This window comes from Castanea sativa, chromosome 8 (assembly GCF_040712315.1).
Source record: "Castanea sativa cultivar Marrone di Chiusa Pesio chromosome 8, ASM4071231v1".
NCBI lineage: Eukaryota > Viridiplantae > Streptophyta > Magnoliopsida > Fagales > Fagaceae > Castanea > Castanea sativa.
In genome coordinates, this window is record NC_134020.1 from 34,847,377 (window position 1) to 34,919,465 (window position 72,089).

At 37.3% G+C, this 72,089-nt stretch overlaps 4 protein-coding genes and 1 pseudogene across 5 annotated transcripts; 2 read left to right on the forward strand and 3 right to left on the reverse strand.

Annotated features, from left to right (window-relative positions):
• Positions 1-3,212: 3,212 nt before the first annotated feature.
• On the reverse strand, positions 3,213-4,382 carry LOC142607858 (fasciclin-like arabinogalactan protein 12; annotated as a pseudogene).
• A 7,545-nt stretch (positions 4,383-11,927) lies between these two features.
• LOC142607274 (uncharacterized) lies at positions 11,928-20,592 on the forward strand. Of its 2 annotated transcripts, none has more exons than XM_075778716.1 (11): positions 11,928-12,303; positions 12,590-12,907; positions 12,997-13,105; positions 13,194-13,287; positions 16,978-17,065; positions 17,172-17,255; positions 18,375-18,471; positions 18,553-18,640; positions 18,825-18,930; positions 19,038-19,130; positions 20,075-20,592. In XM_075778716.1, the coding sequence occupies exons 1-11, from the start codon at positions 12,064-12,066 to the stop codon at positions 20,480-20,482; spliced, it is 1,725 nt and encodes a 574-aa protein (XP_075634831.1). In that variant the 5' UTR covers positions 11,928-12,063; the 3' UTR covers positions 20,483-20,592. The 2 variants fall into 2 exon arrangements, with proteins under 2 accessions (XP_075634831.1, XP_075634832.1); XM_075778717.1 differs by having other exon boundaries at positions 11,942-12,303; positions 19,024-19,130.
• A 2,328-nt stretch (positions 20,593-22,920) lies between these two features.
• LOC142607275 (dehydrodolichyl diphosphate synthase CPT3-like) lies at positions 22,921-23,893 on the forward strand. Its single transcript, XM_075778718.1, has one exon. The coding sequence runs from the start codon at positions 22,921-22,923 to the stop codon at positions 23,791-23,793; it is 873 nt and encodes a 290-aa protein (XP_075634833.1). The 3' UTR covers positions 23,794-23,893.
• A 231-nt stretch (positions 23,894-24,124) lies between these two features.
• On the reverse strand, positions 24,125-26,811 carry LOC142607276 (uncharacterized). Its single transcript, XM_075778719.1, has 4 exons — positions 26,231-26,811; positions 26,019-26,103; positions 24,695-24,736; positions 24,125-24,572 (listed from the first exon to the last, which is right to left on the reverse strand). The coding sequence occupies exons 1-4, from the start codon at positions 26,687-26,689 to the stop codon at positions 24,493-24,495; spliced, it is 666 nt and encodes a 221-aa protein (XP_075634834.1). The 5' UTR covers positions 26,690-26,811; the 3' UTR covers positions 24,125-24,492.
• Positions 26,812-46,453: 19,642 nt separating this feature from the next.
• LOC142606243 (zinc finger BED domain-containing protein RICESLEEPER 2-like) lies at positions 46,454-47,554 on the reverse strand. The gene is made up of 2 exons (XM_075777625.1): positions 47,092-47,554; positions 46,454-46,719 (listed from the first exon to the last, which is right to left on the reverse strand). The coding sequence occupies exons 1-2, from the start codon at positions 47,552-47,554 to the stop codon at positions 46,454-46,456; spliced, it is 729 nt and encodes a 242-aa protein (XP_075633740.1).
• Between the last annotated feature and the right edge of the window lie 24,535 nt (positions 47,555-72,089).

A 72,089-nucleotide genomic window follows, 5' to 3' on the forward strand; every position in this document is an offset into this window, starting at 1 on the left:
AGATGGATATGATTGCTTAGCTTTCTCTTATGATGAATCTTATAGCTATAAAAACTCATTTGTTCATGCGACAACCTTTTGGTTATGGAGAAGATTTTCCTACTTGGTCTCCTTCCCTACTCCCACTGCAAATCCTTCTTCCCAGGTAGAGGATTTCCTTCCTTCTCTTTTTAACACTTAGTTTGTTTGCTTAGGAGATGGTGGAAGTTGTAATTTCCAAAATAAAATAAATAATTAAAAAAAAACCTTGTTTTTTAGATAACATAATAATAAGTTAATAACCCAGATACATACAATGTTTTAATATTTTAATTGAATATTTTCCTCTGAAATAAAAATAAAAATTTTGAAAAAAAGAATAGTAATTTGATGTTCTATGAAAATATACTATGTATTCACTTATTCACATGCTATTGCCAATGCTCTTTTTTTTTTTCTTTTTTTCTTTTTTGTTAGTTCTCTTGTATCGCGGTCCATTTTCATTGTTCTTCAAATTAAACACGAGAATATTGTCACTTGCATTTGATTTTGCCTTGGCATATAGTCACTTGATTTTATCATCTTCAATATCCATCATTATGATATAATCTTATACATAGTTATGATCGCTCTACTTGACCTAATATCCACTTGGTCTGTTGGTGGTGCTTGTCATCAGGCTCATCACATATTCTAGTTATGTTAATTAAACTTGGTCCCTTCTATAACCACTTAAACAATAGGTCAATAGCCTTCAAGCACTTTGTGTCTAGAAAAGTGTCAATTCTATTGCGAAACCTTTGGGTAAAGAAATGATTAATGCATTTTTCCTCTTATTACTCTTATGCCATATTTAACTTATTAAATCAAAGTGTATTCAATTATATCATTCTATAATAGATAAATTTATAGTGTTAATTGGTGCATCAATTTTTCCTTTTGTTAATCTTATATCTTAGATTCTTAGGTTGTTCATTAAATAAAAGCATATTCAAGATATACATTCCTAGAAATAGATATAAGTAAATCTTTTTAATAAAAGCCTTCCTTATTTTCAAAAAATAATTTTTTTCAAACATTTGGAGAATTAGATATATGAACACTATATTTTTATTTTTATTTTTAATTTTATTGTTAGAAGGAATAACAATTTCAAACTTTGTAGTTAGGAGTTAGAGGTCCTTATTGCATTTGTCATCCATATATATATATATATATATATGAGATTTTTTTTTAGTTTTTATTATTGTTATATTTTTCATATATTAACTTGTATGTGTTTAGGTCATTGTAGTGACCTTTATTATTTAAGGAATTTGAAATTGATTAAATTTTAAATGTTTCGTAAGTATTAAAAAATATTATTATACTTTGTGCGTGTAACCTCTAAATTATTCAATAAAAAAATTTTAAAGAATATTAATTATAAACAATATAATTTAAAAGATAGTTCATGGATTACAAAATTGACTAGATGGGAAAAAAATTATTCAGATTATGTAAATACCAACTTCATGTAAATATTTTTATTATATATAAGAAAATAGCATGTGTTAAATCAAATTACACATATATTTTAAGTAAAACTATTAGACTATTAGATATATATAGTCTAATAGATTTTTTTTTTCTCTGATTTTTTTATTAATAAATTTAGCTTGGTTCCTTGGAAAAAGTTTTAGGCCCGTCACTAATCCATTTTACGTTGAACTCAATGTAATACCACTTACAGAAAATGGAGAAGGATAATTTTTCCACTCAAGTTAATTTATTCATTATTCTGTCATGGTCAAGTTAATTTTTCCACTCAAGGACTTTATTACAGATGGGACGGCCTGGATTCACTTCAAGCCCGTAGATTACAAGATTTACTTGTTCACATGATTGTATCATGACAAAATTTCAATATACTTCCCTCGTCTATTAACTTCACACGCATAAATTACATCAATATGATAACATTTGCATTTTATGAGACTTGTTTATGTACTGCGGTAATTGTTGATGAAATTTTTATATTACTATTACAACATAAAATTTACTTTTACTATATATGTGTAGCTAGTTTTAGTCAGCTTGCTTTAGTGAATTGTTTTTGGTTTCTTGTACTTAAGGAGATAACAATATCAAATTATAATCCAAACTACCTGGAATTTCCAACTTAAAGCCAAAATTTATTTTCTTTTCTATAAGTGATGATTTATGACACATTACCACAAAGGTAGTTGTGCTCATACTTCAACAAATAATAACTAAAAGCTAACTGAGTTAAGCTCCAATAGCGAGAAATAATTATTATCTTTACTGTCTAGAGTTGAAATAAAGCATAGCAGATCAATAGCGTAATGATCATGTTCCCTTCGGAAGTGCCATCTATTATACATTGCTTAGTAATTTGTTCTCAAAATTATATGATTTGTCGTAATGCTGATGTTTAATGCTAATGTACCTTGCAGGTTTTTATTTAACATAAATTCAATAATTACAATAATCAAGTGTGAGATCCAAAGTTTCGAACCCTAATTCTTCTCTTCATTAAGAATCTATAGCAGGTAATGCTAAGCCGTACAAGGCTCTTGACTACCTTGTAGACGTTTTGCGTAAGTAGTAATTTAAAACCATAGTAAGACTTGCTAGCTAGAGTAGTTGAGATCTACTCCCCCACCCCCACCCCCCCCCAAAAAAAAAAAAAAGATTGCAATGAACATAGCTTTTAGTTTGTCCGGTAAGGCAGAAAATTTGATTTGATTTGGTTTGATTTTTTTTTTTTTTTTCTTTTGTGTGTGTATCAAGTTGGGGTGTGTTGGGAACATATGTACCACATGTTTTCGTGACTTCTACTCATGTATCTGTTCAAGTGAGACAGACACATATATTGATGGCATCATATTCTTTACGCACTCTCAGTTTAGGAAGAAATCATCATTTTGTTATCTCTAGTGCTCCATGGCCAAAAATGGTCGAATTTAATTCATATAATTTTCTTGAATCAATTCTCTCTTTTCCATATCTAAAATCAATTTTGTTTAATCACTGGAAGAACTATTTCTCTTAAACAGTAACTCATGCACTGCACTCCACTGCTCATGGCTTGCCAATACATGTGCGCTGCAGTGCTAGTTTCATTCTTGTATGTATTTCTTATCTAAAGCATCCATGATCGTTTATCCTAAAAGTATATAACTCAAAATGGAAATTTGAATGCTCAAGCCTAATGAATGACACAACTTCTCTAGAAAAATCAATTATACAAAATTCTCAAGTACGTGGAAACTGGAAGTGAAAAATAACATAATACCCTCAAAAAAATCAAAATTAAAACTTAACAGTACACTGGTACCCATCACAAACTGGCATCATACATAACAAAACAGCTAGGAAAATGGCAAATTATTTGAAAGCACTCGGTATTGATCACGACCCTTCAATCCAACTCACCAAAAATCATACGGGACTCGACAATTGGACCCCCAGCAAAGTTTATATCCAGCTGATGCATAATTCATCATGTTCCCTTTGTTACAAAGAAAGTAGAGCTGCAATCACAGCAACTCCAATGGACAACAAAAATCCATGTCTACTGAGTCTGAGACTCATTGCACCATTCTGATCCGCTGTGGCAGAATTAGGACTTCCTGCAGTAGCCTTCTTCTTAGTCTTAGCTTTAGGGCCAGCAGGGGCAGGTGCTGGTGCAGGAGGCCTAGGAGCAAAGATTGCCTGTGGAAGAAGCACTGAATCCACTTGATAAACAGCTAGCTGATTATCAGAATAAACTGAACCCCCTACTGTGGTATTGACAAGACCAGAGGAGATGTTCACTGAATTGCCTGAAGTTGTCACATTTAGTGGGAACTCACCAGGTCTGGAATCTCCAGCCTGTGTCCTCAATGGGTTACTCACGGTTTGGAAGTTTGATATAGATAGAAAATTGGGTAAGATGTGAAACTGTATTAGCTCAACCTTTTGTTCATCAGTAAGAGAATTAAGAGTGCCGGATTTGAGGTTGGAAAATGCGCTATCACTTGGAGCAAGTAAGGTTAGGCCGTTGTTTGTATCGTTGAGCTGCTGGTTGATTTGGTCAGCCACTTTGGTGCTCTTTAAGAGGCGGATTAAGATCGTGAACTGACCGGCCTTTTCTAGGATTTTGGTCACGTTGGTTGGCCCGGGTGGTGCCGGGGCCTGAGCTGGCTGGGCTAAAGTTGTGGTGCAATGGAAGATGAAAACTAGTACAAGGGAGAGGGAGAAGAAAGCCTGTTTGTTCATGTTTGTGGCGTGTTTTTTTGGGGAAGTGGGGTTGGTAGTGTTTTGCTTTGGCAATGTGCTAATGCAAGAGTGGTCCTTGTAGTAGAAAGAGTGTTTGATATGTATGAGAAAGAGGAGAGGGTTTTTATTAAGGTTGAGGTATGACAAAGTTAGGTGAAAGGGAACAATTATAGTTGCAAAACCACAGTTGTTAGCAGCTCATCGTTTTTATGGAAGGTGGTGAAATGAATGGATAGAATGAGAGAGATTTTGCTCTTTGAGCGACCAGTTTGCTTGGGAAGGCAGGAAAAACAGAAGGGATAATATCTCAAGTGGGTGTGTGGGCTAATAAAGATGTGCATGATTGCTTTGCTTTCACTTTTTAATTACGCAATTGTGCTACAAAAACGATTTCTTTGCCACCAACTTAAGAAAGAAGTTTCTAGCTGTAGGTTTCACAGTGGAAGAGCAAATCTATGATGAGGACCAATGACAGATTTGCAAGTGAGGTCCCAGTGGCCCAACCTCATGGATGTTACCCTCTGACCTATGCCAGCTTACTCAACGTTGATTGCTCCATGTGAATGGGTCACCAGCAGAGTTGACATACTGTTCACTGTAAATTCTTTTTTTTAGATATGCGTTCACTGTAAATTCTAGAATTGGTTTTTTTTTTTTGGGTTCAATTCAAGCAAATATTGTACTTTCGGCCCAAAAGCCAGTTGCTTGCTTTGTCAGACACTTGGTGCCTTCTAGGCCCATACGGTGCCAGACAATAGAACTCTATCATTATTTAGGCTTTCGGCATGAATCATGGACTTGTGGGTAATTTCCAATTAGGTCAGCTACTTCTCTGCATGATTGTCTGGCCTCACAAGGAGATGTTAAGACTTGAGCATTCACAATGAGGTTGCTAAAATGACTAAAATGATAGTCATTTTAGTAACCCAAACACTAAAATACGCCCTTAACAGCAAAGTTATCTATTTTGACTCAATGCTATAAATTTTTAGCTCTAAATTAGAGTTATTTGCACACGCTATTTTATTAGTCCCCCACACGCAACCTCTCCCACAAAAAAGAATATTTTAGATGAAAAGTAATAAAATAGGAAAATAGGAATAAAAAAAATATTTAAATAAAAAGCTAAAAATTATAGATGTTTTGATGTTGAGTGTATTGTAAAGCAAGTTATTAAAATAAATAAAGTAACTTTTTGAGTTGCTAAATCTATAATTTTTAGCAACTTTACTGTGAGTGCTCTAAGGTCCAAGGTATATTTAGTTATAAATTGTATAAATATAAAACAACATAATCTTCTTCTCTCTTTTTTAACTTGGTTTGAACCCACTCCCCCCTTCTCAATCCCCAAGCCCTCAAGGAGGAACCAATCCACTTCAGATGGGATGGGTTAAAGCAACTAGGGACGTAGCTATCTTTGGACTAGGGGCCAATGCCCCCCCCCCCCCTAAATTTTTTTAAAAAAAATATTGTTATATATATGTGTACTAGTTTTAGCAATTTTGTTCTATAAAATTACATTTTTTCCCGTAAACAATATTTTTGATTCTTTTAAAAGTAATGCTATACTCACAAACTTTTGTATAGCATTTTTACAAACTGTTGGTTTGCACATGGACTCACCACTCGCATTATTTTTTTTACTTACTAGTAATCATTTATTACATCAATAATTTATAAAAAAGTTTATAGCACTAGTATTTTCCTCATTTTAGTGACTATAAAAAAATTTATAGATCTAAAATTTAAAACAAAATATACAAGCCAAAAAAAAAAAAAAGCTCAACAAAAAAATTACCAATAGTAAAACTTAAAAAAAAAATTAAACTCAATTAACCAATTTTATTTAAAATAAACAACCCTATCATTTAAAAAATTCTAAACAAAAATAATTTTGTTCTTACTGATACAAAGAAAAAAAAAATCTCAAGCAGCTAAATAGTAGCAGAGTCAAAGGTTGAGATCGCTACACACAATTAACAGTAAAGCTGCCCCCCTTAACTCAAAAGTCTGGCTCCATCCCTGAAAGCAACCTAATCCTTAAACTATATAATACATGGGAAAATTTACTTAAATATTCTAAATAATTATTTATTTAAAAAAAAAATGTTCCAATATAAATTTCATATTGTTGTAAATACTGAAGTCAAAAACAAGTTTGAAAAGGGCAAAAAGGTCTTCTTCAACTTATTTTTTGCTAAAATTTTAATTATACCTTTTAAATTTGAGAGAATTGTTGTTTTCTTTCTTAAAGTTTATTTTGTCATTTTAGTCTTTAAACTTTAACATTTTTGACAAGTTGGTCCTTCCATCCATTATCATCTAAGAAGTTGTTGCTTTTCACATATGTGATACAACATTGTTTTACTGAAAGTAACCAAAATTTATGGATGACAATTGATTGAATGACTAACTTAGCATAAATGTTAAAGTTTAAAGACTTAAAAAAAATAAGGGGGTAAAAAGCCCATTAACTTAAACTTAATGGGTATAAAAGTATACATTATATTTTGATATATCGACTATAGAGCTTTACCATCATAATTTGGTGGGTGTGGAAGAGCAATGGCAGCCTAAAATAGTCAAACACACTTGGTGGAAAAAGAGGAAGAAATCGATCAACTTCCTGTCTGTGACCAAACATGAAAGAAGAAGAAGTTTGAGGAGGAGACTTCAGGGATGAAAAGGTCATGGCATTATTTGTGATAACAAAGACTCTACCTATGCCATTACCAAGGAAGGAGAAAGTGAGTCCCACACTAACAGTCAAGAAGAAAAAGATGGATTGTTAATGAAGAATAAAGTTATGGACATAGCGAATTATGTGCAACATCTTCATGAGTCAAGTGCTAAACTTGAGTGGAAGCTTCTTTCATAGGGAGAAAATGATGCAGTGCATTTGATGCCCTTATTTCCATATTTTTATATTTAAAAAAAAAAAAAAAAAAAAAAAAGAAGAAGAAGAAGAAGAAGGAAGTAAATTATTCATTTACTTGAGGGAAGTACACTAGTTAGAACAGTCTCTATACATAATTACATAACATAATCAAAATTTTTGATCCTTTGCCAAGTCTAATTGAGAAACGAATACAAGGCTTCCTTGGCTAAAAGTACCTGCCTTGAAATCTTCTACAAGGTTTAGCAAATCCTAACACACCATCTTATCCCTGCATCATAACTTTGGTCTCTGCTGTCCCAATAAGCACAATTCTTAATTTTGTTGGATGTTAAGAAAATTAGGTTATTTCTTTGAGAGACATCCATTTTTAAATTGCTGGTTGTTTGAACTAGGTCAGTATGCAATACATTAGGTTCCTCAATTGAATTCAAATACGTGGTTGTTTTGAATTTAATTTTCCTTCAAACAAATAATATTATTTGTGTTTTATTGGTCAATACAACCAAGTGTTTGAATTTAATTGGAGAATTTAATGAATTGCACATAAGTTATTGTATCTAAGTTTTACCCAACAATAACTGTGTGAGGATTTGGAGTAATTTTAAAAATAAATGATGTTTCTTCCATAGGGACCATAGAATTCACCGCATTCTTAACAGTGGAAATTGCTATTCAACTTCTTTGTGTGAACCTTTTGTAATCCATTCTTGCACCCACTGAGTAACTAAGGTTGTATATAATGCATCCGTTTTTAAAGTAAGAGGGGAACCAAACCACACCATTCTAGCAAAATGACAATGGAGGAACAAATGATCTATTATTTATACTTCCTTCCTACAGAAAGCATAGCAAGGTTTGTGTGACAGTGATAGATTTGTAGATGAGTTCTTGTTTGAATGGTAATGATTTATTCAAGAGTTTCTAAGATGAAAATTGTGATTTTATAGGGGGGTTTTAATTTTCCATTGCTTCTAACAGTGAAATTGAGTGAGATTTTGTATGATACCTTAGTCTTTGGCTTGACTATGTTTGCAACAGAGTGTAAGATTGTTCCACTGTGTATGCCCCTAAACATACTATGTGGCCATATTAATTGATCCTACTCACATGCGGTTGAAGTTGCTCTTTGCAAGATGTTGGAGACAGTTTGTCTATCATAGAGTCGTATCAATATCTATTCATTTCATCTATTTGTTGTTGAGTCTAAAAATTAATTCACTCCTTGAGGATGTCTTCCATGTGTGTGTATGACCTCTCTATTTGGTGTTGGCCAATGAGCATCATTGAGCAGTATATATTGCCCCCACTTGCCACACAGCATCAGTACAAGGTTACCCTACAAATTTGAATGCTTTTCCAACCCAAAGAAGTAGAATTTTGGGTATCACAGTAAGACATTGAAGAATTAATTAGATTCTTGGTAAGTATGTGCTAAGAGTGAAGTTGATTGTTTTATCAGCATCCAGAATTGTTTAGCTAACAAGAATTGATTCACTACCTCAATTTGTCTTAATCCTAGCTTTGTATCTTTTTTGGACTGACAAAGCTTCTCCCAAGCCACTTTGTGTAGATGCCTCTTATTGAGATCCCGTCCCCACCAAAAGTTGCATGTAATTTTGTCTATTTGTTGACAAATTTGTTTAGGTAACTTAAAATGCAACATATTATACAAAGGGATAGAGTTTAAGAGTGACTGTATAAGAGTTAATCTTCCTCCTTGTGGGAGAAACTTACCTTTCCAGGTCTGCAGTTTAAATTTTAGTCCATCAACTACAAGTTGAAACAGAAGTTTCTTAGATGGGCCAAAGTGTAGATAAATCTAGGTACTTTCTAGTATGTTCAGCTACATATGCTCCAAAAATATATTTGATTGTAAATCAAGTGCTTGGGTGAACAATATTTCTAATTTGTTGAAATTGACAACTTGCCTTAATAGTTGGAAATACCAATCCAATATGGATTTTATTGTTGTTGCAAGTTTTATCAATTTGGAAAAAGAAGATGGTATCATTAGCAAACATCGAATGATTGATGTTAACACTTATTCTGGAAATTGAGATTCCTTTAAGTAGATTTGTGTGTTCTTCTTGGTTCAAAGTAGGGAGACAAATAGTTTCGTTATCTCAATCATTTCTAGGCTTAAAAGATTCAATTGTGGCTCCATTTATCAATAGAATGTAGATGCCTAGTGATACATTATGATTTAAGTTGAAACCAATATGAGCTGAACCCCATGGTTTTGAGTATTGCTAGAATAAAGTTCCAACACATTCTATTATATTCCCAACAAAATAATGAACCAAAATCTGCCTTAATAGAGTCAGAGAAAGGAGCCAAGAATTATGTTGTCGATGAGGTATTTTGAAGAGCTTCAATGACAAATTTGGAATCATTTAAGCACAACAAAATTCAGATTATGTAGGATAGCTAGTTTCAGAGCTATGAGAGCAACATGTACCTTCCTAATAAAGATGTTAGTTGGAGGCATTAGAGAAGACTGTGCAAGGATGATCTCTTCAACTGCAGAGTCATTCCTGCAAGCCGCTGTTGTCAAGGAAAACTTAGGACTTATAGGAACATCAACATTAATTTTTAATCATCCTGTACGTTGTTGGTATCATTGCCTTCAAAGATATAAGTCAATACTGTTTTATGTTCTATTATTATACTTATTGTGATTTAGTAAACTTTTTTTTTCAATTCATGTACTGATTACCCCCCCCCCCCCACCCACCCCCTTTTTTCTCTTCTCTCTCTTTGGCTTTCTTTTTAAAAAAAGGGAAAAAAAAATGTTTTTATTACTTCTCAATGGGATGGGCCAATTTAGCTCAAGTTGTGTTAGTTCTAGGAACATTTCATTATCCAACTGTATCTGTTAACAGTGAGAACTAGGTCAGTTTTGTATTTGTCTACAAATTTTCTAAATGATGAAAATGAAAGGCTAGTTGGGAACATTCTCATCCATAATATGTTACATTTTATCTCAAAATTTTGTCTTTTTATTTTTGTCAAGGGCAGCTCAATATCTCATAAAGTCAAAAGCACATTGCAAGTCCTTTTTTTTTCCCCCATAATGGTAATCTTCCTCTAGTTATCGAGTCTGTTTGTAAGGCAGATTACGTAGCTTGTATTTTGTTTTCTTGATTTATGGTATTGCAAATTATAAATAAATAAAAAAGCACATTGCCACTTTGCTACATTTTACACATCTTAAGGTACATAATTTATCTTGAAGAAAAGTTACTTTGGCATAGATCAATCATCAATGAACTCATGATTCATGAATTCTAGAAGTGAAAAGGTTGAGAGAAAATACAATAATAATGATTACAAAGAAATAAACAGCAATAACAAAGAAAACTCTATATTTGTACAAAGGTGTTGACCTTACAATTATGCGCATTTGTCTAGTAGAAATGTTCAAACTGAAAGTCTAAAACACCAAAGAAATATAGTCCTTAAGCATTACCAATTATTATCCTTTTTATTTGCCCAAAAATAAAAAATAAAAATCTTTTGAATCTGAAGTGAACTAGCTGGATTAATGCCAAACTAAGACTAATCCTGTAAAAGAACTTTTTTCAAAGGAAAATAAAAAATTGGTCTAAAGATGTTACTTGTCCTTTTTTTTTTGAGGTCATGCTAACGGGTGCCCTTAGGGCAATGGTTAACAATTCATTTTATGAAAATTATTACATCACTTTTATGAAAAATGAAAAAAACTGTCAAAATATTGTCTTTTTATTTATTTTCCCATAAAAACTTTATTTAAATAAATTGTTAATCATTATTTTAAGAGCATCCGTTAATATTTCCCTTCTTTTTATAGAGAAGCTAACATTAATGGAATAATGGTAATGTTGTTATAGAAACTACTTACTAAATATATTCATTTCTAATCTTTCTTCTAATATAGTAATAATCTCAAACAAGTTAACTTTCCCTACATTATTTTCCTCACAAACATCTAAAACAAGAAAAAGCCAATCCATTCCATTCCTTTGTTAACTCCTAAACCTAGACTGAATGTTAGGGTACCCAATAATGTCTCTAGAGGATTGAAATAATTGTTAACAATTAGATAGTCAATATTCCTGAATTGGACTTTTTCTTAGCACATCGAAGATAACTACGCTGAGAGTCAAAGACAAAACAAGGTCCACTCATCCTGCGGCCCACAAGAATCCAAAGACTTTAACCAGTTCGCCCAACACTGTCTCCTCCTACTACATAAAAAATAAATACTAATAAATAAATAAACCCTAAATTCTAAGACTAAGTAAAATACCATAACTATTTACGTGGCAACTGTGAAAAAACATGTATCGTGTTTATATAAAGGTGATAAAAAATTAGTCAATGTATCCAAAAATAACCCAACTTTCACGCTAATCCCTTATTTTTCGAGAAATTACATGGTTCCTCGCAGTAGATCACATTACTTGTTTCTAATAAACCATTTTAGAAAAGTTTTGATCTTTTTATTAAAAAGACTTCCACATGTTTGAGTTTTGTTAAGTCAGTTTAACAAGGAAGTCAGTTTCTATTTAAATTTTTTTTTTATCTTAAACTGACTCTGCAATTTTTTTTAGCAGCATAGTAGACAAGTAACGTGGTTGAGCATAATTTCACCTATTTTCCAATCCCTGATTGGTCCACGTATACAACTTGTAATGCGTGCGTGGCGTTGGCCAGTGACCACACACCACCCTCTCTCCTACGAGATGTACACGATCCGCGCTCTTGATCCAGGCACTACCTTCTAAAGCAGAAACTAAGCAAACACATAAAAATCCAAAACAAACAGGAAAAAAAGATTTTAGAGAGAGAAACTAGAAAATGTCAGAGAGCGAAAGATTTTAGAGAGAGAGAGGGAGAGAGAGAACGGAGAATAGAGCGATTTGGCGAGGGAGGAACGAACGATGATTCACAATAACGGAAACAATGGCTACGGTAACGGAGTGCTGACGTCAGCGTCTCCCACGACGACGTCGTTGTCTCCTTCTTCAGCTTCAGCGAATGGGCAATCGACGCAGCAGCAGCAGCAGCAGCAAGGGTTGAAGACGTACTTCAAAACCCCGGAAGGAAGGTACAAGCTCCATTCCGAGAAGACTCACCCTCCTGGTATTCTTCCTTATTCCCATGGCAAATCAGTTTCTCAGGTAGGGTTTTTTCTTTCCTTTCTCCAGATTTTCCTTTCTTTTTTCATGTTTGGTTGACGAGAAAATGAGGTAGAAAAGTAGGAACCGAAAGAAAAATAAGTTCTATAACCTAATTTGAGTGCAATTAGTTGTAGTAGTTGTAGTAGTAGACTCGATTGATATGTTTCTTGAATCGCAAATTGCTGATTTTCAAAATTGTGGGTAATGATACTATGCAAATCTTGAATTTTTCAAAATTTTTGAAGAATTGACTTTTTTTTTTTTTTTGGGGATGTGATTTTTCCAGATAACACTAGCGCATCTCAAGGAAAAGCTTACACAAGCTGGATCAGCGTCGAGCTCGGGTGCGAGCACGAGTAGTGGAGTTAGATATGCTGCTGCAAGGCTGTTAGGGGTAGGGGGTGGGAATGGCAGTCGCGCCCTTAGTTTTGTAGGAGGGAATGGCACGAGTAAAGCCGCGAATGGAACTAGTAGAAGTAGTTCATTGGCTGCGTCAAATGGTAGTCATTCTATGCTTAATTCGAATTATGATGGTAAAGGGACATATCTGATATTCAATGTTGGGGATAGTTTATTTGTCAGCGACCTCAATACACACGATAAGGTAATTTCGTGTCCTTGGGGTGTCATGTTGGTGATATTTGCGTCTTTGTTTGTAAATTATATTGATGATATTTCTTTTTTTTAATGCAGGATCCTATTAAATCATTACATTTTAGCACTTCAAATCCTATCTGCCATTCATTTGATCCTGAAGCCAAGGATGGACATGACTTGCTTATAGGATTGAACTCGGGAGATGGTAGATGTTTCTTTTGTATGATATGATTTATGGGGGGTTCTTATAGGAAGAAGTTGTTTTGATTTTTTTTTTTTTTATGTTATTGTAGTTTACTCAGTGTCTCTGAGACAACAATTACAAGATGTTGGGAAGAAGCTTGTTGGTGCCCAACACTATAACAAGGAAGGTTCGGTCACAAACAGGCAAGACTAATTTCATTTTTATTTTGGTTCTTTATCTCATTCTCTATTTGTTATACTTTCCCATACTCACAGCATGCCCATGTTAAAATTCATTCTCTATATAGGGTAAACAGCTTTGTTTTGTTCTCCCTTTGTTATTGCGACTGCAACCAGAATAAATGTTAATAGAATTTTTCTTTTTTTTTCTTTTTTTAGGTTTTCATATTTTGTTTTTGTTTTTGTATTTGGACTTATTGTAGTTGAGGTTTTTATGGGATGTAATTGTGGCTTGATTAAGACTTTTCTTATTGATGTAATCCTTGAAGCTTATTAAAAAGAATCTTCATCAATTGTTTTGTGTCCCATTCCCTATTACCAATTATTTCTATTTTTCTTAGCCCAAATGTCATGCATCAATTTGGCATCAGAGCATATTGGATCCCCTTTAGCCACCCCAAAACCAGAAACTAAACACCCTGATGACTCAAATTGAAGTGAAAGTACTTACCTCACAAGTTCATAGCCTGTTTGAACCATATTTAGTTAACCCACAAGATATTCACCACTACCAAATTTGGCACCACTGCCTCCAAGAAAACCTTGAAACCCACCACCTCTCTTATGAAGCCCATCACTCCTATCTTTGCAAGATTGAGCCATTGAAGCCCCATCACAAAACAACCCTACCAGCGTCCATCTTCACCAATTTCAACTCTTTAGAGCCCATAAACCTGTGTAAAATCCAATCCATATGGGTCAAACCTGTGTCCACAGATGCTAGGTGCCCACAACCTTGTCCACACTAGATCGCTGAGATCCCATTACAAAGTCTATTGTTCTTTTAAATTTCTTTATCTGTGAAAGCATTTCCATAGTAATTCTCAATCGCCGTCAAGCTTGTTGAGTCCTCATCACTTAATTCTCACACAATGATGTTAATTAAAGCTCATACCTTGGCAAGCAGATCCACTGTGGCTCTCATTTCTGGCCGCAAACCAACTTAAGATTTTGTCTCAACAATGTGTGTTGTAGTCTTGCATGGTTTTTGTGCATCGTGCCTCCACTAGAAGTTCATTGGAATGCGCCTCATCTTTGTTGCTTAGGCCATATCGCTGCTCAATATGTCTCAACACGCATTCCTAGAAACTGGGATTGAGCGCCTTTTTAGCTGGTCCTCGACCATGCCATTTAAGGGTGCTAACTATCTCTCACTTGTAGCAAATTGGTTCATGAGCTCATAACAATAATAGATTTAAAAATTGACTAGGTACTGGGTTGGTCATGTCCAACTCAATTACAAAGGAAAGCAAGTGGGATTTGTTGTCTTCATTAGAGTTTGTTTGTGCAAGTTTGAAGCCCATTTGCCTTGCTTGAAAGTCAGGACACACAAGTTACTTCTCTGAAGCGTAGTCATTAGTCGTAGATCTAGCCAGCACAGAAATGTAATTCAAGTCAAGACCAGGTCATAAGTCATAACTAGCTCAACTTAGATTCTTGTTACAATTATTTGTTAAACTTATTATTCTAGTGGTGATTTTATTGGGGACATTTACATTTGATATTTTTCAAGACTCATGGATTTTCGCCAATTGATACTTGAGGTGGAACAATTCGTTGAACAAACATGTTTGTTAGATGACAAGAAGTTTAGGTTTGCCAAAATGACACTCATAGGTAGAGATAAGGATTATTGGTACAATATTGATAACCTTCGCTTTGGAAGGGATAAGCCTACCATAGCTGAATAGGAAAATGAAAGAAAAACTTAGACAGATACATCTACCCCAACCCTATCAAGAGTGATATCTACCCGAATCATGTTAGCATGTTGCATGGTTTCATGTTCTAAATCCCAGTCAGTCATGGAGCCTCCTCAAGTATTAATGGAAGCCATCCAAGACCTGTCGTGAGGATCAAGTTAATGGATCTTTCCTCCAACTGGGTGACATAACAATGAAAATATTGCTTCCCACACATGATACAATGTTGGTATTTAACATGGTGGTGATGAAGGGACATCAAGTATAACTTGAACCTAGTGTTAAAAAAGAAATACAGTTGCCAACAAAAATGTGGACTTAAATACGACTTAGACCATGTGTAGTAGAATTAATACAGCATGTTGGAGAGTCACTACTTGATGAAGAGAAAGTTTAACCAGAGAGAAGAATTAGAGAGTGCAGATGTTTAATGCATATGCTACTCATCATGCCTTCATGGTGCACGGAGTGAAAAGGCTTGAAACAATGGTGATTCATCAGGATGAAGATAAGATTGTGACATTAGCGACACTTTTTTATTTGAATCTAAAAAATAACATATGAATGAAAAATTAGAAAATAATATGTGCCGAATATAATTTGAAAATAACATGAATAAAAAAATTCTTTTCTTTTGGTATTTGGAGATTCTATCTGCTAGCTTTGTAGTAGGATTCGGTTTCCAAGTGTCTCTTTCAATAAGAACTTAAAATTATAGTTCTGAAATTTAATTGAAAACATTTTGTCATTAATCTGATTTTGTGGTGACTTCTGGAGAACCCATGTCATTTTTGAGCTTCATTTCAATACTTTTTTCTCTTCTTCAGCATTAGTGTCTTCTCCTTTAGGCGAAGTCGAATGTGTCACCATCTGGTGTTCCCAATAAATACTGTGGGTAAAGGAATCTGTCTCATTCTGACAAAGAATTACCATCCTCAAAGAGTTTCAACTAAGTAACTATTAATACCCGCTTATCCTCAATGGAGTTGATTCAGCCATATGCCTTTATTAAGAAAGGTTTAAAATTCTCTATAAAAAGACAGAATAACCACCTACAGTAATGAGAAATCTTGGAACCAAGAGACTCTCGTATCAATCGAGTTGTTAGAATAATGATTTAATTATTAAATTCATTCTTTCCTATCAACTTAAGCTTTTAGGATTAAGTGGTAATATATTATGGTATCAGAGCAGGCAGTCTTGAATTCGAATCCTGTCTTTACTCTACCTTCCATTTAAAGTTAAAAAATTCTACATGTTAGCACCTGCTTATTGAAAGGAAATGTTGGCCTACATATGTGGAGTGTTAGAATAATTTTGAAGTCATTAAATTTACCATTTTCTATCATTTTAAGCTTTTGGGACAAGCACAAATTCTGAAAATATTGATGTATTGGATATATCATCAAGGTCATCAACCTTGACAAAAGATGGTTGACCAAGACAACATAACTCATAAAGTTTGATCAATGAATTTACAGTACTCTATGTCTATGTATGATGGTTTTGATAGTCATCAGAATTGGAAGTTTAGAAGAAAAAAGTGAAGTCCTGCAGATATTCTACATTCTCTAGATCGTAATTGTATAAAAAGTAGTAGATATTATTTTAGTTGAATCATTCTTTGAATTTTCATGAAGTTTTCATGCGGGTTAAAGTGGTACATTTTGAGATAATTTATGTCATTGATTGTAAATTTGGGTCCTACCATGAATGGGTATTAGGTTAGATGTACGTTGGTTTTTCTAGACTATACAAAATGAAAAAGAGAAGGGAAAAAATAAATAAATAAAAAGAGAGGAGGGGGGGGGGGGGGTTGTTGACGAATTTGGGAGCAAATACTTTTTGTGTTGCAAGTTGTGGCATTTTTATTTAATTTAATGATGAGATGTGTGCATGTGTAATGTAATTACTAGTCTGAATGTGCAAATTGACTAGTTGTTTTTAACAGTCGATGTACCAGTGTTGCATGGGTTCCCAAAGCTGATGGTGCTTTTGTTGTTGCTCATGCTGATGGAAACTTGTATGTGTATGAAAAGGCAAGCCTCAACTTTATTCAATGTGCCTATTCTTGGCCTGCCTTTACTGTTATTTTCTGCTCTATTGCACAAGCTAAATCAAGTGTAACTTCCATTTTAATTCTAGAGTAAGGATGGTACTGGTGATACTACATTTCCAGTTGTAAAGGATCAAAATCAGTTTTCTGTGGCACATGCAAGGTCCAGTAAGGTAATTTTAATTGATATTCTTATTGCATCCTGACCCCTTTTTGTATTCAAGCAGCTCATTGCTATTCTATAATCGGCTACTTCAAATCCAGTGTAGCTTTTAAGATTACGGATTACTAGATAAAATGATGATTTATGCAGGTTGTTCTTAGACAATTACTAATGCAGAAAAATACACAAAGAGGGTATGCTAAGAATTAAGAAGAAATGAGAGTTGCTTAGAGTAGCTCACGGGTGGACTTATCAAAAAAAGAGTAGCTCACGGGTGGACTTATCAACAAAAAAAAAAAAAAAAGAGTAGCTCACGGGTGGACACACCTCTGCACAGAGAACCAATCTCTGAAACAATAGTAAAAAGCTTTGAATTCATTTACTAACTAGTCATTCAATTATAATAGTTCATAGAATTTATACTTCTAAGTCTAGAGGTTGAACTAGCTGTAATAGAAAGTAACTAATTGATAGCAGAATCTGTTATAGTAGTTTCATCAACTTACTGTCCAACTCAGCACACATGTGCACTAATGGATTTCAACTACTAACAATTAACTAACAAGCTTTTCATTATGCTGACATCACAATCTGAGATGCCCCTTCATCAATTGCTCATAACCATTGCAAATTGAAAAGCAGTTTTAGGTTTTAACAAGCAGTGTGGTTTTGTCTGTGTGGTATGTCAAGCTGTTGGACAGTTGAGTGGTCAAAACATATTCCAAGCCTATGCAAATAATTTTACATTATCCTAATTAAAACATAATCAATTGTGTTTAACTATTTAAAGTGGGGGACATGGGGACAACTTAATGTCAACAATTTGTGATGTTTAAAGCTTCATAAATTGTCTCTAACTTAATGTCAACAATTTTTGATGTTTTAAACGTCACAAATTGTCTGCATACATCTCAGCTAATAATTATAAAACCTTTTTCTTTTGGTTATTTTCTAAAGTTTATAGAAGATACAAACCCGAACCTATCTGCTTTTGTTGTTTCCCTCCTCTTCTCCTCATGGTTTCTTTATCTATTTCATCTTCAAATTTTTTATTTGCCTAGTAATCCACTTCTATTTTAATGGTTTGTTTGCAGAGTAATCCACTTTTAATTTAATGTTTTGTTTGCAGAGTAATCCAATTGCTAGATGGCATATCTGCCAAAGTTCAATCAACGGCATTGCTTTCTCTACTGATGGTGCATATTTGGCAACTGTTGGTAGAGATGGTATTCTCTTGATCCACTATTCTTGTGATTTTACAAGTATCACTTATTATAAAGGTACTGATGTTGAGCACTTTAATGTAGGATATCTACGGGTATTTGACTACCAAAAAGAACAACTAATATGTGGTGGAAAAAGTTATTATGGTGCTCTTCTATGTTGTGCCTGGAGGTAATTTGATATGTATGAGATTATTGCTTAGTCAATGTTTCCTCATTTATATATTTTCAGGATCTTCTAGTTACACACCACAAAGTGTTTCCTTATTATTACTTATCAACAAAAAAAAGTGTTTCCTTATTACTAATCCTTTAAAAATAATTAATTAATTATTCTGCTTCTTCCTGTTTCTCAGTATGGATGGAAAATACATCCTGACGGGTGGTGAAGATGATCTAGTTACAGTTTGGAGTATGGAAGATCGGAAGGTAGTAGCATGGGGTGAAGGTCACAACTCATGGGTAAAGTTTTGCTAAATTGTTAACTATTTAAATCAAGATTTGATAAGTTTTGATATGAGTTGCATATATATTGCCATCTTAAACATTTTAAAGAGGATGGCTTGCAGGTCAGTGGAGTGGCTTTTGACTCATATTGGTCATCACCAACATCAGATGGCACAGAAGAAAGTGTCATGTACCGGTTTGGTTCTGTAGGTCAGGTAATTTGTGCTCTCACACCCTTCTTTTCCAAACAAAAACACGCAAAACCAGAATGGAAAAATAAAAAGAAAGAAATAAAAGAACAAGTGTTACTGTATTTATTATCTGTTTAAAGCTGTTATTTGCTGCAAATATACACTGATGGATAGCTTTATCTGAAGTAAAGACCCCTTTATTTACTTTAATATAGAAATAGTAGGTACCTTACTTTTAAGGAATTGGTATGTCAATTATCTTCCCATGTAAAAGCTTCCTGGTGGTGTTCTCCTATCCAGGCCTTGTTATTGTTGTTGTTGTTGTTATTGCATGGTTCCTTCTTTGAATTAATTGCCACCTTTATTTTTGGTAATCATATCATTAAGTTTTAACAATGGTTGTGAAGATTACAGTTCATTTACATGTTGGAGTAATTGTTTCAGATAAAAAAGGTCAGAAGTGCCAGGTGCCTTGTGGTTATGATGATGAGTTTAAACTTTTCAAATGAAAAACAATTGGACAAGTTTTTGCTTGGAAAAATAGCGTAAATAGGTTGTATTATGTGTAAGGGTGTTGGAAAAATTAGGACTTATGGTTGGTGCGTTGGAAATTTGATGGTAAGAAGCTGGGCCTTGCTTTGTTAGGAACCATGTCCAGAGGTATTGCCCAAATGTTGATAAAGGTCTTCAATTTTTCACTTACTTTTTAAATCAGGAGTAAAAACCAAGATTTGTGGTTTTTCATTTTATAATAATCCAACTTCATGTGCCCTGAAATGGTTACATTTCTACTACCATACATTATTAAAAGATTTTTATACACAACTTTTTACTTTTTATCTGATTTTTGTCATGCATTCATATTATCCTGGAAGTGATTTCTAGTATTCGATTGTGTCCTGCCTTGCTCTTTTTATCGAAAAGTATGTACTATTGTCTAAATCTGCAACTTGGCGATATGTTTACAGGATACACAGTTGCTTTTGTGGGATTTATCAATGGATGAGATCGTAGTGCCACTTCGCCGTTGTCCACCTGGTGGGTCCCCCACTTTCAGCACCGGAAGCCAATCATCTCATTGGGACAGCATTAGCCCAGTGGGCACTCTACAACCTGCTCCGAGCATGCGAGATGTGCCAAAGCTCTCCCCATTAGTCGCCCACCGTGTTCATTCAGAACCCTTATCTGGCTTAATTTTTACTGAGGAATCTATTCTCACCGCATGTCGGGAAGGGTATGTAAAGATTTGGGTGAGACCATCAAATTCTGAAAGCCAATCAAGCAACCCAGAAATTCCTGTAGGTAATAGTTCAAAGGAGATACTGCCAGTGCCAGGCAAAACTGGTGCCTCTAGTTACAAGTCTGTACATTTGTAAGATAACACGAGAAGTGTCTTAGTTGGTGTTTCACGGCTATATGTTGTTCCCGCAATACCCAATTGGCCGGCCTCTGTTCTTACATGATTGCCGATGTTTTTGATGTCTTTGTTTTTCCTTTTCGTTCTTTTTTTTTTTTTTCTTAACAAAAAGCATGGCGATACTAATCTGTGGGAAACAAAGCTTGCTGGGATAGCTTTCTCCTTAACCTTCTTAAAAATACAAATGTCCTCTCTCGTGGGCACGTGTGCCCATATGAAAAAGACTATAGAACCCATTTCTGAGGGAAAACATGAGTCGTTTGCCAATGCCTTCCTCACTGGAGGTAAAACATTCTTAGCACTAAACACCTTGACACACTGTTAACACTCACTAATCTCTTAAAAATCATTTCAATCTCTTTATCTTTACAATACAACAGTGCAGTTCTGTTACATAAATCAACAAATTCCATGTTCATTAATACAAATGCACAAAACGGTTCACAATTCAACAACAGAATATTGATGAGACTAGCAAGAAAGTAGAACGAAACAAAGACAGGTGCGGCGGGCACTTGGAGTTGTGCTTTCTTCACATATTAGAGTTAATTTCATTCGTTTAATTTTTTTCACATTTTGGATTTTTATCAAATTGCTAGAGCCTAGAGGGCGCCATATTTATAAATTAGATAGAGAGAAAGCAACATATATTTAGGAGTTTTCGTTCTTTAACTAATTTATCATTTTGGGTTTTTATCAAATAGTAGGGGATCGTATCTATTTACTACATTTAAAAAAAGAATAGAAAAAAAAAAAAAAAAGCACTGCGAAATCATAAACTAAATAGAGAGAAAGACAAGAAAATGATACATTGAAATAGAGTGAAACAAGCCTTTAATATACTCTGATTAGTCATGGTTACCTACACAGAAAATTATTGTATTGTATATTCTAGGAGTACTATAAATATGTACTCTCTCCTCTTACATAAATTGTGAGTTACAATAAATTTAATTAGTAGAACTCACCGTTATGTAAAAGAGAGGAGTACTCATTTATAATACTCCAGAAGTACCTAATAATTACCCTAGTTACACCACTTTGGCCAATCACTTTAGTAATAGTGTCTTCTCAAAAAAAAAAAAAAAAAATCAACAGTAGTGTACGCAAAAGACTACCAGCACACTATTGGGTTACGATTCTGACAAGGGAAGTCCTCCCAAAGTGGTGGAAAGAGAGAGATACAGATACTAGTATTTCTTAAAAAATGGGTATTAGAAAATTTTGGTTTAAAAGAGGGAAGCTATCTAGTGGCAAAATAATTTGGGTTAAAAGTAGCTAAGGTTAGAAAAAGGGTAGTTGTTAGTTTTGGTTAAAAGAAGCTAGGGTTAAAAGAGGGTAGTGAATAGTTTTGTTGATTAGGAAGCCGACTCAAAAATTTTAAATAGGTGACAATATTTCATTGGTTGAAAAGACTACTTTAGCAATCCTCCCATGGGTTCTTATAATTTGTCCCTCTTTTATGCCTCCTGATGCAATTCCCTGCAAATTATTCAATCGTTTTTTTTGTTTTTTTTTTCCCCTTTAAATAATAAGATAGTTACCCAATTGCGGTATGTCATTCTTGGGTTTTATGATTATTTTGATGCTCTTAATTCTACTTTAAAAAATCCATATTTAGCAACTACTCTAAAGCAATACTTTCGGTCCTAAAAATGATAAAAATATATTGAAGGGCCATTCATGATCTTTCTTGCTCGTATTCTTATAGAAAAACATCTTAAATACTAAGCAATTGCAAGCAATTAGCTTTATCAGGGGTTATAATCTATTCTCTCAATGTCCTAGTTCTACTTTAGCTTCTTATTTTCTTTCTGGAATCCTCCAATTCTCTCGAATTTTTAGTGTTAAAAATTAAATAATGTCATATATTATGTTAAAAATGGGAGGAAATTGGAGAAAGTCATTTCCCTGCAAGTAATTCTTTTCTTAGGGGTTTTTGTTTTAGGAAAAAAAAAAAAAAAAAAAACTCAACCACTCAAAACACCTAGTGTATGTTTGGATTGCATTGAAAGCAAAAGACGTGTGCGTCTGCCTTTCTTTGTGTGGGTCCCATGCATTGTTCACGGGACTCGAAAGTACAGAATTCAACAAATTTTACTTTTAAACTAGGTCTCACTGTATTATTCACATTTAAAAATTATTTTGCTTACAATATTTTCAGTTTTCAGCAATAAACGGTATCCAAACACGCCCCTAATGAACTTACCATTAGTGCTCACTCTTATTGCATGTCCCCCATACTATGCTATAAATCTTTTTGCCTACCCAGCTTTCACTGCTCATTCTTTTTGCATGCTCCATTGCAATTCCAACCCCACTGCGACTCTTAACCCACCAAAAGTTTGGTTAAGGTGCTAACTTAATCCGCCAAAAGTTTTGCCCCAAGTTTATGAAATGGAGAGGGAAAGAGATAGTGCAACCAAATATTTTCATGTTCTGTGTTCTTATATGAGAAAATTCATTTTTAGGATACTTTCCGTGGGTACCATCCCCAACCACATTGCCTTCATCATGGACGGAAACCGGAGATATGCTAAGAAGCATAATCTATGGGCCGATGATGCTGCCGGCCACAAGGCTGGCTTTTTAGCTCTAACGTCTACGCTCAAGTACTGCTATGAACTGGGAATCAAGTGTGTATCGATCTATGCCTTTAGCATTGATAATTTCAAACGACGGCCTAATGAAGTTCAATATGTGATGGATCTGATGCTTGAGAAAATCCAGGGGTTACTTAAGGAAGAAAGTATTGTGCAAAAGTATGGTGCCAGAGTGTATTTTAGAGGTAACATGACACTTCTGACTGAGCCCATCAGGGTTGCTGCTGAAAAGGCAATGGTGGCCACTGCTAACAATACTGGGATGACGCTCTTCATCTGTGTGGCCTACACTTCCACTGATGAGATCGTGCATGCCATTCAAGAATCCTGCAATAATAAATGGGTTGGGATTCAAGAAGCGAATGGAAGTAAAGCTTGGAATCATGCAATTGGGGATGAAGAATATCAATTAGAGGAGAAAGCCATTATAAAACTAAGAGATATAGAGAAGCATATGTACATGGATGTAGCACCTGATCCTGACATTTTGATTCGAACTTCTGGCGAACATCGCCTGAGCAATTTCCAACTCTGGCAAACTACATATTGCCTATTGTATTCTCCCGCTGTGCTCTGGCCTGAGATTGGCCTAAGGCACTTGGTGAGAGCAGTATTAGACTTCCAACGGCACCGCTCTTATTTGGAGAAGAAAAAGAAGCAAGCTTAGCAAACAGCAACACAGTATCCTAAACCATGAGACTTGTTCATAGGTTTCCAGGATCTTATTTAACATGCAACCAAAAAGTACATTTTGTCCTCATGTTATGCAGATATCTTTAACTTTATTGTTTGTGGTCACCCACACAATTGTGAATGTGCAATATTATGCAGGAAAAGTCTTGTGCTTAAGTATTGAATATCACAAAGTAAAACAAGCAATAACAAAAATATAAGATAAATCCCCGTTATTCCAATTGAAAAGTGAGCTATGGCATGATTTCTTTCACATTGCTTGCCCAATTCATGGTAGGCAGGAAATAACAATATGCTCTGCAGAATTAATTCAAAGCATTGCTAATTAACTAGACCAAAATAAGAATGGCCCAATAAATCATTGCAAAAATAACCATATTTACAGCTCTTTGAATTCTATTCAAACCAGCTCACTGGCTGTCTAAAGAAGCAACCAGCCAAAACACATCTCCCTGTTTTGAAGAGTTTCTTAGACCAACATGAATATGGTTCAACTGTTCCAAGCGAACTTAGGTAGATGTGATGACACATGGATCCACTATAGTTGTACAACAAAGTAATATGATCTCTGGTTCTAAAATACACTTCCAACGGGCAAAACAGGACACAACGAAATGAGCTTCAATCAAGAAATTGCAGGATTATCGTCCCAATCAGCACCATTTTGAAGGTCCTAGGCTGCCTCATTCTCAGTCTCAGCAATTTTTCTCTCTGCCAAGGCATCCTTTGCCTTTAATTTTTCTGGTACAAAATCTATACAGACACAAGGGAAATACACCAGAGAGGAGGGTAAATAATAGCAGAAACTGCAGAAAAGTTTAGAGATCTCACTTTCAAATAGGAAAATCTTTTAAATAGAGGTAGCATAGAAGTACCTGAAAGAAAGTCGAAACTCCTCGTTTTACAAACAACTGATGCTGAAACAAGAAGAAGCATTTTAATACATACATCAACTTCCAAATATCTAACACAATTTATGGCAATTGATTTATTAAACAGGTGTTTGACCGCTTATGTACAGACTAATGGTTGCCATCAATTGAAAGCAATAAGCAGCAACAAAAATGCCTTAGTCCCAATATTTTGCCATTGGCTATGTATCCTCCACAGACTAATTGGAGTATTCCACAAAGTTCTGAATTCCAGTTTTCTAATAAACTAAAAGGAGAAAATGTCGAATGAATATCACATTTATTCGACATTTTCTAACACGTGTTTATAAGCGCTTGGACACCCTCCTTTTGCAAGCCAGTTTTCAAGGGTGAGTTTTAACTATGGGTTCCTAACATTTAGTATTAGAGTCTACCACCATGTCAAGTAATTGGTTGTAGCTCATTGAGTATGGGATCAAATGAGTTACGGCTTTGTGGTCAGATCTCGAACAAGGCGACCTAGAGGCTAGATTAAAAAACTGATAGGTGAGTGGAGCCATCAAAAAAGAGAAAGGGCAGTCATTGGGTTAGTGTCGCTAGAGTGTGCCATCCTAGACGTCAGCTACGAAGTGTGGTGCGTGGTGGTATGTTATGCTCCTAATGTCCCACATGGATTAAGTATAAGTTTAATCATGAGTTTATAAGCTCTTGGGGGCCCCCTCCCCCTACAAGCCGGTTTTCAAGGAAGGGAAAGTTCTGCATGTGGGTTCCTAACACTACCACAACATTTACTGGTAAAAGATAATTCAAAAACCCTTAGGTCCCAAGTTTCTTAGTTAGACAAGTAAATATATGACATTATGGGTAGCTCGGCAATGGTATTATACTTCCCTCAATAAATCACAAACCTAAATTCAAAGACGACTAAAGCCCCAATTTTCTTAGTTAGAAAATACAAGTTTCTTAGTTAGAAAAGTAAATATATGACATTATGGGTAGCTCGGCAATGGTATTGTACTTCCCTTAATAAATCATAAACCCCAACTCTTCCCTAAATTCTTTACCAGCATAAAGCTTCAACTTATGACCAACAATGTTTATAACACACTAATGCAGAGCAAATAGCCACATATGAAAGCCAAAACGATATAATCAATCAAAGTTCATCCAAATGTTCCACATCACAAATTATATAACTTAATAACAGCATTTGGCAAATAGCCTTGTAGCATTTAGTTCATCCAAGGTTCAAATCCCCCTCCTCCGCTATCGAATAAAAAAAAAAAACAACATTTGAAAGGAAAAGATAGTAGGGGACTTTACATACATAGGTGCTTGTAAGCAAGCGACTTTTTATGGTCCTGAACACAACACGCATGTGCTTCTTTTGTAAATTCCTCAAGGAACTTCTCCTGCAACCATTGAAGTAAGTAATTCATAAATACACCAACACACGAACCACCCAATATAACCCACATTTAATTTTCTTCAGCCATGTGTAAATAAACGAAAACAAAGCTGGAAAAAAAATTTTGATACCGTAGCTTTATTGACGAGAAAAAGGGCTTCATGGGTAATGCGCAAATCGGAGTCTTGGCTCCGAAGAATCGTCTTGATACGATTCATAGGAAACCTATGCGTCTTCGCTTCCTCTTTATCAACGACGTCGTTTACCTCTTCCTCCTGTCGTTTTTGCTTTTTTTGTTTGTGTTTCTGTAATTTGGTGTCGGCGGTTCCTTTATTCGCACCAGAACTTTTGTTGGGTTTTTGTTTTTCATCTTGTCCGGATTCAATGCTTGAAGATGGGATTATTATCACGTCCGAGGAGGAGTCGCTGACTGTGCCGTTGCTAACCTTGTTGTTGTTGTTGTTGTTGTTGTTCTTTTCTGGGTTGACTTTCGTGGTACTAGTAGTTTTGTTTTTCTTCTTGGGTGTGTTTTCGGGTTTGGTTTCTTTGCTCTTTTTCTCTTCTGTTGTGGATTTTTTGGAGGAAGCCATTGTTTTTTGAGTTTCTGGCTTTCTAGGTTCGAAGCTACTAGGAGTGTTTGTTTCTCAGATTTGGGGGTGGGACTTTGGAGAGGAAAAGTACGAACGGACAAAGATTCATGGGCTGTGGTCATTCAACCCAAATAAACTGGATGCTTCTTTGAAAATAGTTTTCCCGGCCTTTGTTGGTACTACGGGCCCATAAGCTGTGAGGGGGTATATAGGGTCTGTTTGGGTAAGCTGTTTGAAAATGTGCGTTTTTAAAAATAGCGTTTTTAAAATGTGCGTTTGGAAAACACAAATTTGAAAATCACAATAAAACGTTTGGTAAAACTTGTGTATAGTATTAGTTTAAAATTTCATTTCCGTGCAAATTACCAAAAAGGACTTAAAGACTTAATTTTGATATTGATATTATTCTATCATTTTTTAAGTAGCTCATGAAAATAATAATGATAAAAAAAAAAAAATAATAATAATAATTACAATATTCACTAATACCCACTAACGTTTCTTTAAAAAAAAGGTAAATATTATTAAAAGCAAAAACTAAATTAAAATAACCCCCAACTACTTTTCCTTCCCAATGCTAATGTCAACCTCAAATAAAGAAAGTGAAAAAGAGATAGCAGAGATAAGAGAGAGAGAGAAACAGAGATTTCATTCACATGGGCTTGCAAACTTCTTCTTGTAAATACGGACGGAGAGCAAGTGGACATGCAAGTTGTTCCTACAAGTAGTGCCTTCTTATTTCCATTTACGATAGTGATACAGCTGAGCTCGTTCTTGTTGTGACAACATTCTCCACTGCTACTGCAAATTCCGCCTGAGGCCTTGAGCAGTGCTGTCGCTGGAAAGTTAGGGAGGTTAGTTTATTTGTTGGCTAATGATTTTGTCATTTAGCAAATGCTTGAGGGTGTTTTAGGTATTCAAACCTTAAAAAGTATTACGAATCTGCGTTTTAAGTGGCGTTTTTCAGAAAGTTTGTTGCTACCTCAGTTTCAAAACGTGATATATGGTGTTTGAAAGAACGCAGTTTCTAGGAAAATCACAATACCAAACACACGCATATTTGCGTTTTTGATTAAAATGCGCGTTAAGAGTTTTGGTACAGCCTATCCAAACGGGCTCATAGAATGGCACAAGAAATACAATAAGCCTAAGGGTAGCGATTGTGTTTAGTTGGACAGAAAATATTATCCATCCCTAAAACATTTTTAGGTGAAAGTATATTTTGAAAAAAAAAAATTTTTTTTAAAGCATTTAGTTGCATTCAAGAAAATGCTTTAAAAAATATTTTTTAGTGTTTGGTTGTGCCTAAAAATGCTATGGAAAATAAATATTTTATTACTTTCTCACATTTTCTCATCTCCCCAAGTACATATGTAATAAAAATGAAAATTTTAGATAAATTTTTTTGATCCTCCCAACGGTGGCCTCAACCACCGGCAGCAGTGGTTGGCCACCAAAGACTAGGGTCGTTAGTGCAGGGTGATAAAAATAGTAGGAGTGGTGGTTTGGTTGATAAGTTTTGGATAAAACAGAAAATTTCTATCATAAGTGTCTTATTTTACAATCAACTGGAAAACAATTTCTGGTTGACCAACATTTTTCATCACCTCCATTGTTTAAAAAATTGGATTGGATCAGGAAAAATCGGTAAAAACCAATCAAGAACTATATATATTAAAAGTAATTTTGGTGATTGTAAACACCGCATTTTGTACCCGTTACAACTTGGGCTTTTGTTCTCTGATAATGTTAGAACTTTAAGGCCCAAGGTTGGTTTAGGGCCCAATCAGATGAAAATTGACTTAAGAAAAGTGCTTATAGAAAATATAATTTATTTTTTGGAGTATAAAACTATTTTTGGGAAAGAAAGGCCATGAAAACCCTAGGGTGTGCGTATGCATACACACATATGCATACGTGTACTCAGGCTCTACGTGCGCATACACGTGCATGCGTGCGCATGCTAGGGTTCCAAAAACTATGAAAGACAAGTTTTCTGTATTTAAACACTGTTTAGAACGAATCCCATGCGTGTGCATACACATGCATGTGTGCACATGCTAGGGTTCCAAAAACTATGAAAGACAAGTTTTCTATATTTCTCGGTTTGAAACGAATCCCACATCATCTGGGAGCCGCCTCAAACTAGGGGCGGCGCTATAGCTTATTCAAGGGGTTCATTTGAACCCCCTGACTTCAAAAAAATAAAATTTATATATGTAAAATATATATTTTTTTTAGTTTAATACTTTAATTTATTCTTAAAAATATTTTTTTGCACACCCTGACTTAAATCTTGCACACATTTATTACAAATATTTTCGACTCTAAGAGTAAAGATGTGTGTTTGTGAATTGTAAGTGTAATTCTTTTTTATAAATTTATATTATATGTGTGTGGGTGTGTCTAATATTAATTGTACATTACTTTTTGTTATAATGTTATTTGTGTAAATTATGATGTGTGTGGATGTTTGTGTGTACAATATAAATATAATATAACTTTATAATAGAGAGGGTTTTTTTACATGTATGTGTATTGTTATTGTATTATAATAACTTTTTGTTATAAAGTTAGTAAAATTCAAGAAAAAAATTGTAAATTTAGTGATTGTTCAAGCATTTGATTGGATAAGTAGACACATAGTGTGGGGAATAACAGGACCTAAGTAAGTATTTGGGCCTTGGGCTTTATTGATGGGCGCTAGTTCGTTTTAGACTAAAAGCCTCTAGAGCTGCAGGTCGGCCCATAGGTTGAGAGTCTGAGGATTCGTCCAAGGACGAATCTCTCCTCAGACAGACCCGTGATGACCCTGGGATTCGCCAAAAGGATCAAGGCAGAGTTCTGGAAAAATCGTTGGTTAAGAGGGGGATTCAAGTACCCTCTAGACGCAACGGTGTGAGAGAAATATCTCAGAAAAAGGCTGCTACCTCTACATTAAAGATCCTGCACCTACTTCCCTGACCGCATTAATGGAGAAGTGACCCCTGAACAGTAGGGAGGACCTTCTGGCCATTGTTTAAGCACTTCAGGAAGGTGGTGGAAAGGAGGAGAGAGGCTCTGAGGGTAAGATTTGTATGACACGTGGATAAAGAGGGAAGGAGAAGAGGTATTTAAAGAGGAAAGAGATTAAAGAAAGGGGGGGAGAAAACTAGAGAATGACTAAGAACTGTAATCTTTAAAAGAAAAAGAGAAAATATACATAAATCGTCCTCGGCTTACGTCCGAGGAGGTTCATTTGCCCTATTCGTCCATTGTTTGTAAATGCTGTAACATTCTAGCATGTTCATCAAGTTTCGAACACCACTAAACTAGATTGCAAACCCACACTCTACAAATTTAATTGTTTAAGGCTCATTGGGCTTGAGCCCATGTGTGTTTTTGGGTCCAGGCGCAATTGTGCACTTACAATTGGCGCCGTCTGTGGGAATCTAGTGTGAAAAAGAACTCAAACACCATGGCAGGCTTAGGCTCGTACCATGCAGAATCTCAGGGATCACAACCTAGGGATCGCAACCTAAGGATCCTCTTGAACGTCTTAAACGCCGGGAGGATCGAGAGGGTAGCGTTCACACTGAATATCCTGGAGCAAGTCATGCTCATGGTGGAGGCAGGGCCACCCACGAAGATGATGCTAAGGCCATGCAGAAGGAGATTGATCACCTTAAGAAGAAGCTGCGTCGCGTCAGGCTGAGGCGTGCTTCACCCTCGTCTAATACCTCTTCGGGGGAATCCCGGGAAAGTAGTTACAGTTCGAGGTCATGGTCACCCCCCAGTAAAACATCCTCTTGCGAAGAGGATGACCCACCAGGTCGTAGGAACAGGAAGCTCCCCTTTAGGGGCTTAGGGAACAATGCCATGAGTCGGGCGCTGCACCAACTCTCCAAATCGCCATTCTCACGCAGGATTGAGAATGGGAGGCTCCCCAAGAGGTTCACCCAGCCCACCTTCACCATTTATAATGGCCGGACCGACCCGGTGGAACATGTGAGCCACTTTAACCAAAGAATGGCGATGCATTCTCACAATGAGACCCTGATGTGCAAAGTCTTCCCTTCTAGCTTGGGACCTGTTGCTATGAGGTGGTTCAACGGTCTTAAATCAGGGTCTGTAGGTTCGTTCGGGGAACTGACTAGAGCATTCGCGTCATGGTTCATTACATGCAGCAGAGTTCCTCGACGTTGGACTCACTGTTGTCTATGGCTATGAAGGAGGGCGAGACGTTGAAAGCATACTCCGACAAGTACTGGGATATGTTTAACGAGATAGATGGTGATTTTGATGAGGTGGCGATCAATACCTTTAAAGTAGGCCTTCCAACTGATCATGACTTCAAGAAGTCCTTGACCAAAAAAACCCGTACGGAGTGTACGTCGCCTCATGGACTGTATTGACAAATACAAAAGGGTCGAGGAAGACCAACAGCAAGGGAAGGGTAAGGCGAAGGTTATCCTGCAAGAGTGAAGGGATTTCAGGTCAGACAGATACCACAACAACAAGATGAGAAGAGATTACTCCGGGCAGTCTGGCTCGGCAGCACCTCAAACTGTTAATACTGTATTTCGAGAGCCGGTGCACCAACTATTGGAGAAAGTTCGTAAGGAACCCTACTTCAAATGGCCCAATAAGATGGCGGGGGATCCTGCCAGGAGGAATCAGAATCTCTTTTGTCAGTACCATCAAGACGTGGGTCATACTACCAAGAACTGTCGGACCCTCTGGAACCACTTGGAGTAGCTTGTCAGCGAAGGAAAATTAAAGCAGCACCTGTACCAACCTAGCGGACAGGGCAGTCAGTCTGGCTCGAATAATTAGAGGAATAATTCATCTCGGCCTCCCTTGGGAACGATCAACGTTATCTTCGCTGCGCCTAGCAGGACTGGCTCATGTCCCACCAGGGTGATGGCAGTTTCGCACTCTCAAGTCGAGGAGGTGGGCTCTAAGCCGAAAAGATTGAAGCTGAATGTGCCCGTCTTAGGATTTTCAGAGGAAGATAAGGCTGGGACCATCCAACCCCATAACGATGCCTTAGTGGTCACTCTGAGGATAGGGAATTATGATGTGAAAAGGGTAATGATTGATCAAGGCAGCGGCGCGGATATCATGTATCCTGACTTATTTAAGGGGCTGAAGTTGAAGTTGGAGGACCTCACCCCTTACGACTCGTCGTTAATAAGTTTTGAAGGGAAGACCGTTATACCAAAGGGACAGATTCGGTTGCCCGTGCAATTTGGCTCGGAGATGGTTGAGGTGGATTTTATTGTGGTCGATGCATATTCCCCATACACAGCCATCCTCGCCCGGCCCTGGCTGCACGCTCTGGGGGCTGTCTCCTCCACCTGGCATGTTAAGGTTAAGTTCCCTTCGGGGGAGTGCATTGAAGAGATTCTCGGCAGCCAATTGGTGGCCAGGCAATGCATATCGGCCGCAGTGCTACATCAAACCGAAGCGCAGTCCTCGACCTCGGCTGTGAAAGACTTATAGCAATTAACGACTCTGGATGCGCCCGACGTGGTGACAGCAGAGGAGGCCATATGCGAGGACCTGGAGAAGTTTCTGATATCCGATGATCCTGAAAGGTTCTTCCAGGTTGGGGTACGTTTACCACACCAAGAGAAGATGGAATTGGTGGAGTTTCTAAAGACCAACATTGATGTTTTTGCCTGGGACCCCTACGAGGCTCCGGGGGTTGACCCAAGCTTCATTTGTCATCATTTGAACGTCAATCCTGCTATTCCTCCTATAAGGCAGCCCCCTCATCGCTCCTCTAAGGAACACTCCGAAGCCGTTAAAGAAGAGGTGCTCAAGCTCAAGAGGGCTGGGGCTATTAAGGAAGTTTTCTATTCGGAGTGGTTGGCGCACACGGTTGTGGTCAAAAAGAAAAATGAAAAATGGCGGGTATGTGTGGACTTCACAGATTTAAACAAAGCCTGCCCAAAGGACTCGTTCCCGATGCCGCGCATCGACCAGCTAGTGGATGCCACCGTCGGACATCCTCGGATGAGTTTTTTGGACGCCCTCTAGGGTTATCACCAAATTCCACTGGCGGCAGAAGATCAGGAGAAAACTGCCTTTATTACTCCAATAGGAAATTATCACTATAAAGTGATGCCGTTCGGATTGAAGAATGCTGGGGCTACTTACCAAAGGATGATGATCAGAATGTTTGAATTGCAACTTGGAAAGACCATTGAGATATATGTGGATGACATGGTAGTGAAGAGTAAGACGATATCTGTACACGTGAAAGATTTCCACGACACTTTTCAGGTACTTAGGAAGTACAAGTTGCATCTTAATGCCTCGAAGTGTTCCTTTGGTGTCGGTTCTGGGAAGTTCTTGGGTTATATGGTTACTCATAGAGGGATAGAGGTGAATCCGGCACAAATCAGAGCTATTCAAACCTTATAGCCACCTCGGAATCCAAAGGAAGTTCAGAAATTGACTGGAATGATCGCTGCTCTCAGCAGGTTCATCTCTCGATCAGCTGACCGATGCAGGCCTTTCTTCCAACTGTTGAATAAGTGGAGGGGGTTCCAATGGTCCGAGGAGTGCATTGTAGCCTTCCAACAACTTAAGGAATATCTTTCCCGGCCACCTATTATGTCTCAGCCTGAAGTAAATGAGGTCCTGTTTGCGTATCTGGCAGTGGCCGTCCACGCGGTCAGCCTGGTCCTCATAAGGGACGACGGTGGGGTGCAAAGACTGGTCTACTACGTCAGTAAAACTCTGAATGACGCCGAGGTGCGTTACCTACTTTTGGAGAAAGCACTTTTAGCCGTAGTTCATGCCACGCGGAGGCTTCCTCATTATTTCCAGTCCCACACCGTTGTAGTTTTGACCCAACTGCCTCTCAAGTCAGTGTTGCGCAGCGCTGACTACTCTAGAAGGGTGGCTAAATGAGGAACTATTTTGGGAGCTTTTGATATCAAATACATGCCGCGCACCTCAATAAAGGGCCAGGTTCTTGCAAATTTGATGGCGGAGTTCGCGGAACCATTGTTGGAGGAAGCTGTGAAGGAATCACACATAGATGAAAAATCAGTTGGTGTGATCACGGGCATAGGACCTCCCACTTGGGAAGTGTACGTTGATGGGGCAGTTAACTAGAAAGGATCTGGCATCGGACTTGCCCTAGTATCCCCCAAGGGAATTGTCTTTGAAAAATCTCTAAGGTTGGCGTTCTCGGCTACTACTAATGAGGCCGAGTATGAAGCAATCTTGGTCGGTATGAATATGGTGCATAGGATGGGCGGAAAGGGAGTTCATATGTGCTCGGATTCTCAGTTAGTGGTCGGCCAGGTGACAGGGACCATGGAGGCTAGGGACCCAAGAATGCAAGAATACTTGACCCAGGTCAAACGTTTACAATCTAAATTCGATTCCTTTATCCTATCTCACATTTCTAGAAATGGAAATACACATGCAGACTCTTTGGCTACCTTAGCAACATCCTCGGCTCAGAGTTTGCCTAGGATTATCCTTGTCGAAGATTTGCTAGAGCCAGCTCTTACCACTGTTCGTGCAGCTCGGATCCACTTAATAAGGCCTGGACCTAGTTGGATCGATCCTATGATATCTTTTCTGAAAAACGACATTCTTCCCGAGGACAAGTCTGAAGCAGACAAGATCCGTCGAAAGGCACCACGTTTCTGGTTGTCTGAGGATCAGAAATTGTATCAACGATCCTTCTCTAGACCATATTTGTTATGCGTGCACCTCGAATCAACGGAGGCGCTTTTGGAAGAACTGCATGAGGAAATTTGTGGGAGCCATACTGGGGAAAGGTCCCTAGCTCATAGGGCCTTGACTCAAGGATATTGGTGGCCCAATATGCAGAGGGAAGCTCAGGACTATGCAAGAAAGTGTGACCAATGCCAGAGGTTCGCTCCTAACATTCATCAACTTGGAGGAGTCCTTAATCCTCTCTCCAGTCCTTGGCCTTTCGCTTAATGGGGATTGGACATAGTAGGACCATTTCCAAGGGCTGTAGGAAACAAAAAGTGGCTGCTTGTGGGGACCGACTACTTCACTAAATGGGTAGAGGCTGAGCCCTTGGCAAATATTAGGGACGTCGATTCCAAGAAGTTCATCTGGAAAAACATCATTACTAGATTTGGGGTACCACATACACTCATTTCGGACAATGGCGTTCAATTTGATAGTAGAGCTTTTAGGAAATATTGTGGTGACATGGGCATCATAAATAGATACTCCACTCCAGCTTATCCTCAGGGAAACAGGCAAGCCAAGGCCGTTAACAAGTTTATAGTTAGTGGACTCAAGAAAAGGCTGGACGATGTGAAGGGCAGATGGGTAGAAGAACTACCACATGTTCTATGGACGTATCGAACTACGCCGCGTAGATCCACAGGAGAAACGTCATTCTCTATGACTTATGGGGCCGAGGCAGTGATACCTTTAGAATCTAGTTTCCCCACGCTAAGGACGAGTTCATTTAGTCCAGAAAATAACAACGGCCTCTTGGAGAAAGGCCTGGATTTAGTTGAGGAACGGCGAGAGACAGCTGTGGTCCAAATGGCTTATTATCAGCAGAAGCTTAAACGAGGGTATGATGCCCATGTTAAGCTAAGGCCACTTGCGCCTGGGGATCTGGTGCCGAGAAAAGTTGTGGGTACTGCTAGAAACCCAGCTTGGGGTAAACTAGGACCGAATTGAGAAGAACCATATCGGATTATTTCTGTAGCAGGCATAGGATCATATCGACTAGTTGTTCTAGATGAAAAAGTTGTACAACGCTCGTGGAATGTAAACAACCTACGAAGGTATTATTATTAATGTAAGATACTTTTGTCGTTCGTGGTCTAAATTATGAATGTATGCGGGCTTATAAATTACAACTCTCAAAATATCAAACAGAAACTTGGTAATGGATGGTCCTCGGACCACATACTTTGTGGAAATTGATATGTTCTAAAATATCAAACAGAAACTTGGTAATGCACGGTCCTCGGACCACATACCTTGTGGAAATTGATATGTTCTAAAATATCAAACAGAAACTTGGTAATGGATGGTCCTCAGACCGCATACCTTGTGGAAATTGATATGTTCTAAAATATCAAACAGAAACTTGGTAATGGATGGTCCTCGGGCCACATACCTTGTGAAAATTGATATGTTCTAAAATATCAAACAGAAACTTGGTAATGGATGGTCCTCGGGCCACATACCTTGTGGAAATTGATATATTCTAAAATATCAAACAGAAAGTTGGTAATGGATGGTCCTCGGACCATATACCTTGTGGAAATTGATATGTTTCTAAGTGTCAGACAGAAACTTGGTAATGCATGGTCCTCGGACCACATACCTTGTGGAAATTGATATCTTACTAAGTGTCAGACAGAAACTTGGTAATGCATGGTCCCCGAACCGCATACCTTGTGGAAATTGATGCCTTATCATTTGTTAAACAGAACCTTAGTTATGCCAGGTCTACAGACCTTCTACTCTGGGAAAATTAACATCTTAAGTTACTATTACTAAATGTCAAACAGAAATTTGATTAAGTATGGTCCTCTGACCACATACCTTGTGGAAATTGATGTCTTATCATTTGTTAAACAGAACCATGGTTAAATAGAATTTTAAGTTATACATCTTTAAGTATCAAGCAAAAATTTAGTAAGGTAGGGTACTCGGACCCCACACTTTACTAAGATTAGCGTTCCAGGTTACAAATTCTAAGTATCATATGGGTTTGCAAAGTGTGGCACTACTTACCATCTAAACCAAGTTGGTTTTTGGCAGGTTCTTGAACACTCTACTTTTCAAATGTTTGCAAAAAGTTAAGTTAGCCTGTTAGGCGTTCGTTATTACTTCGTGCTTGATATACTCCTAAGATGTAGTTTGAGAAGAATTCTTATGGTAAACACAAAGATAAAATAAATACAAGTCAAATGAAAATCAAACGAAACTGTCTTTCATTAATTGTTCTGACATACATTACATGCAAAATCTTAATTACAAAGAGAAAGAAGCCCTAGGCTCGGCCCTAAACTTTTGGAGGGGGGTCTTGTTGGGAAGTACTGGTAGCTTCAATGTTTTTTTAACTCTAACTCAAAGGAAGACAGAACTTGTTTTCCTCTGTCTGCTGTAGTTGTTGGAGGGACGATGGGCTCCATACTTTGACTTGGGTCCTTCTCGGCACCTTCATACCCTTCCTTCTCTTTATTGGAACTTGAAGGTTCTGTAGGATCCGGAATGGGCTCTGGGATCACAGGAGGGAGAGCAGAAGGAGCTGTCTTAGGGGCAGGTGCGACAGCAGGAGCCTCTTCTATCTCATGTATGTCAAGGGGAAGCCAAACGTTCTTGGGCTTCCTCAGCTCGGAAGCTTAAGGAACCCCTGCTACGTTTAGGGCTTTGCCCCAGACCTGCTGACAGTATTCTCGGCACAAGGCCGCGAACGCCTCTGTTAGCTGGTCTTCTGTCGCCGTCACCCCTTCCTTGTAGCTAGCCTTCTTCGCAGCCTCCAATGAATCCTTGAAGGTGCGAGCTTCCTTCTTCATCTGCGCAAGCTCCTTCTCCAGGTCAAAGTGTTCCTTCTATGCTTTGGAAAGCTCATCATTCTTTTTATGAAGAAGCTTGCGCTGCCCCTCCACTTGAGTCCTTATTGTTCTCAGGCTGGCCTCGGCGCCATCTCTTTCCCTTTTTACATTGGCCAGCTGAGAGGAGAGTTTCTCGTTTTCTGCGAGGGCCTGGCCTAGGGACTTCTCAGTCTCCATCCGGATCTCCTACTCCATTCCAACCTTCTTCCGAGAATCCTCCACGAGCTTCTCGGCAGCAAAGACCTCTTGAACAGCCTGTGACAAAGTATCAGAAGGTTAGACATAGGAAGACATTCACTAATAGTCAGATATCAAGAAAAACGACATGTGCATAAGAAGTGAAACTTACCAGGGCTAATTCCCTTTTCAAATAAAGGAACAGCTGAGGCTGGCTCATTTTTTCCAAGGCTTCCATATCCTTGGGCAGCAAAAGGGGACGTTCCAACGTCTCGGCCAGGTGGTGGGGTGTGGCCTTGTTGGAATGCCCTAATGCTGGACTGGCAAGAGATTGGTGCTCCGTCCAATCTCAAATTGGGAGACCAGGTAGCCGGTGCTCGGCGCACTTCGGCCAAGTCCCTAATCTCCCCGCTTTCAACTGAACGAGCACGTCCCTTGCCTTTGTCCAGTTTCTGCTGCTGAGCTTGTTGTGGCTGCTGTCTTGGTTTCTTCTGTTTTTCGCCACCAGCCTCCTCGGCCTCCCCCTTTCTTTTCTTCTTGGGCTCCTCAACCGGATGCTTAGGATCGGCTAGAGGAGGGGGTGGTGGCAAGGACGGAGGAACTTGGGACCCTCCCGCTCCTTTTTGGGTGACTCTCTCGCCTCTCTTAGTCAGAAGGCCTTTGAGCACGTCCATTTCTTCCTCCTCGGAATCGTCGTCAGGACGGGCAACTATTAAACCTGCAACTCCGGAGGCCTCGGCGGGCTCGTCTTCCTCGTCAGTGAGTACGACAAACTGGCTTCCTCAAGGTCTTTCGACATTTTCGAGCTGGAATTGGTCTATCTCCTTGTCCAACGAGTGCGACAAGGACACTTGCTCCTCCGGGGCAGCAGTTGTCTGAAAGTGCGTTGAGAGAGGTATCGCCACGATAGGTCGCGTGTATAGGATGGTGTTGGGCTCGTCAGGAATGTCGTGGTCGGTGAGAAAGTGCGGCCTTGCTATGTTTATTCTCCGGCGTCGCCTGTCCCCTGCGATAATCGCGTTCTTTATCTCTTGGAAATCCGAGGATATGGGGTCGTATCTTAATATTAGGTGAGCTGCTCTTACTTGCAAATCTTCACTCACGAAGACTTCTAAACGGAGGACGCAGTTTAAGTCGGCGACGTTACATTGGCTCAAGCGTGGGCGAACGAGCTGTTTATCTGCGAAAAGCAACACCCGAGGAGACAAATATGGTTAGATTTGTGATAAGCTCGAAAAATCAGAAATAACAGCGGGCAAAAAGGAATAAAATATTCAAAGGGGTTGAGATTGAGTTATGAGGAAGGGAAATTAACTCCTGAGGAGTCACACCTGGATCTCCCCATACGACTGGGCAGTGAGGGCCATCGTGCCAATTGCCTGAGGCAATAAGGTAGTCGTCCTTCATGCCTTTATTGGACTTGGGCAGACAAGAAATTAACCTAACTACACTAGACTGTGATTTAATGTAATAACCTACGCTCGTAAGTTTATGGCATTCGTACATAAAGGCAACATCGTGCCATGTGAGGTTCAAGCCCATCTGCTCATTTAGAGCGTCGACACTCCCTAAAACCCTAAATACATTGGGTGTGCATTGATCTGGGCATAATCTATGGTTGCGAAGATATTCCCTAGTTACACTCCTCATAGGGAGGGTCATCCCACCTTCTATGAAGGCAATCATAGGGATAATGACCTCTCCCGTCTTCCTAGAACCACTGACGGCTTCCGCTGGACAGTACTTCAAGCCTATGTCATTGGGAATCTGATATTTGGCCCTAAAGCCTTCCATCCCAACGGCGGTATCAACTAAGCACTTAAATCTACCCATCTAAGAGAAAGGAAAGGGCAAGTTTCAAGAGGAAAGTGGTTAAGAAGGAAGCCGAGGACAGAATCCGAGGAGAAAGGAGTAGAGAAAGTAAGAACATACAAGTTTGTAGTTATGCGAAGTTCCATGGGTTTTTGGAGAGAAAAGATGATGAATGATGCTCTGATGTGATTGAATTCTGAAGAAATGAATGAAGGCGCAGATTTTCAAACGTCATGACGTGCGGGAGGTGGCCTCGAAATTGGATTCGTCCCGCCCAAATTTTCAGGAGGCGACAAGGACTGTTAGATATTCATCTCATCGTTGAACGTGGGGAACAGGGTGTAACTTGCGGTTATAAATGCGCACGTTCTGGAATTCAAAAAGCCAAACGGCATTTTCTAGGAACGAAACGGTCTCCACACGCGTGGTGATATAAGAAACGTGTAGAGGGAGCTCTGGTCGGATCAAAACTCTATTTTTCTCCTCGAATAAGGAAAAATAAAGTTTTGAGGGGCTATTGTGGGGAATAAAAGGACCTAAGTAAGTATTTGGGCCTTGGGCTTTATTGATGGGCGCTAGTTCGTTTTAGACTAAAAGCCTCTAGAGCTGCAGGTCGGCCCATAGGTCGAGAGTCCGAGGATTCGTCCGGGGACGAATCTCTCCTCGGACAGACCCGCGATGACCCTGGGATTCGCCAAAAGGATCAAGGCAGAGTTCTGGAAAAACTGTTGGTTAAGAGAGGGATTCAAGTACCCTCTAGACGCAACGGTGTGAGAGAAATATCTCAGAAAAAGGTTGCTACCTCCACATTAAAGATCCTGCACCTACTTCCCTGGCCGCATTAATGGGGAAGTGACCCCTGAACAGTAGGGAGGACCTTCTGGCCATTGTTTAAGGACTTCAGGAAGGTGGTGGAAAGGAGGAGAGAGGCTCTGAGGGTAAGATTTGTGTGACACGTGGATATAGAGGGAAGGAGAAGAGGTATTTAAAGAGGAAAGAGATTAAAGAAAGGGGGGGAGAAAACTAGAGAAGGACTAAGAACTATAATATTTAAAAGAAAAAGAGAAAATATACATAAATCGTCCTCGGCTTACGTCCGAGGAGGTTCATTTGCCCTATTCGTCCATTGTTTGTAAATACTGTAACATTCTAGCCTGTTCATCAAGCTTCGAACACCACTAAATTAGATTGCGAACCCACACTCTATAAATTTAATTGTTTAAGGCTCATTGGGCCTGAGCCCACGTGTGTTTTTGGATCCAGGTGCAATTGTGCACTTACACATAGTGTTAATTTTATGTATGAATGAGTGTGATTGTGTGCGTTAATAATTAATACGGAGCCAATGAGTTGAGATTAGTCATTTAGTCTAAAATATTTTTATAAAACAAAGTCGAATAGATAATAACAATTGTATAAAGATAAAAATGTTAAACAAACTAAACAAAATAAAATGGTAATAGGCTCATAGCTACCCACATTGGCAATAGATACTCGAAATGAACTATCATGTAACATTCAAAATTTGAAATTTTAGAATAAAATTGTAAAACTTCATGTATTATTATTATTTTATTTTTTTGTCGATAACTCGATATATTTAAGATCTCTTTTTAATAAAAAAAAGTTTAATGAACCTCCTAAACAAAATTCCTAGAGCCGCCACTACCTCAAACCCCTATTTTTCAACTATATAAATCCATAAAAGGTACTTTTTCAAGGGATGACAAATTCTAGTAGTAAAACACGTAAGTCACTAGAAAATAGTAAAATACTCCTTTGATTTGGTTGTGAATAGATTGACTGAAGAGAACGGTCAAAATTAAGCTCTAAAGAGTTCCAGTGTTGAGGTAAAGTTTCTAACTTTGGCTGTTCACTTTTCTTTATTTTTCCTTTGTTCTTGTGTTTATATATGTGTTTTAATTGCTTAAATATGTTTGTTTTGCTTAGGTTTATTTCGTGTTTGTGTTTGAAGCATGCTAGGTTGTTAGATTTCTTCTTTTTGTTGGTTTTCTTTGTTCTCTATTCTAGTTTTCTGGGTTCTAGGTTCAAGGTTTCGGGTGTATATGAGCGCACATGCAACTTGCATGCGTACGCATACTCAAAATATGCATACAGTTGGGATACATACGCATGCCCTGTGTATGTGCACGCATACTTTTGCCCAGAAACTCTAAATTCATTTTTTTTTTTCCTCTGTTTTATTTACATGTTTAGCCTCTGTTTAACCTAGTTTTCACATCTGTATACATCGGTTTCCTTTGTTTTGCTCTATTTTGTTTAGGGGTGAGCAGAAAGTCATCGGCACTAATCCAACCGATCGGCAACGATCATCCCACACTACCACTGCAACCGACCGACGAAGCCAATGCCTGCGATCGGAGCGCGAAGGGAGTTCCGATGCCAGTGCTATGCAGTCGTCGGAGCTGGAAATCCGAAACCGATATATGCCGAACCGAACTGATTAAGGGCAGCTAAGCTATACGTTCTTCGTTCTCCCTCTACCATTTCAGTCAAAAAAAGTTCTTCGTTCTCTCCCCAAGTTTGGTAATTGGTACAGGTTCTGATTTTTTTTAATAAAATGTCGTCGTATGGGGGTGTTATTAAAAATAAAACAAAAAACAAAAGCAAAACGGTGCGTTTTATGCTAGGTTTTCACATTCTACCCCTAGTATAAATTCATTCGTTTTGTCTCAGAAATCAAAATCCTTTAACTCTCTCTCTCGCCTCTCGCCTAACACAGCGAACACACCTCAGCTAAGCTCTCGCTGTCACCTTTGCAACAGCCAGCAGGCGCCCGCTCACCAATCACGGCAAACCAACAGTAAGCCACCAGCAACCCTTTCTCTGATATAAATGATTTGTCTTCGTGTTTCCACCATTATAATGAGGGATAGAATTTATAGGCATCGTTTTCCATGGGTTCATCTATAATTAAATATGAAGGTTGATTTTGCAACTAAGCTCAGTGTTGTATTCTTCAAAATTTTACTGGAATGTAATGTCCATAGTTGTTCTTAAACCTATCTGTGCATGTCATTTATTGATCCTTATCAATGTCTCTTCCTTCTTCTTTTTTGTTAAAAAAGTTAAGTCTGCCTACCCATTTATATACGTGCAATGGTTTTTGGCATTGCCTTGGTTGATGAAAACTTGGCACGAAAACTCCTTGCCCACTTGATTCTATTGTTGAACTGAAACAAGTTCAGGGAGAAGTCTCTGAATGAAAATCTAATACCTATGAGGCAATAAAGCTGTCAATAAAGCTATCATTGGAAATATATAAAGTTTCTGTTGAACATATTTTTTTTATTGGTTGAATAGATTTTTTTTATTAAAAAAAAAAAACAAAAACAGATTATTAATGTTTCAAATCAAACAGACCAAACTGATTAAACCGAGTTGACCAAACCGCACCGCTATAGGTCGAAAAACCAACCCTAATCGGTATGCATCCGTTTTAATTATTACAAAACCGATCCCTATTGGTTCCGTAACAAATTTGAAAAAAAAAAACGAGCCAACCAAACCGCGCACACCCCTAGTTTTGTTTGTTTTAACTCTTCCATACTTAATAGGGTTTCTTTTTGTTTAAATGAAATAACATGCTTATCTAGAACTATTTGACAATGTCTCTGCCCTTGTTAATATATACTTATATGCCATGATAGATGTATGTTAGGTTTAGGGATGATTATGCCATGATTGTTTGCTCTTAGATGCATGTTAGTGTGTGTGTGTGTGAGAGAGAGAGTTAGAATAACATGTTAAATATGCCTTTAATGAGATTAAGACTTAGAACACAATGAGTGGAAGTCGGCCCACAGGTCAGGTGGGGTTGGGTGCCTAACACCTTCCTATCTCCATACCTAAACTCTAGACACGTGCTCTGGTAAAAAGCAGTCATTTCATGAAGGGCGCTATATTTATGGTTCCTAAATCTAAACTAGGTGAAGACACCATTTACACCCTCCGCCATGGTCCACCCTAGCCAAGATGTACTTCCCAACGAAGAAGATGAAACCACGTCATGGGAACTTGCGCTCACAGTGGTAAACCCATATGAAAATCAATAAAAAATTGTCAATTCAACTGTTGTGAAAATTATTGTGTAAAATTATTAAATATTCCCAAAATAGGGCAATATAGTACTCCTTTTCAGGTGAACATAAATCCCATCATAAATTTAAGGCTTAATTAAAAATGTAATTACCAACCTTTACCCCATGTTTCACTATTTTTTGAAATATTTCATTTTTGTCCTTATGCTTAAAATTTTGTCCAAAAGGTCATTACCATTCATTCTTGCTTTGATTTTGAGTTGAGATTGTTCCGCAAAATCCCAGGAATTTTAATAGCAATGAAGGAAGGAAGAAATTAGTTATTCAAATATTCTATGTGCTTCTTTTATGTCTGTTCGGAGATAGAGAAGGTCAAAGTAACAGTTTACTATAAGGACCTTTTTAACACAAATTTAAAAGTATAAAAACTAAAATGAAACATTTTAAAAGATGGGACTAATTTAGTACATCAAACAAATGTTGAGAACAAGTAAACATATAATTAAACCTAAATTTAATTAAGGAAAAATTATACTTTTTAATCCTAAACTATACCGTTTTTTATACTTTGTTCTTTGAACTATCAAAATGCACTACCAACCCCTTAAATCGAAATCTTTGTAACACTTAACTTTCTGTCATCTATTTTGTTGTTAAGTACGAAATTTAATATTAAAAGAGAGCGAATAAATTAATCTTTCATTATTTATTTTCGTCATACTTAATACCAAAACAAACAACAAAAGACATTGAAATAATGTTATAGATTTTTGGGATGAATCGTACAATTTGATAGTTCATAAGACAAAGTAGGCCTGTCCACGGGTCAGGCCGGTTCGGGTTTGGGCCTGAACCGAACTCGACCCATTTAAGTCAGGTGGTTAGATCTTAGACCTGTATTCAACGTCGGGTTGGACCTAGTGCTTCGGGTCACCGAATGGGCGAGTCGGAGTTGTTGGTTAGGCGAGTTTGGGCCATTAATGGGCCCAATTTTTGGACTTCTATGAATTTTTTTTGGTTCAATTTTTTCAGCCCTTTTAGGCCAAATTAAGGAGTTTGGCAGTTTTAAAAATTATTTGGGTGTCATAGTTTTTGAACTTTCCATATAAAACATATTGGGCCTCCCTTTTCCTTTTTTTTTTTTTTTTTTTAAACGGGCCTTCAAGATAAACTAAATTAAGAAACTACTTCACCTATAAATCTATTGGGCCTTCAGAACATAAACTTCCTAGAAAAAATACCTCACCACATGTCACAAAATAAGCCAATTTTTACCACCTGTTAAGCATTAAATATCATGAAAAAAATACCCCACCACAACACACAAAATAAACCTATTTTTACAACATCTGTTAAGCATCCACACATTGACCATAAAAACTAAACACATCAATATATATTGTAAAACCTGGACAAAGAGCACAACACAAGTAACACACAAAATCCTACTTTCACCAAATCCTATTTTCACCACCTGTGACTTGTTAAACAGCCACATTGACTACCCAAAAATTAACACAACAAATAACCTGGACAAAATAGCAAAACAATACACAAAACATGTGTATGTCCAACAACCACACAACAAGTAGTATTTCCAACATCAAATAAGCCAACCACAGCAAGCATAAGGTATAGATTTATATTGCAATACTTCCATCTATATATATATAATAGGTAAGTCATATAGGCTGAGAAGGAAATTAGATTACTAAAAGTTCATAAGGCAATAAATCATAAGAAGGCAGTAACCTTACGGGCTATACAATGTTCCTAGCAATATAATTAATTACAATTATAAAATACTACAAGTATTTCCAAAAAAAAAAAAAAAAAAAGCTTTTCCCAAGCATTAAATGACAAATACTCAAGCTAATAAGTCTATAACTAATAGAAAAGAAAACTTATATGATTCCTAGAATTTCTTTTCTATAAGCATTCAGACTAGTATTGTTAGAAAAGCAATTTACAAAAAAGCTTCCAAAATGTTCCCAAAAGGTTACCACCTGTTACAAAATAAATGATTCCTCCTACAAAAGACAAAAAATTATTTAACAAATAATACATTACTACCAAATACAAGACCAAATAGAAAGGGCAACAAGTTTATAACAGTAAGAGGCCAAAGGCAGTAACATACCAAGTCAATTATCAATCTTCAACACTAATTAAGGGTCATTTGCCTGAGCTAGAACCCAATTTGGAGTTGGTACTTGCTGATGCATTTGATGATGATTGTTGATTTAAAGAAAGAAAAGAAAAGGAAATAAATACAATATATTAAATTTTGTTTGAACATGAGACATTCAATAATAATTAATAGACTATAAGTTCCAAAATTTAAACATATTACCTATGTGGGGTCACGGGCCCAGATCAATGAATTTGTGTTTTGGGGCTTTGGCCGAGAGCGTGAGTAGTCCGAGTTTGAGGAGGAGCATCTCCTCGGATAAACTAAACGCAGATCGGGTATAGATCCTAATGATCAAAGTGACCTTCCAAGAAGCTCTAGTGATAGGGACGTGCGCCATAAACATACAAGAAAGATGGGAACTCTAAAGATATCAAGGGGAAAGCTACTACCACTGCATTAAATGCTCTGTAGCTCACTCTTTGGCCGCATTAATGGGGAGGTGACCTTTGAACAGTATTATTGCAGCCTTACAACCACCCCAGAAGACTTCTAGAGGAGGCTGATGGGACAAGTATCAGCATAAACCATCAACTATCCACGTGTAGGGTAAAGATGAAGGAAGAGATGTAGTATAAATAAGGGTAAAGGCCCCAGAGAAGGGAGGGAGGAAACAGAGAAAGCACTGTAGCAATCTCAACAACTCCCGTAACCATTCTCATCCACTAGAACAGAACTCCTCGGATTGTGCCGAGGACAAACTCACTAGTACAAACCTGGTTCATTTCTATTTGATTGTCATGAAAACCCATTTTAACTGTTATCTACGCACTAAAGCCTAGTTCTTTGGCCCACTCTCAACAAATTTCATTGTATAAGGCTTTTTGAGCCTGCACCCTCCATACGGTGGGGTTCGAGTGCGAATTGTGACCTTACAACCTAAATCATGAAATTCCTCCTCCAATGCCTCAACCTCATCCCTTGATTGGCGGTGAGAAATTGGTACTGTGGCTTAAAGCCAATCTTGTGCACAAACAAGGTTTTGAACCATGAGAGGAGAGAGAGAACTTTGAAATGGATCAACAATACGGCCTCCGGTGTTAAATGCTGACTTAAATACAATAGTCGAAACTGGTACAGCTAGCACATCCTTAGCCATTTTGGACAACATTGGGTATCTACTAGAATTGTCCTTCCACCATCCCAATACCTCAAAATTCACATCCCTTCTATCATCACAATTTTCAGCCAAATACTTTTCAACCTCATTACTACAACCTACAAATTGCTCAGCTTCTAAAAAAGCTCATATCGAGAGTAAACCATCACATATGGATCACTAGCTTCACCTACCATTTGTGTCCTCTTACTCCCACTTGGTTCTTGCACATTTGTGGAATTAACAGAACAATAAAAAGTATACAACTTCATCGAAAGATATCTTTCGCCTTATCAACCATCACTTTCCCCACTTCATTCCCACAAATTTAAAAAAAAGAAAACTTCAAAAACCTCAATTTTTTTCATGAATCAAGAACCACAGCCACATACAAAAGAGGATAAATTTTATCACCTTCCCCCCAATACTTCTCAAATTTAGTTTGCATGTTTATGGCTGTGTTTTTCAAAAGGGTCTTTTGGGATTTAAACTCTCCTGAATAACAAAGATCTCATCAAAAAAGGCATTTGAGGTAACAAACAAAGAGCCGGAGAACTTCTTTGTTACATTGTAAAAAAGCTTCAAGAAAGTCACAAATGCCATGCAATTTTGAAAATCACTCATACAAGGAGATCCCAAATCACCACTATATTCTTTGCTCCTAAAGTATGATGAATAACCATCATCTTCAAAGTCCATCCTAAGGAATACTTTCTCAAAATTTTCAACAGTTTCTAACATAAGGTAAGTTGAGTTCCACCTAGTAGGTACATCTAGACAAAGAAGACTCTTGGACTCCATATCTAACCTCTCCATAAAATTCCTAAAAGTTTGATTTCTATTGGGCGAGGACTTCACATACCTCACAGCTTCACGCATCCTAGCAACAGATGCATCAATTTCTTTCAAACCCTCCCCAACAATGAGATTTAGGATATGAGCACAACACCTCATGTGCATGAACTCATTTTCTAAAACTGTCTCATTCCAATATTTTGTTACCCTTTGCAAAATAAATTGTGGTTAAATTGGAGCTAGCATTATCCACTGTCAAAGTGAATATACCGTCAATACCCCACTCACGCAAAAACATCTCAATCTTTCTACCTATAGTCTCCCCCTTATGATCTTCAACTTGACAAAAATTTAAAATTCTCTTATGCAACTTCCAAGCATCATCAATAAAGTGACATGTGAGACACATATAATTCAAATTTAGCGTAAATGCACTTTTAATCCCTACATTTTGACCAGATTTCTATTTTGGAATCTACATTTTATTTTTACCATTTTTAGTCCCTAAACTAATTAACGCGTGACATTTAAGTCCTTACCGTCACCCAACTAACAGAAAATGCTGACATGGCTAACGACATAGTAAAATAATAATTAAAAAATCTATTTTGGCATTAAAAAATTCTACATCAACATCTAAATTAAAAAAATTAATTTATTAATTTTAACTAAATAAAAAAATTACAAACAAAATTAAAAACAAAAATCATTCATCTCAAATCCTTGAACAAGAACAATAAGATTAGAAACCCATAAACTCATAAATTTCACATTCAAATTATCAAATTCCTATTCCAAATTCATCTTGATCATGAACACACAAGAACAACAAACCCAGAATATTCAATCCCGAGAACAAAAGAATAGAAACCCAAAATATTCCAAAATTTGTACACAAATTCTTCCACAAAAATCAATTGTACACTAACACCAACCCAGATCTGAATGGTTTTTTTTTTCTTTCCTTTTTTATGTTCTTATCAGGAGCAGATCTGGGTTTGGAGCAAATCCAATGGCGCCGTTTCTGGATTTGGAGCAGATCTGGGTTTGGGTCTCCCAATACTTTTCTTTGCTGCTTCTTTCATTTCATTTGAGCCAAAACTAAAAATGGTTGTTGTTACTGCTTCCATTTCTTCAACGAGCTTATTCTCTCCCTACGCTCTCGTTCGCCCAACAACTCACAACCCTCAACCTCACAAGCCCTCCAATTCCAATTCCAATTCCAAGAGAAAGCAACCACTACGAAACCCTAACAAGTTCAAGACCCAATCCAATCGCTTCAAGTCCCTGCTGGAGCCGATTGTTCTCTCCCCTGGCAGCGAAGCCACCACCTACACTCGCCTCCCTCCCAAGGAAGATTTCTCAGTCCCTTCTCTCAATCTCTCCTCTGTAGTCAAGCACGCCGCTCTGCCTTACCGAAAATCCAGACTGAAATTCCCAATTTGATTAGCGAAGATGAATAAGCAGATTTGGGTAATTTAGGGACTAAATTACTAGGGTTTTTTGGGTAATTTGATTAGCGAAGATTGTGTTTTTCTGGGTTTGAATCGACTGTGGTAATTTGTTTTTTTGCTGGTTTGAATTTTTGTGTTTGATTTTTCTGGTTTGTTCATCGTGTTCTTCGTTTTTTTATTTTTCTGGGTTGTTCTCTAGTGTTCGTCATTTTTTATTGTCTGGTTTTGTTCATCCTATGAGGTAAAAAAAAATTAATTAAATTAATGTATTTTTTGAGGTAAAAGATAGAATTAAATTATTTAATAGTTTGGTAGAAATAATTTAAATTTTTTTAGGATATTTATGAAATATAATTTTTTATATAAAAATAAGTTTTTATTTTTTTTAAATTGGCCACGTCAACATTTAATGTGCCAACAATGCACTCAGTTTGCCACTTAAGCAATTTCCGTTAGTGGGCTAACGGAAAGAACCAAAATGGAACGCATAAATTGATTTAGGGACTAAAAGTGGTAAAATTAAAATGTAGGGACTAAAATGAAAAAAAGACAAAATGTAGGGATTAAAAGTGCATTTACGCTTTCAAATTTTGTATAGAAGTCCATGTGTCCGTAGTAAGACACACCCTACAACCCTTCAAGGATTTCCCTAGCTTCTCTCTCTCACTATTATAAATTCCAATCACATCTCTAGCCACAGTTTGACGAGATGGAATATCCTTTAGACGGAGCTTAGGTTGTAAAGTAGTTACATATTTCTTAAACCCATACCCCTCAACACAACTAAAAGGCAACTCATTAATTATAATCATTTCAACTAGTGGTGATGATGCCAAAATCATCAGTTGGGTCACTTGTCCAATCTAGAGCTCTTGACGACCTTGTAGGACCTGCAAAATAAAGGAGGAACTAATCGAAGAGACCACCAGGTTGTGCCTGGTGGGGGAGCCTCCGATGCTCAAATTAGTATCAACCCATATCTTTCGTATGTAGATAATGTTTTGTAATAGTTTGTGACGTACCTTCACAAGCGAGATGGACTATCCCTTTTATAGATGATTTAGATAGTTGTTGTACATAATTGGAGGTGATTATTACCCATATGTAACCGTTATCGTATTGATGGGTGTTTAAGACCGATGAGTAATGGTCGCTATTAATGTGTTGAATGTGCTTGAGTGGTTACATCTTTTGGCCTACTAATGATGCAAGGTTGTCCATTAAGATAGACGACCTTAGTAATTTTTATGGACTCATCAATTGCCCCCCATTCCCAAGTCTGATTTTGCTTTATGCTAGTCAGGCTTTGAGAATTCTTGACTTGTTTAGATTTAGAATGGTAGTATTTTTGTAATGACTTTTTAGTATCTGCCTTTTGAAGGTCGTTTTGGACGTTCGAGTAAACATAGCTTGATCTTGAAAGTGAGTTGATTTCTTTGGACGATCATTTTTTATCACTTGTTGAAAAGTAAGGTAATTTCCTTGGACGACCATTTTTTATCACTGCTAAAGAGCGAGGTGATTTCTTTAGACGACCATTTTTTATTCATTTTCTGGCTGTCACGTTTGATATTCTTGATTTGCGTGCGACTTTTGTTTGTGTGAGAATCCTTGTCTGCTTACACTTGTCTAAGGGTACTTAGTCACTTAGCCACTTTTGGGTGACTTACATTCAGTTACGGAGCTTTGTCATTTAGGTTTTATCAGTGATTTACATCCATCTTTGTAGAATCTTATCACTTAGCTTTTTTTTTTTTTTTTTTTACTTACATCCATTTAAGGAATCTTGTCACTTAGGCTTCGTCAGTGATTTACATCCGTCTTGGCGGAATCTTATCACTTAGCCATTTTTTGGTGACTTACATCCATTTAAGGAATCTTGTCACTTAGGCTTCCTCAGTGATTTACATCCGTCTTGGCGGAATCTTATCACTTAGCCTTTTTTTTTTTTTTAGGTAACTTACATCCATTTAAGGAATCTTGTCACTTAGGCCTCGTCAGTGATTTACATCCGTCTTGGCAGAATCTTATCACTTAGCCATTTTTTTGGTGACTTACATCCATTTAAGGAATCTTGTCACTTAGGCTTCCTCAGTGATTTACATCCGTCTTGGCGGAATCTTATCACTTAGCCATTTTTTTAGTGACTTACATCCATTTAAGGAATTTTGTCACTTAGGCCTCGTCAGTGATTTACATCCGTCTTGGCGGAATCTTATCACTTAACCATTTTTTGGTGACTTACATCCATTTAAGGAATCTTGTCACTTGTTGCTAGAAAGATTCCTTATTGCTATGTCATTTTGGACCTTCTTGAGGCCATGTTGATATCTGCATTAAGTAGCACATGCACTTGCCAAGGCTTGGTTAAACAAGAATTTTAGAACAATTCATATATAAATAATAAGTTACCAATAGCCTAGGCGGACCTTTTTCTTATTTCCTTGTAATACTAGAGTTTTACCTCTTTTGTGATCTGTCTAGTAATGCATACATTTTTGCATGAAACCTTACTAGGTGTAAATTTTTATAGGCGAATATAAAAGAGACAGATAAATGTGTTACCTTAAATGACGATATCATTTTGTCACATACCTTGATCTTTTTATTGCTGGGATCTTCTTGACAAGCTCTTATATTTTTAAGATGATCATGAGCTCTTCACTTTTCAAGATTCTTTGAGCTCAACATGATACTTCAAGTCTAAGGCCTAGATTTTTTTTTGCTTCAACTTTTTTGAAGGTGTAAAAACTAGGCCACGTTGTTGCCCGCGTTCAAACATGAAAAGGGCAATTCTCGTTTGTTGACGACTATAGGAGTGGTCTACCATGATTGGAACCCTTTTTTTTTTTTTTTTTTCATGCTTTGATGATTATGGTCATTGCTGATTGTAATAGCAATTTCCTCTTCCTTCTTTTTTAATTGTATGCTTAAGTCACTTCATTAATACTAGCTGTTAAGAATGACAATGTACAAATATGCAATTACTTGCTATACAATTATGGATGTCAGTTGACGAAGTGCATTCCATATGAATCATAGAGAAGTATTCTATGATATATAAAAATTGAAGCTATTTGACTATATGCTTATTTTAAACCGAGCTTTGTTAGGTGCTTGCACCGTATATAATTTTCAAAGCAATTTAAAAAAAATTTTGGTGAGTTGACAAAGACAAGAATTTATTGAGACTTAAACTCATGACCATATTGTGAATATGATCATCTAATGTTTTAAGTCTAGGAGACTTAATAGAATGACGATGGAACATATAGTCATATTAGCTATGATAATTGTAATAATTTTATAGCAATATTTTCAACATGATTTATATGTACATATTTGTAGATAATCATGCAAGCTTGATATGCACTTAATTCTAATAAGATAATATTTGGCATGGCTAATTAAAAAGAAAGGAATAAATGAGTTACCTTAACAAGAGAACTTAAACCACGATACAATTTTGTATGTACTTTGATCTTTTCATTGTTGTATTTTTCTTAACAAGTTCTCCTGCCTTTAAGATCTCTTTTTTTAAGCTTAACATGATATTTCATGTTTAAGGCTTAGATCTCTTTTGCTTCATTCTTTTGAAGGTGAAAGGACTAGGGCACTTTGTTCATTCAAGGTTATATCTCCTTCCTTTAGGGACAAAGGTTATGCCAGGTGCTTCTATTATTATATGCCTAATTGGTTACACATATACTACAATTTAAAGAGAGTACTTATGCTTGACATGTGATTTGTCATCATACTTTCATATTCAATAAATATTCAAGCTAATATTTTAATATCACGTCTCATACATACCATTGTGTGAGCCATTATGTAATAGACATATAGCAGTGCCAACAATTATAGACATATAACAGTGCCATTGTGAAAGAAATATTCGTGATGCTATGGAAAGAGTCTAGGCCTTTCCATGATTTTTGGCCTTGGAATAAAATTACCTTATAGTAGTTTCAACAATTATATAGAGATGTGGTGGTATGATGCTATCATGTCACATACCTTTGACCTTCTTTTTAGCAAGCTCTTCTTGATGAGTTTTCGTTTTCAATCCTGTGAATTTGATAGTATATGTACAATCGAGATAGTATAGTTGCTCTAGTCCAGTTAATGTACTACATGTACTCTTTTTGTTCACAGTGTTAGACTAGGAGCAACGATACCAATGAAGAAATTCATAAATAATATTAACCACAAATGTATAAAATTTTCTCTAATTTAAGGGCGATATATGTTGATATAACATAATGTCCCTTAGAGTATTTACATAACACAAATATATTTTGGAATTCTTTCTCAAAATTAAAGCAGCCAATATCATTTAGAAATGTTTGGAATAGTGGGTCATGATTATTATTTGTGAGTTCATAATCAATCATATGCTTGTGGGATTTCTCCTAAAAAGAGAGCCACGGAAAAATATTTCTTCCACTACTTGCATACATTAGTGTATAACATATGAGTTTTTTTTGGACGAACTATAACATATGATATTGATCAAAAGAAAACAATGTTTTGCACACGTAATTAATTAGTTGTGCTTGTGCATATGCTAAATCTAGAACTTAGGCATGTCGTGCTCCCTTTTAAACGAGCAATTAAGAACTTCAAGCTCAAAAATATCCGGTTTCATGCTTTTAAGTACCCAAAATTGGGATCTTTAAACTTTGGAAAGTCAAAAATCAGCTTCTCTTACTTTTAGGCAAATTGCTGATTTTTCTTGAAACTTTCCTTTTAAGTTTCTAGGCTTTTGATGGAATAATAAGAGGGGCTATCTTAAAATCATTTAAGATTGAAAGTTAAAAAAAAAAGGCCTATTCCCAACATTTATGAGACATAAATTTTGATTTGATTCCATATGGGATACACATAATTCTTCTCCGCAACAACAGTCATGGTAAATATATCAAAAGAATTTGATTTGCTTTGTATTTTCTACCATTTTCAAAGTTGACTTCCTTAATTGGTACCATTCTTTATTAAGCAACTTTTTGGTATACTTTCCAGAAATTACGTTGCCTAATGCAATGATGAGTATACAATTAAAATTATATACCTGGTAGCTGGCTTTCTTCAACCGTTTTCTTCTTTTTATTCTTTATTTTTCTTAAATTTTTGTAGACAATAAATGGTCTTTTAATGTGGCAAAACCGTAATGATATTTGTTTTTATGCCAAAAACTTGTATTTTCAAATGCAATTTGACCTCACAATCTTAGTAATTATAGAGCTAGACTAAAGGAAAGTATAAGATTTCCTTGGATTTTTTTTTTTTTTTATCGCATTTAGTTAGTAACTTATGCAATGCCTTAAATTTAAGATATATACGTTACACACATCACAATCAAGTTTTGGAGATTAAGTTAACAAGAGAGAGAGTGAGTAAGATTTAATTACCTGTCGCCTTGGAGACTTTTTTGAAAATTGAATATTTGAGCCCACCTTTGCAAGGATGTTAAAACATGCATGCTTGGCTTAGAACCACTTCGCGCACATGACAAGTGACTTGGATGTGTGTGTGGGACTTTTGGTATCCTTTTAAGTTGATTCCCTTTCAATGAGCTCTTTTTTGGTGGGTTGATATTGGCTTCAAAGCTATTGGGGCTTGACTCCCCATTTGTGATGTCAAAGGAATTTTCATAATCTTTGGTTGTATTACCCTTTTCCACTTAAGGGTTTTTGATATTTTTCTTGGCAGGTTCTTCTTGACAATTTCTTAAGAATATAGGTACAATCAAGCGAGTCTAGTTACACTAGTGAATAGTTTAGTACTTATACTGTGCAAAGTGTTAGACTTGGAGCAACCTTGTCAAGTAAGAAATTCACAAATAATATTAACCACAAATGAATAAAATTTGTTGGGGGCTTAATATTGATTTTTATATAAATGAGGTGTAATATAGTTTATATTAAGATCTGAAGTGTAGTGGCTCAGTGAAAGCATGATGCTAAAGACCACTAAAGATTTCATGAAACCTTTTGGTGGGATTTATGTATGAAACAATTTAAATTCTCCATTCTCAAAGTGTAATTATACATGGAAAAGTTTAAATGGTAAACTTTGTTCATTCTATGGTGGAACATATGAAGATATAAAATTTTATAACTTAGCAACAATGATGGAATTTATTTTAGAAGAAACGTGCTGAAACTAAATATCTTTTATACATATTGGCGTAAATTCTAATGATTTTGAATTATGAAATTTTACAAACTTGCATTCCTTAAATAACTGGATCCTCTGACTCAAAAATAATGCTATTAGCATATTTTTTTAAACCATCTTATGTCTTTTTTTTTTAGAGAAAAAACATCTTATATCTAATGATATTGACAACTCTAAAAGTAAAAACATATAATGTTTTATACATTTAATTGATTGCTCTAAGGAGCATTTACAAAATTAATTTCTATTAGGAAACTAGCGTAGAAAGTAAAAACATATAGGAGTATTCACTAACTTTCTTCATCCAGAATTTCCTTACCTTCAAAAATCAAAACTGAATAACTTTGGGTTTAATGCCTAAAGCAGATTTTTTTCTTTTTAATAAATAACTTAGACAGGCAATAAGATTCAAATCCACCTTTTTAGTGGTCAAAATCATGACATACTACAATTCTATTAAGATGATAAATTTCGGTCTCACTTTTCTCAAATGGTAAAATATGAGATTTCTTACCTTTGACAAGGGCCATGCAATAAAATTTGACTTTAATTTTTCTATCTTAGCAAGATGCATTAGGAAAGAAAAGTAGTGATATAGAAAACCATAATGTGTGAACATCAATTAGGATATTATAAACATTTATTTATACAGTAAAGGGACTCAAACGGTTTGTTCTGATTATATTAGGAAATGTAGTAGAACTCTTTTTGATGGTCATAATTAGAATATCAAGGCTATAATGCTTGACTTATATTTAGCTTTAATGGAGGGGATTTCAAAGAGTAAATGGTGATATTCCTTGACCTATCTCTTTCCATACTCTTTTTCCTAACTACCAAATATAATATATTCCTTGTACGTGTGTTGGCTGTAACTATAAAGCCTCACTGTTGTACAACTATTCAAACCCAAAATTGGAATCTCAAATTTTGGCTTGACAGCAATCAAAGCTATTCCAAAGCTGGTATAAAATTTTGATGTCCTTTTTATCCCCTGTTTTCGATTTGTAGAAATAGGGTATATATTCCCTTGTACTTACGGTTTTACTAAATTAAATTTTCTACCTATTTTACCTCAAAAAGCTGGTATAAAATTGGATAATATCTCTAGACCATACATATTTATTACCAAGAATTCACGGTCTTCTAACTATATTAGGACATTTTCCATCAATGCTTAGCATAGAACCTGGGAATTATAATAATGTCTAACGTTTTGCATTCTAGGATGGAAAGTATTATAGTTATTAATTCCTTCACCCTCATGTGTCTTTTGAGAATAGTGTAGTGTGAAAGAAGATTAAATATTATTTGCAAATACTTGGTGAGTATAAAAGGGGAAAATGCGTAAATCTGACCTTTAGATTTTAGACCATAGTGTGTTCTGTGAACTGGGCCATATCCTTAAGGTTTGTCGAGGTCGCTTGAATTTTGTGGTCATCCAGCGTTCAGTCCATGCCTTATAAGGATCAAACCATCCATTTGATCTCCTCTACACCATAAGACCCGAATGTGTGCTTTGTTTCTCTACTTCAGGGGTGTGGACCCTCAAGGAGTCAAGGTAGAGGCCATAGGGTTTAAGACCTTGGATTTGGGTTCTCACATCATCATCTACTTAATTGGACGACAAAGTCATGCTTTGACGAAGATGGTGTGTCAGTGACACCTCTTTGTCTCCTCCATCTCAACCCAATCTTATATTGCAAAAGTGGTCGAAGAAATGAGAATGTGCAAATTGAAGAGATGATCAAAGGGTATCATCCTATGAGATAATCTTGGTCCGATATCTTCTTCTTCATAACCCTTTATTGAGTTAAGTAACCCTTTGTTGTAGGAAGATGTTAGTGGCTAATCTCATTCCCACAGACGGCGCCAAACTGATGATGCCAAAATCATCAGTTGGGTCACTTGTCCAATCTAGAGCTCTTGACGACCTTGTAGGACTTGCAAAATAAAGGAGGAACTAATCGAAGAGACCACCAGGTTGTGCCTGGTGGGGGAGCCTCCGATGCTCAAATTAGTATCAACCCATATCTTTCGTATGTAGATAATGTTTTGTAATAGTTTGTGACGTACCTTCACAAGCGAGATGGACTATCCCTTTTATAGATGATTTAGATAGTTGTTGTACATAATTGGAGGTGATTATTACCCATATGTAACCGTTATCGTATTGATGGGTGTTTAAGACCGATGAGTAATGGTCGCTATTAATGTGTTGAATGTGCTTGAGTGGTTACATCTTTTGGCCTACTAATGATGCAAGGTTGTCCATTAAGATAGACGACCTTAGTAATTTTTATGGACTCATCAAGTGGCTTTCTAGAAGCCTCAACAGAAAAAATTGTTGACACAAGTTGGAACCCTTCATCTCCATCATTTTTGGGTTCAAAAGCTAAGTTTTTCTGCCTTCTATCTTCTTTATTAGGGTTCTTGGAATAGTTTGTCACATGAGCTAAAAAATTACTAGTATCACAACTCTTACTATCAGCATGATATGATTTTTTACAATAATTACATACAGCCATAATGACACCCTCATCTACCTTTACTTTTTCAAAATGCTTCCAAGCTAGAGACTTTTTCCTACCATTACCAGTACCAGTCTTACTCACTACACTAGGTGGAACTGGGGGCAACTCACCATCAGTAGCTTCAGCTTAGGTTGCAGCAACAACTTCTTGGGTGGTAGTGGCAGTAGCACCATCAGCTTAGGTGGCAGTAGAACCATCAACTTGTGTAGCGGTAGAACTATCAGCTTGTGTAGAAACAGAGGGAGCATTAGTGGAGGAATCCATGACCTAAAAAAATCAAATATAGAAATTAGCAAACTAGAACAACAACAACAACAATTAATAATAATAATCACATAAACCAAAAAGGAAAATCTTTGATGCTTGAATCCAGATAACAATATTCTTCATAAAACTCTAACATAAAACATAAAACAGTATCCTACATAAAACTAAATAGAACCCAGATTGGAGCTCAAAATGATGCTTAAAATTTCAATAAATAATAAAAGCTGAATAAATAATAAAAGCAGAAACATTGGTGATCAAAATTTATTAAAAAAAGAAAGCAAACTAGAACAACAACAACAATTAATGATAATAATCACACAAACCAAAAAACAAAATCTTTGATGCTTGAATTCAGATAACGGTATCCTACATAAAACATAAAATAGTATCCTACATAAAACTAAACAGAACCCAGATTGGTGCTCAAAATGATGCTTGAAATTTCAATAAATAATAAAAAGCAGAATAAATAATAAAAAGCAGAATAAATAATAAAAAGCAGAATAAATAATAAAAGCAAAAACATTGGTGTTCAAATTTATTAAACAAAAATAGAAAAACAACAACTACCACCACCACAACAACATAAGTTATTCATCAACTCTAACAAGAAAGAACAAAATCCCAACTTTAAACACAAAACACAAAGGGAAACAAAAATCATACCTTAAAGAAACCAGGGGTGTTGGAGTTTTGAATTTGAAGACTGAAAACCCCATTTGGACAACTTTCAATTCCTGAGTAAAATTAAATAGGAATAGAATTAATCAAACAAATAAACAAAGAACAAAAAAAGTAAAATGGTTAGGGTTTCAATTTTTTTAGTTAGTGTTTCAAATTATAAAACTTAGGAGTTTATTTGATTTTTAACAGTATAAATTTTACTAAGTAATAAAAGAAAAAACATTGAACACATCCACAACAGCTTAAGTTACATGCATCAACTCTAAGTCTTTAACAAAAAAAGAACAAAATTCCAACTTTGAACACAAAAAACAAAGGGAAACAAAAATCATACCTTAAAAAACCATGGGTGTTAATTTCAAGTTTGAAGAGTGGAAACCCCACTTGTACAACTTTCAATTCCTGAATAAAATTTAAATAGGAACAAATTAATCAAACAAATGAACAAAGAACAAAAAACAAAAGTAAATGGTTAAGGCTTCAACTATTTCTAGTTAGGGTTTCAAATTATAAAACTTTGAGGTTATTTGATTTTAACAATAGATTTTCATAACATATATAATCAATGGGAGACTGAAAAAAAGAGAAATGAGTGTTGACACTCCATTTTGCAACCTGCATTTAACCTCACATGGAGAATAAAAGGGTAATTTCGCCTTGGAAATATGCATCTTGACTCTAATCCTTGATCTCATTTCACCAAAATGATCTTGATGTTGTAACGATCAAATCAACTGGTCATAAACCTTAATCGGACTATCAGATTGAAAGTTATCATCAAATCAAGTTTTAATGGTCGAGATGCACTATCACAAATTGAGTCCGACTATATGTGATTATGAACAATTGATTCTAATTGGTTATAATTATAATCAATTTGAGATTAATGATATTTAACAATTTGATTGGTTAAGACTACATTTTATGGTAAGATTGCATACACCTAATTAATTAAATAGTTAAACATTACTTATTCAATGAGTAATTTATGCAACTATCTTTTAATTAGGATAAATTTGGAACTAATTAAGTCTGAAATGAGAGTGATTGGAGCCTATTAATGTTAATTGGGAGCTAATTTGGGATCTATTAATGTTAATTGTGCTGAAATTGTTTTTTAACAAATGACATCTGCTCACCATTTCGTTGATATCTCTTAGAATATTTTGAATCTGTGAATGTGATTAATTTTCCCAAAAACTAGACATCCGAGGCTTCAATTTGAGCACAAGAACGAGACAATTCCGATCATAATTGAGTAAGATATGATTTTTTGAAGTTAGCTCTACAGACTGTTACAGTAGCTACGAGAAAACCGAATTTTGCTTGCTCCTCATTCTCACCAATATCTACATTTAATGCACCAGATTTCCCCCAAGACTAAAATGAGGTCTAGGTTCATGATTCTTTGTCAACCCTCATTAAATGGCCTTTCATTCATATTTCCTCCACCACTACTATATAAAATCTCCTCTCCTTCATTCCAAAACACACAAAAACTCCATCTCTTCTTTTCTCTTGAGTTCTAGTGAAGTTGAGTAGTCTTGTCATATCTTGGTCTTCTTGAGACTCAAGGTATTGAGTGAGACTCACTCTCCCTCTCCTAGCTTTTCTTTTCCTCCACCCTTAGGACCTCCATCAAGAGTCTCCTCCTCCACTATATGGATCATGCATGAAGGTATAATCCCCTTCCCTAACTATTTTTTTATGTTGCCATGATAAAAATTTAAGATTAAAGCATGATAGTAATTATTTAAATTCCCTTGAATATGTTTGAATGTTCTTAATTGTTCTTATGTGTTCTTCACATGTTCTTGGTTGTTCATCACATGTTCATGCATAACACTAGTTTTAATCTTAAATCCACATCAAAAATATGAAAAAACATGTTTGTTTCATAATTTTTTCAGACTCTTGAATCTAAGATATCACCATCCACACACATTCACTAAAATTTATTTTTCAAATCCCAATGCAATGTTTAATAAATTAAATTAGGGTTTATCACATGCATACACATTAAATTCAACATGCAAATTAATTGATAACATATTAGATGATGTAAGTTGAATGTTGGCCACCATAGTCTAGAAGACCGGTTTCACTGGGCAAGGTGGGTGCCTAATACCTTCTCACCTTGTAAGATAGCCTCCGAGTTTAGATCAAGGGTTAGTAGATCAAATGTTTATTCTTGTAACTTTCAATTTCTAGATTGTAACTAGGAAATAAAACTATGTAATTTATCTTAGATTGTATGTAGGACCAAAGTCATGTCATTTCCTATGATCAATGTAAATTCAATTTCAAATAAATAAAATGAGGAATTTTTCAATTTTGGTTTTCTTATTTATTCCAATAATTAAATAAGTGGCGACTTCATTGTAAAACCCTTAATCTAAAGGGGAAAATATAATCAGTCAAACCTCCATTTTGAGAGAGAATAACACGACTCCACTCATTCACGTGAGTTTGGCCCAATGACCTAAAAATGGGGTGAAGGCCGCGGTCTCTCACAATGAGAAAAAGGAGAACACATACCCTAGGTTCAACCCATATGATCGGTGGCAGGGAGAGGAGTGGCTACTGGTGGTGGTGGTGGTGGCAGTGGCGGCAACTAGGTGTGAAGAACTTGTAGTGAGAAGCTAGGGATTGGACCTTGGAGTAGAGAAGGGCAAAGTGAGAACTGAGAGTTTGAGAGTGTGGTCTGTTTATTGGTGAGAAGACCGAAGATCAAAGCTTTTAAAGAGTGAAGATTGAAGACTGATGAAGAGTGATGAAGATTTGAGATGTCGTATGAAATTGGTGAAGGCTGCAGAGATTAGAGAGACAGAGAGCGTTTGTGTGAGACTTGAGGATTTGGTGAAGAGATTTGAGGACTTGAGGATTTGAGAGAGAGAAAGAGAGAGAGAGAGAGAGAGCGTCTGAGTTTGAGAGTGAGAGATATGAGATTGAGATAGAGAGAGTGAAGTCTGAGGCCGTGGATTTGGTGATTAGGTGAAGACTAAAGAGAAATTGAGGCCGTTGATCAACTTGATTCAGTGAAGAGTGAGAGAGAGATTCCGTGTGAGACTTTGAAGCCGTTGGATTGTATTGGATTGGGATATGAGATTAAGATTGAGAGTCATTGAGATATCTAATCAAATATTTTACCTCTAATTGTGACCGTTGGATTATGATATTAGTTTTAATTGTAACCGTTGATTTGTAATTGCTAGGGCTGTAGAGTTTAAGTGATATGATGTCTCTGTGTTAGGGTTGTAGAGTTTAATCATAATTGTTAAATTTGAATATTGAATTGATTTAAATGGCTGGATTTGAAACTGGGAAGTTGTGCCCAAAAATGGTTGATTAGATGGTTTCCTCTCCACTACACGTTACCCACTAACCAAAGCACATGATGTGACTTATATGATGTGAGTGCTTGAGTGGAGACTGATGGTTTATGAGTTTATTACTTTATTTTACCAAGTATTCGGTTGGGTCGGGTTGGGTTATTTGGATTTTTTATTGTGTAACCTGAGATCCGAACCGAATAATCGGTTCCTCTTAAAACAACATTCGTGATCGACCTATACATGCACTCAGATTCACCCGTGGACCTTCGGGTCGGGCGGGTATGGTCAGGCGGGTCAAATATTCCAGGTCATTGGACAACCCTAAGACAAAGTATAAAATGAAATATAATTTATGATAAATAAAGAAAGAGTGTAAATTTTCCTTCAATTAATTAGTTCAATCCATTATTGCGTGAGATAAGGAAATAGTGCCCCCAGCAATAACCACCATCATGGGCAGCAACTAATAGTCAAGCGGCCGAGGATTAAATAATATTGAATGAATGGACATGGATATTCAAGCTTGTTTCCCTTCAGTTACAGAAGATGGGATTGGCCGAAAATGTTGAACGGACTGATCGGTGAGTTTGACTTACATTTGACACAAAGGTCTAAAAAATTGGGCCGAACAATACAAAGATGTCAGTTGTTTTTTTTTTTTATGAACCCAAAGAAGTCAGTTGTTTTTTGACCTTTCCTTGCACATTTTAATGAAATACGGTTTTGAGTTTTAACCAATATAATTTTTTTTAATACATTAACCGATTTTAAATTGATGTATAGCCAATTATAAAATATAATTTAAATATTTATATTATATTGTTGAATTCTACTCATCAAAATTTTTCTTTAAAGATTTTTAACCTATAATGTCTGTTTCTGATGATAACTATTTATTATCTGAACAAGATATCAGTTGATTTAAAAAAAAAAAAACACTAGTCGGTTTTTGGTGTAGGAGGAAAAAAACACCAGTCTGCTTTTGATTTACTTGTTATATACAGTTTTTTTTTTATACTATTTTCCTACTTATTTAATGACATCAATATACCTTGACATTGAAATTGATTGGAGGGTTCACAAATGGAATTATACGAGAAATAGGAATTTGGAAAATGCTAATCCTCTTACCAATTTTATACCTCGACAATGAAATGTGATTGAGGAGTCCAGAAATGGAATCATATTACAGTGGAATTGATAGTGAGAGGATGCTAAACATACCACTAATTTTACTATAAAAATAAAATGTATAACTTGATGTGATAAATTGTGTCACTTTAGCAAAATAATACTATAGAAAAAAAATATTTATTTATTTTATTGTTTCTGTGGCGCTAATTATATTTACTAGTATGTAACTTGTGCTTATGCACAAGTATGATGAATTGTAGTTGTGTTGTTGATGTTAGCTTAGGTTACCAAACATATAGGGCATAGTTTGACTAGAACATTTGGTGGTACTAAAATAGTTTTTCTTTATAATTCCAATGATATTTGTTACGCCAAGTTTCTTGTTACATTGTTATTACATATATGATTTTAAAAATCACTATTGGATACAACATATACAATATCAATTCATAATTATTATCTACAAAATTCTACTAAATACAACACAACATAAAATAATAAACTAGTCAAATAGTATCTCCTAAATTGAAAGGGGATAGATGTATGGATCGTTTAGCACAATTACAGTTTGTTACATTCAATATCTTCACATATAAAATATCTGAGTAGAAACTGTATAAAAAAAATATGCTCATTTGTTAAAAATAAAATAAAAAATCTAAAAAATTTAATTTGTATGGAAATCTAACAAAAGGAAATTCAATTTTGATTCTAATTGAATTTTCCCTAAACTTTGGTTAAAATATATATTACATAGTCATGGTATATTACATAAACTAGCTTGTAACTCCATATATATGCATGAATACTGTGGGGAGTAAAAATATCTTAATAGGGATATGGGCCATTGGGCCTTGCTAAGGAAGGCTGACCTACTCTTGGGTTTAGGGCTTGTTGATACTCTAGGTCGGCCCATACGCCGAGGATCCGAGGACCGAGCCGATGATGCTTTTCCCCTCGGACTGACACCAAAGAACCCGGGACTTCATGGTACAGGTTAGGGAATGGCACGGTCAAGACCAATGGTTAAAAGGGGGTGAACCCCAGAATGCCCCAGAAGCACCGGTGTTGAAGAAATGTCAAAAATAAAGGCTGCTACTTCCGCATTAAAGACCCTGCACCTACCACCCTGGCTGCATTAATGGGGAGGTGACGCTTGAACAGTGGAAGGGAAACTTCTAGTTACTGTTCAAAGGCACTAAGAAAAGAAATATCTAGGCTAAGGGAGGAATTGGGGCAACACGTGTATAAAGTATTAAAAAGAGGAGTATTTAAGGAGGGACCTGAAAACAGAAAGAGGGAGAGAACTTTTTGTAACCTAAAAAGAAAAAAGACAAAGGGTGAGATATAATATAAGAACAGCTCTCGGCTTACGTCCGAAGAGGCCCAGTTACAATATTCCTTGTTGTTTTCAATTACTTGCGATCTTTAGTTTGTCATTTAATCCTCATATACTTCTAACCTGGGTTTCAAGCCCACACTCTACAAATTCTTATTGTTTAAGGCTCATTGGGCCTGAGCCCATAACTGTTCTTGGGTCCAGGTGCAATTGTGCACTTACAATTGGCGCCGTCTGTGGGAAATCTAGTCTAGAAGTAGTAGGGATATTATGGCAGGCTTAGGCTCTCACCATGCAGAGTCACAAGGATCACAACCGGAAGATCATTTCGAACGTCTTGAACATCGTAGGGATCGTGAGGGAAGCGTCCATACAGAATATCCAGGGGCTAGCCATACCGTGGAGGGGTAGCACTACCCACGATGAGGGCTCTAAATCCATGTATGAAGGAAATCAATCGTTTGAAGAGGAAGTTACGCCGTGCTAAACGTAAGGTTTCCCCGTCCTCATCTAGTTCTTCCTCGCAGAAGGATGGGGGACATGGCTACGGTTCAAGGTCATATTCCCCCACCGTGCAACATCCTTCGGTGAGGAGAACGACCAGCCAATCCGCGGACGTAAGCAAGCTTCGTCCTAGGGGTTTAGGCAACGATACCATGAGTAGGGCGTTGCACCAACTCTCTAAATCTCCGTTTTCACGTAGGATTGAGAGGGGAGGCTCCCCAGAGGTTCACCCAGCCCACGTATACCATCTATAATGGCAGTACTTATCAGGTGGAGCAAGTGAGTCACTTCAACCAAAGGATGGCAGTGCACTCACACAACGAGACTTTGATGTGTAAAGTCTTCCCTCCAACAACCTCTGGCTATGAGATGGTTCAATGGTCTCAAGTCGGGGTCCGTAGGCTCGTTTGGGGAACTAACTAGGGCATTTGCTTCTTGGTTCATTACTTGTAGCGAGTCCCTCGGCCACCTGACTCATTGCTATCCATGGTCATGAAGGAAGGTGAGACACTGAAAGCATACTCCGACAGATATTGGGAGATGTTTAATGAAATAGACGGCGACTTTGATGAGGTGGCGCTAAATACCTTTAAGGTAGGCCTCCCATCGATCACGACCTAAGAAAGTCTTTGACGAAAAGCCCGTCCAGCCGTACGTCGTCTTATGGATCGTATTGATGAATATAAAAGGGTAGAGGAAGACCAAGAACAGTGGAAAAGGAAAGGAGAAGGTTATCCCGCAGAGAGAAGGGATTTCGGGTCGGATGATATCACAACAACAAGCCGAGGAGGGATTATTTCGGACAATCCGGCTCTGGAGCACCCACTGAGCTCAATACTGTTCCGAGAACCAAGACATCGATTAGAAAAAGTTCGTAAAGAGCCCTTCTTTAGATGGCCCGGCAAGATGGCAGGGGACCCTACGAGAAGAAATCAAAACCTTTTTTGTCAATACCATCGGATGCGGCCACACCGAGAACCGCCGGACTTCGTGGAACCATCTGTGAGTACTCGTCGGAGAGGGAAAGCTGAAGCAAAGATTTGTGTCACCCACAAGTGCCGGTCAAGTTGGTTCAAACAACCAAAGGAACAGTTCATCTCGGCCAGCATTGGGAACAATTAATGTTATCTTCGCCGCACCCTGTAGGACCGGCTCAGTCCCACTGGTCATGGCGGTTTCCCTTCCGCAAAGCCGAGGACGTGGGTGGTAGGCCGAAGAGATTAAAGAGCACTTTACCTGTCTCGGGTTTCTCCGAGGAGGATAAAATAGGAACTATCCAGCCCCATGACGATGCTCTTGTGGTTACCCTCGGAATAGGGAATTATGACGTGAAGAGGGTGATGATAGATCGAGGGCGGTGCAGGATATCATGTACCCCTGATCTATTTAAGGGGCTAAGGTTGGAGTTGGAAGATTTAACTCCTTATGACTCACCTCTTATTAGCTTTGAAGGGAGAGCCGTTGTGCCAAAAGGACGGATCCGTTTTACCCGTTCAATCCGGCACGGAAACGGTTGAAGTAGATTTCATTGTGGTTGACGCGTACTCTCCATATACGCCATCCTAGCCAGGCCATGGCTGCACGCCCCGGAGCCGTCTCCTCTACCTTGCACTTTAAGGTTAAATTCCCCTGGGGAACATGTTGAGGAAATCCCCGCAATGGTAGTGGCCGGACAATGCATCTCCGTAGGTACTTCGTCGCCTCGGAAGTCGAGTTATCAACCTTGCCCATCCAGAGTCATATCAATTAGCTCGGAGGCACTGGAGCGATGACAAGATGCGAGGCCGTTTGCGAGGAGTTAGAGAAGTTTGTAATAGCGCATGATCCAGAGAGGTTCTTCCAAGTTGGCATACTTTTGCCATACCAAGAGAAGATGGAATTGTTGGAATTTCGAAGGACAATATAGATGTCTTTGCGTGGGACCCTTATGAGGCTCCGGGCGTAGATCCGAGCTTTATTTGTCATCGTTTAAACGTCAATCCGGCCATCGTTCCGAGGAGGCAGCCACCTCGGCGATCTTCCCGAGAACATTCTCGAGGTCGCGAAGGAAGAGGTTCTTAAACTCAAAAGGGCGGGGGCTATCAAAGAAGTTTTCTACCCCGAATGGTTGGCTCATACCGTTGTCGTTAAGAAGAAAAAACGGTGGAGAGTATGTGTGGACTTTACCGATCCGAACAAGGCCTGTCCTAAAGATTCTTTCCCGAATGCCACTGGGATTGATCAACTGGTAGATGCTACTTGTCGACATCCTCTGATGAGTTTCTGGACGCCTTTCTGTTACCACCAAATTCCCTTGGCGTTAGAGGATCGGGAAAGATCGGCTTTCATTACTCCAACTGAACTATCATTATAAGGTCATGCCATTTGAGTTAAAAAATGCTGGGGCTACTTATCAAAGAATGATGACCCGAATGTTTGAACAACAACTGGGGAAAACCATAGAAGTATACGTGGATGATATGGTGGTAAAGAGTAAGACGGTACCTTCGCACATGACAGATTTGGCCGACACCTTCCAAATGCTGAGGAAGTATAAGTTGCGCCTTAACGCCTCCAAGTGTTCTTTTGGCGTGGGATCCGGAAAGTTCTTAGGATATATGATCACTCATAGGGGCACAGGTGAACCCATGCAGGTTAGGGCTATTCAAAATTTGCAGCCGCCTGAACTCCAAAGGAGATTCAGAAATTGACCGGAATGATTGCGCGTTGAATGATTTATTTCTCGGTCCACGACCGGTGCCGTCCTTTCTTTCATTGTTGAACAAGTGGAAAGGGTTTCATGAAGGATCCAGGATTGTGAGTCAGCTTTCCAACAGCTTAAGCAATATCTATCTCGGCCACCCATTTTATCTCGCCCTGAGGTGGACGAGGTTTTATTCGCTTATCTGGCCGTGGCTATTCATGCGGTGAGTCTAGTCCTTATAAGGAATGAAGATGGAGTGCAGAGGCCGATCTACTATGTTAGTAAGTCCTTGAATGAAGCCGAGGTGCGCTATTAGCCCTTGGAAAAAGCACTTCGGTCAGTAGTCCACGCCTCGCGCATACTTCCTCATTATTTCCATTCTCATACCGTGGTTGTTTCGACCCGCCGTTGCCGCCGTGTTGCGTAGTGCTGATTATTCGGCGTAGTGGCAAAATGGGGAACCATTTTGGGAGCCTTTGATGTTAAGTACAAGCCTCGCACCTCGTGAAAGGTCGTCCTCGCTGATTTGGTGGCAGTTTGCCGAACCATTGTTAGAAGAAACTTCAAAGGGAGCGCACATGGGTGAAAAATCAGTTGGTGTGATCAGAGCCGTATCGCCCTCGGCTTGGAAAGTTTATGTGGATGGGGCTGCTAATCATAAAGTCGGCGTTGGACTTGTTCTAATGTCCCCCGAAGGAATTGTCTTTGAAAAATCTTTGAGATTGGCTTTCTCGGCTACTAATAATGAGGCCGAGTATGAAGCAGCCTTGGTAGGCATGCAAATGGTACATAAGATGGGTGGCAAGGAAATCCATGTGTTCTCGGACTCTCAATTAGTGGTCGGCCAAGTCACGTGGGACCATGGAGGCTAGAGACCCGAATGCAAGAATATTTGGCCCAGGTTAAACGTCGGCCGAGCGAATTCGACTCATTTGCCTTAGCTCATGTCTCAAGGAGTGGAAAAACTCATGCGCATTCTTTGGCTACATTGGCCACATCCTCGGCTCAAGGTCTACCAAGGGTGATTCTCGTTGAGGATCTGGTAGAACCTTCTCTTATAGCTGCTGACGCACCTCGCATCCATCTAATAAGGCCTGGTCCTAGTTGGATGGAGTCGATCATATCTTTTCTCAAAAATGACATCCTTCCCGAAGACAAAGTTGAAGCAGAAAAGGTACGTCGAAAGGCGCCGCGTTTCTGGTTGTCCGAGGACCACAGCTATACAAACGATCCTTTTCGGGACCGTATTTGTTGTGTGTACACCCTGAATCAACAAAATCATTACTCGGAGGAATTGCATGAGGGAATTTGTGGAAGCCACACCTGGAGGAAGGTCCTTAGCCCATAGAGCCACGACTTCGTGTTATTGGTGGCCCAATATGCGGAGGGAGGCTCGGGACTATGCCGCGAAAATGTGATCGGTGTCGAGGTTCGCCCCTAATATCCACCAACCTGGAGGGTTCTTAACCTCTCTCCAGCCCTTGGCCTTTCGCGCAATGGGGCTTGGACATTGTAGGGCCCTTTCCGAGAGCGCCGGAAACAAAAGATGGTTGCTTGTGGGAAACGTACCACTTTACTAAGTGGGTTCGAGGCCGAGCCTTTGGCCAATATCCGAGATGTTGATTCCAAGAAATTTATCCTGAAAATATTGTTACTAGATTCGGTATACCACATACACTCGTCTCGGACAATGGCGTTCAATTTGACAGCAAGGCCTTTAGGCAATCGTGGTGAGATGGGTATTATAAATAGATACTCTACTCCGGCTTATCCTCGAGGAAATGGGCAGGCCGAGGCCGTTAACAAGGTCATAGTCAACGGGCTTAAGAAGAGGTTAGACGATGCGAAAGGCGGTGGTAGAAGAGCTCCCTCATGTCCCGTGGACGTATCGGACCACACCGCGTAGGTCCACCGGAGAAACTCCATTCTCTATGACTTATGGGGCCGAGGCGGTAATACCACCGGAATCCGGTTTTCCTACTCTAAAGACAAGTTCTTTTAGTCCGAGAAAAACGAGGGACTTCAGAGAAAGATCTTGATTTACTTGAGGAACGGCGTGGCGGCTTTGGTCCAATTGGCGTATTATCGCAGTAAAGCTAAAACGAGGGTATGATGCCCACGTGAAGCTAAGGCCACTTGCACCGGTGATCTTGTATTAAGGAAAGTTGTAGGCACTTCTAAGAACCCAGATGGGGTAAGCTAGGACCTAATCGAAGGCCCCTACCGCATTGTTTCAATAGCGTAGGGTCATATAGGCTAGCTGACTCCTAGATGAACGAGTTGTACCACGTCCATGGAATGTAAATAATCTTAGAAGGTATTATTATTAATCAAATAAGCTTTTTTCAATTAATATTTCAAAGTTATGGCTAGCTCTCACGTTTGAAGTTACAATTCTTAAGAATCAAACAGAAACTTGGTTAAGTGTAGTCCTCGGACCACAAACCTTGTGGAAATTGATGTCTTATCATTTGTTAAACAGAACCTTAGTTATGCCGGGTCTTCTGACCTCCTACTTTGGGAAAATTAACATTTGAAGTTACAATTTTTGAGAATCAAACAGAAACTTGGTTAAGTGTAGTCCTCGGACCACAAACCTTGTGGAAATTGATGTCTTATCATTTGTTAAACAGAACCTTAGTTATGCCGGGTCTTCGGACCTCCTACTTTGGGAAAATTAACATTTGAAGTTACAATTTTTGAGAATCAAAAATGTAAACTTGGTTAAGTGTAGTCCTCGGACCACAAACCTTGTGGAAATTGATGTCTTATCATTTGTTAAACGAACCTTGCTATGCCGGGTCTTCGGACCTCCTACTTTGAGAAAATTAACATTTGAAGTTACAATTTTTGAGAATCAAACAGAAACTTGGTTAAGTGTAGTCCTCGGACCACAAACCTTGTGGAAATTGATGTCTTATCATTTGTTAAAACGGAACCTTAGTTATGCCGGGTCTTCGGACCTCCTACTTTGGGAAAATTAACATTTGAAGTTACAATTTTTGAGAATCAAACAGAAACTTGGTTAAGTGTAGTCCTCGGACCACAAACCTTGTGGAAATTGATGTCTTATCATTTGTTAAACAGAACCTTAGTTATGCCGGGTCTACGGACCTCCTACATTGGGAAAATTAACATTAGAATTTACAATTTATGAGAATCAAACAGAAACTTGGTTAAGTGTAGTCCTCGTACCACAAACCTTGTGGAAATTGATGTCTTATCATTTGTTAAACGAACCTTAGTTATGCCGGGTCTTCGGACTCCTACTTTGGGAAAATTAACATTTGAAGTTACAATTTTTGAGAATCAAAAAACTTGGTTAAGTGGAGTCCTCGGACCACAAACCTTGTGGAAATTGATGTCTTATCATTTGTTAAAATGTAACCTTAGTTATGCCGGGTCTTCGGACCTCCTACTTTTTGGGAAAATTAACATTTGAAGTTACAATTTTTGAGAATCAAACGAAACTTGGTTAAGTGTAGTCATCTGACCACAAACCTTGTTGAAATTGATGTCTTATCATTTGTTATACATATCATTAGTTATGCCGGGTCTTCGGACCTCCTACTTTGGGAATTTTAACATTTGAATTTACTATTTTTGAGTATCAAACATATTCTTGTTTAAGTGTAGTCCTCGTTCCACTAACCTTGTGTAAATTGATGTCTTATCATTTATTAAACAGAACCTTAGTTATGCCGGTCTTCGGACCTCCTACTTTGGGAAAATTAACATTTAAAGTTACAATTTTTGAGAATCAAACAGAAACTTGGTTAAGTGTAATCCTCGGACCACAAACCTTGTGAAAATTGATGTCTTATCGTTTGTTAAACAACCTTAGTTATGTCGGGTCTTCTACCTCCTACTTGGGGAAAATTAACATTTGAAGTTATTGTTTTAAAGAATCAAAACGAAACATGGTTAAGTGTAGTCCTCAGACCACAAACCTTGTGGAAATTGATGTCTTATCATTTACAGTTACAATTTTGAAGAAGTAAACGAAAGATTGCTTAAGATTTATCTTCGGACTATGACTTTGATTAAACTTAACTTCTCAATTGTGTCTCGGATGTTAATACCTTACTGTTTATTAACTCGGATCTTAAGTTTTATATCTCTAAGTATTGAGGAAATTTGTGTAAGGAATGGTCCTCGGATCTTACAACCTACTAATTATGCATTATAAGGGCTTAATTGTTATATGAAGTCCTCTTTCCTTTTTTAATCGAGGTATTATTCAAATGAATTAACCATGTCACCTTGTATTAAATCTTTAATAATATACGCATGATTATGTGAAAGTTATGACTATGCAATCCTTGGAGTTAGATTTTGATGCTCTGAGAAACTTCTGATATGACTTAATGGGAAAACTTTTGTAATAAGTACATAAAGAATAAAGAAAAAGCAGACACAATCCAAGTGAAAAGCAAACGAAATTGTTCTTCATTAATCAAGGTGAATATACATTACAATATATAATTCAAAAACAAAAAAAAAAGAATGGAAAAAGAGAAGCCCTAAGCTAAGTCCTAAGCTGTTGGAGGAGGATCTTGCTGAGAGGTACTAGTGCC

Coding starts and splice junctions, on each gene's coding strand:
- LOC142607274 (XM_075778716.1), top strand. CDS start 12,064: ATGATTCACAATAACGGAAACAATGGCTACGGTAACGGAGTGCTGACG. Junction 13,106..13,193: donor AGGATTGAACTCGGGAGATG/GTAGATGTTTCT, acceptor ATGTTATTGTAG/TTTACTCAGTGTCTCTGAGA. Junction 18,641..18,824: donor CTTCTATGTTGTGCCTGGAG/GTAATTTGATAT, acceptor CCTGTTTCTCAG/TATGGATGGAAAATACATCC.
- LOC142607275 (XM_075778718.1), top strand. CDS start 22,921: ATGGAGAGGGAAAGAGATAGTGCAACCAAATATTTTCATGTTCTGTGT.
- LOC142607276 (XM_075778719.1), bottom strand. CDS start 26,689: ATGGCTTCCTCCAAAAAATCCACAACAGAAGAGAAAAAGAGCAAAGAA. Junction 26,104..26,230: donor TTCTCGTCAATAAAGCTACG/GTATCAAAATTT, acceptor CAATGGTTGCAG/GAGAAGTTCCTTGAGGAATT. Junction 24,573..24,694: donor GAGTTTCGACTTTCTTTCAG/GTACTTCTATGC, acceptor GTGTCTGTATAG/ATTTTGTACCAGAAAAATTA.
- LOC142606243 (XM_075777625.1), bottom strand. CDS start 47,554: ATGAGGTGTTGTGCTCATATCCTAAATCTCATTGTTGGGGAGGGTTTG. Junction 46,720..47,091: donor GATCTTTGTTATTCAGGAGA/GTTTAAATCCCA, acceptor AGCAATTTGTAG/GTTGTAGTAATGAGGTTGAA.